This window comes from Temnothorax americanus, unplaced genomic scaffold (assembly GCF_048541705.1).
Source record: "Temnothorax americanus isolate GAGA-0224 unplaced genomic scaffold, ASM4854170v1 Scaffold158, whole genome shotgun sequence".
Lineage (NCBI taxonomy): Eukaryota > Metazoa > Arthropoda > Insecta > Hymenoptera > Formicidae > Temnothorax > Temnothorax americanus.
In genome coordinates this window covers 8033-68980 of record NW_027509295.1, presented here as the reverse complement: position 1 = coordinate 68980, position 60948 = coordinate 8033, and the positions used below count along the sequence as shown (strand labels likewise).

At 41.2% G+C, this 60948-nt stretch overlaps 4 protein-coding genes, 3 long non-coding RNA genes and 1 pseudogene across 7 annotated transcripts; 5 read left to right on the top strand and 3 right to left on the bottom strand.

Annotated features, from left to right (window-relative positions):
* Positions 1-13252: 13252 nt before the first annotated feature.
* Positions 13253-14545, bottom strand: LOC143895418 (uncharacterized). The gene is made up of 3 exons (XM_077402487.1): positions 14420-14545; positions 13837-14218; positions 13253-13740 (listed from the first exon to the last, which is right to left on the bottom strand). Exons 1-3 carry the CDS (start codon positions 14543-14545, stop codon positions 13253-13255), a joined length of 996 nt encoding a protein of 331 aa, XP_077258613.1.
* Positions 14546-16792: 2247 nt separating this feature from the next.
* LOC143895417 (uncharacterized) lies at positions 16793-18706 on the top strand. The gene is made up of 3 exons (XM_077402485.1): positions 16793-16804; positions 17918-18308; positions 18480-18706. Exons 1-3 carry the CDS (start codon positions 16793-16795, stop codon positions 18704-18706), a joined length of 630 nt encoding a protein of 209 aa, XP_077258611.1.
* Positions 18707-18838: 132 nt separating this feature from the next.
* On the top strand, positions 18839-19774 carry LOC143895416 (uncharacterized). The gene has a single exon (XM_077402484.1). The coding sequence runs from the start codon at positions 18839-18841 to the stop codon at positions 19772-19774; it is 936 nt and encodes a 311-aa protein (XP_077258610.1).
* Positions 19775-19891: 117 nt separating this feature from the next.
* LOC143895407 (protein preli-like) lies at positions 19892-24257 on the top strand. The gene is made up of 4 exons (XM_077402478.1): positions 19892-22031; positions 22280-23069; positions 23139-23325; positions 23621-24257. Exons 2-4 carry the CDS (start codon positions 23053-23055, stop codon positions 23753-23755), a joined length of 339 nt encoding a protein of 112 aa, XP_077258604.1. The 5' UTR covers positions 19892-22031; positions 22280-23052; the 3' UTR covers positions 23756-24257.
* A 3006-nt stretch (positions 24258-27263) lies between these two features.
* LOC143895414 (uncharacterized) lies at positions 27264-28606 on the bottom strand. The gene is made up of 3 exons (XR_013256325.1): positions 28291-28606; positions 28002-28188; positions 27264-27706 (listed from the first exon to the last, which is right to left on the bottom strand). It is a non-coding gene; the product is annotated as an uncharacterized LOC143895414 (long non-coding RNA).
* A 345-nt stretch (positions 28607-28951) lies between these two features.
* Positions 28952-29722, top strand: LOC143895415 (uncharacterized). Its single transcript, XR_013256326.1, has 3 exons — positions 28952-29187; positions 29263-29423; positions 29526-29722. It is a non-coding gene; the product is annotated as an uncharacterized LOC143895415 (long non-coding RNA).
* Positions 29723-37973: 8251 nt separating this feature from the next.
* LOC143895411 (uncharacterized) lies at positions 37974-38611 on the bottom strand. The gene is made up of 2 exons (XR_013256324.1): positions 38397-38611; positions 37974-38315 (listed from the first exon to the last, which is right to left on the bottom strand). It is a non-coding gene; the product is annotated as an uncharacterized LOC143895411 (long non-coding RNA).
* Positions 38612-49751: 11140 nt separating this feature from the next.
* On the top strand, positions 49752-50568 carry LOC143895413 (uncharacterized; annotated as a pseudogene).
* Positions 50569-60948: the final 10380 nt, after the last annotated feature.

Sequence of the window (60948 nt, the reverse complement as noted above, 5' to 3'; positions counted from 1 at the left end):
CATCTGGATAATTATCTTACGATTTGGAATGACGCCACAAATGATAAAGCTCGTGGCAGAGCTAGCGGTGGTTTGCTGTTGCTGGTTGGACGGAGTTTGGAGCCCAGGATTCTGGATGTGTCGCACTGGTGGTCGTTTTTCAGGATCAGAGTCGAGTGTGGCTACGCGGTTGTAGGATCGGTATATTTTAAGCCGGACTTAGACTTTATAGTCGCCATGGACTTACTTCAGTCGGTTTTGGACGAGTTACTTGTAACCTATGGCACCGATGCCTTTATTATTGGAGATGATTTTAACGCGAGGATGGCTCCAAATGATATCATAGACGATGAAATTTTCGGAAACACGTATCTTTATCTTATTAGAGCTTCGCTGGATGGCTCGAAAAATGCTAGAGGCACTTTGTTGCAGGACTTTATGCAATCAAACGGGTTCGTACTTATTAACGGTAGAGCGATACAGGACCATTTAGCGCAGTTCATCTATGCGAGTTCAAGAGGTTGTAGTGTGGTTGACCTAGTATGGTGCAATATACCTAGTTTTCCGTTGATTCGGGATATGCGCGTCCATGATAATAATTTCTTTTCTGATCACATTCCGGTTTTTTTGACTGTTTTTGGCGAGCAAAAGTATAAAGAGTCTTTTAGCCCTGTAAATAAAGGCGCTGTAGGTAAAAGATTAGTTTGGAAATACCGAAAATACCGAAAAAAATGCTTTTAGTTACAAATTGTTATGGTCTGAAAAGGTGTTATGTGATTTTAAAAATTGTAATGTTGATGACATAAATAGTAACCTGATAAATGCGTTTATGGAGGCTGCAAATGACAGTGGCATGTTAAGAAATATCTCTCATTTTAAGGGTGGAGCGCGTAAACCATGGAAGGATGAGGAGTGCCGCCGCGCCGAAAAGGAGCTGAGACTCCTTCTAAAGGAAGCAAAAAGAGCAAACTTTGCGCTAGATCAAAATATTGAATATCACGCTTGCAAAAAGCATTTTAACTTGTTAATTTGTAAAAAAAGCATGATTATGAGTAAACTATAATTGAAATTTTCTCTAGAGTTAGAAACTCGAGTCAATTCAGGAAAACAATTAAACAGTTTCGCCGTAAAGTTTCTCATTTGCAGTCGGCTGCCCTCTCTGTTGAGATTTGGGAGCTGTTTTACAAAGATATATACTTGCAAAAAGTTCAAGTTAACAGCTCCTTTTTTGGCACTTTTGATCCTTTTTTGGATCGGGATTTTGAAATGAGTGAGATGCTTAGTGTAACTGGGAGTTCTAAATCCGGTAAGGCCCCTGGCCTTGACATGCTTCCAAATGAATGTTTTAAAGAAAGCCCTGCAAATTGGAAATTGTATATGCTTACTCTTTTTAACAAAATACTTGCTACGGAAGAGATGCCGATTTCTTGGTCGGAGGTAAGATTGTACATGCTGCATAAAAAGGGTAGCAAGCAAGATGTGGCTCCTCTAGTCCGTTAAAGGTAGATATTTAATCATCTTTGTCTTTGTTTGTGATGTAAAGATATGGTATTTTATTGTAGAATCCTCACAATACAAGTGGTTAGGTTATTATGTGGGAGGATGGAACAAGTATAAGATATGTAAGTTTTTCTGGTTCGTTCCACACTCTCCGTCGAGAAGGTGAAAGATTGCGCTTTTATACAATTTGGGAAACGGTAGTAGGAGGTGACCGCACCTCTTTACAATGAGTCATAGGGCATTGTCTAGCGGATATGAGTCTACTTCTAATGATGCGGCTCGCTTGCCAGCAATGAGTCATAAGGTGGCGACTTGAAATTCTTTACCTTATATGGTCATGGGTTTCGCTTCGCCTCGGCATGTCCATATATGGTTCTATGCGTGGACTAGGTTCCACTCGAATGAGTCATACAGTTGACTCGTCTGAATTCTATACCTATTCTCTATTCTAACAGCGATTTGTAACGAGAGCGATACCTTCTTTTATCATAAAATGTCAATATGACTTTTATCATAAAAATATATAAGAAATCTTCAATAATTCGACTTCGAAGTAGATTAAATATTGTTTAATTTCCTTTAAGTTCTTTTAGACATACTTTACATGTGGTAGGATAATTCAATAATACAGTAAAATAATTACTAGCATGTCTAAAATATGAAAGATATTGCTCTCTTTGTCTAACAGTTACTACGGTATATCAGACTCTCACTTTCTCTCCTTCAGATTGTACAATATTCGCATCTCCCTCGGATTCGCGTGTCTATGCAATGCAATTACAATTCTATCCTTTCATGTACGTGAGTGACGCTCCGGCGTTTGGCGCTCGAGAGTAATATTAATTTTAGTAAGTATATATATATATATTTGTTAATAACAATATTGATAAAAGTGATGTTAGCAGTGGTAATAATGATTCTAATATTATGTTAATAATATATCGTGCAGGTAAAAATGGTTAGGATTTTCATTAATACAGTAGATCAATGAAATTAAATTGTTTATATAATAAGGTTTTTATTATTTTTATATCTCAGGAATGGTTGAAAATTTAATAGGAATGTATAGGAAAGATATTATAGGGTTTTCACTAGAGTATAACTTAGCATTGAGAAATTTTATCATTAATATATGTATTTGTTAATAACAAATTATTTGTTAAACATTTTGGGACCTTTTAATTCACATATTGGTATTGTTGAGTTGTTCTTGGTTACGCAGTTTTTATTCTAGAATAGAGTCATCCTTTTATACACCTTATTTTATTGTTATAAAAATTTGGTAAATAAACAATTGCAGAAATAAAAGTTATTATTATTCTTTGTAGGTGTGCTGTGCAGAGTCTATGTATACAGGAAAAATTCATATATAACAGAACGAGTTTTTTGTTACTATATATCTTAAGGTGTTGCGTAATCAGAGGTATGTATTTTTGCAATTAATTAGGTATACGAGTTTATTAAAAATTAAGCTTTATACATTGTTTCTAAGGGAAGATATTCAGGTTATTAATGTATATAAAGAGGGATTTTTAATCATCGTAGTTTAAGGAATATTAAGATTCGAATTTCAATGGTTTCAAAACTGCCTGAGGATAAACGTGTACAACTATGTCACGGGGCAGTTTTTTCGGGACTTTCGCCTTATACCGGGTGGTTTTCTCTTTGAAATTTTGTAGAGCTTTTATTAGAAAAATGACACGGTTTAGACTTATGTGAAAGTTGTTGTATTTCACCTGGAGTATAGATTAAAGATATTTGTTGACATGGTTAATAATATATTTTTATTTGTTTATAAAAGCAAGTTGCAAAAATAACCGATTATGTAGTAAATGTTTTTCTATCAAAAAATTCTAATGATCATTCCTTATACGTGTCTATATTGGTTTTGTATATATCCAACTGTTCGTTTCCTATTTTATTTTAATTTATTACAGGTTTATATAGCTATCCTCGTCTTACTCTCGGTGAATTTGAATTAAACTAGTTTCCTCGTGTCTCTACAGGTTCATGAAGTGAATATATTCAATCTTTAATTTCATTTATTAATTTAATTATTTCAGATAGAAAATAGGGGTTAACGCTATTAGTGTTTAAGAACATGGCGGATTCCATTTTTATTCTAATAATTGAGTGTCAAAATTTTCGTTCAAAAATAAAATTTGTTAATTTTAAAATGTATAAAAGACTACAATATTAATGTAAAAGTGATTTGGTCTTCCTAAGTTTAAATGGTAAAAAGTTTAAAATGGCGGACGGGAAACTTTACTAATTTATAACTCGAAAACGGTGAGAGATGAAGAAATGGGATTTCTTTTGTTGTATTCAGATAATTAAGGGCTTTATTATAGGTTGTTTAAAATTTTTGTATTTTATGGATTTCCGTAATTTTTAATTATATCTCGGAATTGAGAAGAGATATGGAATGAGGGTTTTCGTGAGATTACTTGACATACTCTGTTGAGTATCTGCAGTGATTTTATTGGTTATTTTTAATAATAATTTTATGATAAATTTTACTGTTAATTAGTTTACTTTGAAAGATACAATAAGGATTTATAACCAAAAGTTGTTTGACCTTTCGCAATGGTTCCAATAGTTATATTAGTCTGGTCTAATAATGACGTATTTTAATTGTTAATAATAATCATGTATGAAAAATGCTAATAAACAATTATTATTTTAGGATATTCATGTTCTTCAGACATAAAGAATTATGTTCTTGTAATTGCTTTGCTTCTAATTAATTAATTTATATTTTATTTTAATTTTTTCTTAGTTCATCTTTATGGAACGTGGATTTATTCGAGTGTTAAATTGAATTTATATTGCATAAAGGGTCTCATAAAGTCTGTATTAGCAATAAATAGCAATTTGCAAGTAATTTTATTGGTTCTGGGGAATTTTAATAAGTGTTTGTCCAAAACTTTATAATGTGATTCATGATGAATGGGGCTTAAGCTTGAAAGAAGGCCTTAAGTCGGTTATCTTCTCTAGACTCATGTTTGCTACTTTAACAACGCATGTTCGTGTCAGCTGAGTGATTGTTGTGTCAGTTAAGTTAAAGCATGATTCTTTATTCTTATATTGCTTTCAAGTGCTGTGCAACAAGGGTTATGGAGAAGATAAAGAAAAAAAAATTTTTAAACGGTTGGAGTATAGCGGTGAATATACCGTGAGAGGTGACAATTTTCAATTTACAGCTTTTACAACGTTGGACGTAATTCACAGTACGTACTTTACAGACATAACCTGACTTGGTTGATATCTGTTCACGGCGAAGATTTTGAAGCCACTTTTTTTGTCGCTCCACATTTGTTGGAATTGAAAAAGTCGAAACCCTTTTTCGCGTCTATTACTGCAATTAATTGCAACGCAGCCAGTCATTTTAGAAGCTGAGAATATTTATTATTCATTATAAATAGCAGACTCAATTAAGCAATAAATTTATTATTAGCAGACCATCAGTCACACGAGCAAATGCTTTTATATAATCATCCTGTTTAAAATATAAAAGATAAAATGCAATAATGATTTCTTTAAAAAATAATATTAATATTTAACGCATACGATAAGTGGATTACATAATTAAATTATTTACAACAGCATGAAAAATTATTAAAATACCTTTTTGTTATCATCATTGATCTGCCTGTATGTCATTATTTCATATATCTATACAGGATTGGGATAATTATTAGAACGTTAAGGTTATTGTCATTAAAGATTGTGCATAAATATTTCTTTGCGTAAAATAATAGGAGGAAATGCAACGTCCAAACTTTTTATTATTAAAGGCCGTTGGCGCTTATTTTTATTCCGCAGTGTGGCTTAAATCTGGAAAGTAAATAGTGATATCAATTTCAAAATAATTTTAATTCATAATAATGCAGAGTATGCATGCTAGATGTATTATGTAGTTAGAAGTTTGTAAGAGATTAAATTTTTTTGAAGATTGTAAGTGCTATCAAGTTTGTTATATAACATGCATTACTATACTTGTCCTTTTCAGGTGCTACAGATTGAGCGCAAATGGTTCCTTAAACTTTTTATAAAAAATTAATATTATAATAAAACTTTTGTTATTTAACTTAAGGTGGTTCATGCAGTACTTGCAAGTCAAATAGGCAACTATTTTTATTAGTGATAAATAAGTGTGATTTTTGTCCGTAAAAATCAGCATGTAATTAGATTTATTATTTATGACATCTTTAATGTTATACGACCTCTACGTAATTGAAATATTGAGACAAAAGTCACATCTTTTACTAGAGTTGTGAGCCGTGTGAATATTGTACAACAGCAGCGCGGCAACGAATAAATAATGCATGTTAAAATTATTTGTACATTTTATAATCTTATTGTATTGAAACTTGTATTTATTCAGTATTGCAGATCTTGATGCAACCTAATTTTAATTTTTTTCAGAAATGGACGAATATTTTTATTTCACCCTTTGCTTTATTCAGCAATGTCCAGAACATGGTAAACGAATGTTTTGAGATATGCGCTATAATTATTAGCTGACACATGCGACGTTACCAAGCTGCCGCTAATGCCGCTCGAGTCCAGCCGTCAGTTCCGTGTTGTCGATTTAGTCAATCGAAAATTACGTTTTATTAATATATAGTACGGTCAATGAACTCGGGCTTTCATCCAGTATCTTGCAAAATGTTTATTGCATCGTTTCGTCAGTTTTTGGTTTGTTTATCTAGTTTTGAAGTATTGCAATTTTTGCAGCATAAGCGCTTTAACCTCGTTTTTTGGATAAGGGGTCTCCTCACCGCGTTAAATTGGCAAAGTTTATGGACATATATCTCCGGAACCAATCGGTTAAAAAATCCGAAATTTTACAGACACACTCGAGGAACGTTAATCTTTCATTTCATATTAAATTTTCCGGGCTAAGTACATATGACCTAAATGCATGAACCACCTTAAACTAGAAATATAAAAAAAACCGTATTTGACTTACCAATGGTAATGTAGTGGCGCGTCTAGGTTGTTCGTTGCTATTCGATGGTTGATACAGAGAGGGATCGGCGAGTTGGCCATTGAATATATAGCGTCTGAGCATATAACAGTAATAGCGTGCATTTATTAGATTAAGAATATTGTATAAGCGATAATAAAGGTACAAGGTAACCAGAAATACTCCAGAGCCTACAATATACTCGACCATCCATTTACAACAATTGGCGACGAGGTGAAATTGAGAAAAGGATAAAATTCGATCGAACTCGCTACCAGCATGGACGCTAACCAATTTGCACAATTATTAGCGGTGTTTAATAGTCATCAACAAAACCTGGTTTCTCAGTTATCACAGAATTTTCAGCAACAAAATGAGCCAACTAATCTCAGTCCGATGCTCAGTAATATTCCACTGTTCAAAAATTTTGACCAGACGAAAGAGAAAGTTAAATGTTACCTAGAAAGATTCGAGAATTATCTTGCAATAAAAAACATCGTAGATGTTGTATGATGTTAACTGATTTGTGTTGCGCCGAGTAAGAATAGAAATCAGGAATGTCAACAGTTGACAAGGTAGATAGCAAGGATGACAAGAACGTAGAACGCAAGGATAAATGGCGCGCAGAGCAAGAATGTCTAGCACGCAGATCACAGGAATGTAGAACGCAAGGATGAATGGCGCGCAGATCACAGGAACGTAGAACGCAAAGATGAATGGCGCGCAGATCACAGGAACGTAGAACGCAAAGATGAATGGCGCGCAGATCAAGGATGTCTAATGCGCAGAACACAGGAACGTAGAACGCAAGGATGAATGGCGCGCAGATCAGGGATATCTAGCGCGCAGAACACAGGAACGTAGAACGCAAGGATAAATGGCGCGCAGATCACAGGAACGTAGAACGCAAGGATGAATGATGTGCAGAGCAAGGATGTTTACCGCGCAGTTGATCACGTTGAGCTGAGGCTCCTCTCGAGGTCGGAAACAACGATGCTAGAACTCTCGGGCGTCTCCATGTTACATTAGTTGGGAGTGATTAGGCAGGATGGAAAAGTCGGGGCATCAGAACGTCCCGTCCGGCTTCGTCGATTTTCCAAAAGCTTCTCCTCGCTCCGGGATGCGAACAGCACAATCAGCGACACACGAACTCAGTCAGTATTACCTCACTCTTTTTTCGATGTTGATTCCAAAGAAACTCGCGAGAACGAAATTAATCAGGCAACTCAAGAAGAAAATGACAAATAACAACCGTTGCTAGGGCCGGAGCTTGACCGTTGCCGCGCTCGCTGACCGTCGCGCTCACCCCGATCGCGCTCGCGACGTCTGAGCCGGCGTTACGGCACTTATTTCAAATCGTCGCACATTGACGATTTCGAAACAGTAGATGATCAGAAAAAGGCCCAATTGCTATGCGTCTCAATTGTCTCAACTTTCTATAATAACCTCTCAGCACTTTTAGGCCCGGACAAGCCGGTCAAAGACTTAACCTATAATCAGTTGAAGAAATATCTTCAGGAAATGCTTTCGCTGCACAGAAGTGTAGTTGTCTCGCAACACTATTTTCTCAGCACGTATCAGAAAGAAAGCCAAACTATTCCAGAATTTGTGGCTGCACTACAGAGCAACCTGGCCGAATGCAAATTTAATGTTACCTGCGAGTGCATTAAAGTTGTCTTTGTTGCTAATCTATTTCTCAAGGTACAATTTGTTAGAGGTCTTAAAGACAGCTGGATTAAGGAACAACTTCTACAGGCCAACGTTACTGAATTTCCAAAAATATTAAGCAAGGCAATTGCGTTAGAAGCCTCCAGATTTGAAACTCAAGCTCTCTCAAAACAACAGATTGCAACGGGACATGACACGGCGTCGGATATAAACAAAGTCTCTTCCCAGAATAGATCCAGACGTGAACAACATCAAAATCGTACTAGGGTACGATCAAAAACTCCAAATTATAGATATCGCTCTTATTCCAGACCCAAATTGAAATCCAGGATTGATTTTAATGCACTGGGAATTGCCGGATTATGTCTCAGGTGTGGTAAGAATAATCATAATATAGGTGAGTGTCAGACTAATCGAAATAAACTCAAATGTAATTCTTGTCAAAAAACGGGTTATATTGCCAAAGTATGCATTACGACTCTATTAAACGAAAAATCTTGTAAAAAAAAAACAATCTAATTTGAATTCTAATGCAAACAGCAGTAAAGACTCGACAAAGTACGTTCATGCAAGGACATACAGACTAACTCGCGGATCTCTACTCCTGAATCAATTCATTCGATTAATGATCTTTTTACGCGGTATTCTAAAGTTTTTGAACAAAAGATAAGTTGTATTCCAAATCACACAATCTCCCTGAAATTACGTGAAAAAGCCACACCAGTCTATACTAAAGAACGTAATGTACCATTTGCTCTGCGCAAAAAAGTTGAAAAAGAGCTTGATAGTTTAGAAAAAGCAGAAATTATTTCAAAAGTAGATGCTAGTGACTGGGGATCACCTCTCGTTGTAATTCCAAAAAAGATGGTAGCGTACAGCTTTGTGTCGATTATAAAGGAGGGGTCAATGAAAGCCTTATAACTTCGAAGCATCCAATCCGGAGTGTTCTTGACGTCCTCAACAATCTACGTAATTCCAAATATTTTTGTAGATTAGACATATACAAAGCATATTTACATATTCTGGTAGATTACGCTAGCAGTCTAATTCAAGCAATGACTACGCATCGTGGCACATATTGCATGAACCGATTAAGTTTTGGGAATAAAGCAGCACCAGCCGAATTTAATCGTATGTTAGAACAAATTCTTCAGGGCTTGGAAAAAACAGCGGAATTTTTTCATGACATGATCGTACATGGAGAGACAATGGATGAATGCCGGCAAAACCTCGAAGCATGTCCGTCTAGAAGCTCGTGACATACACTTGAATAAAGAAAAATGCATTTTCTTCGCAGAAAAAATCGAATATCTTGATCATGTAATTTAATACAACCAGATATCAAAATCTCCAGCAAAAGTTCAAGCAGTTCTTGATATGGTTTGCCCCAAAAAAGTGGATGATGTTCGACGTTTCTTCGAAATGGTTACATACTACGCACGGTTTATTCCAGATCTTTCCACCAAGACAGCACCGCTTCGAAGTCTACTTCAGAAAAATCACAGATTCAAATGGACATCAGCATGTGAAACTGCGTTCACACATCTTAAAAATGAAATAGCCAGTGATCGCGTATTAGTACCGTATGATTCAGATCTTCCTGTAATCTTTACCTGTGATGCAAGCCCAACTGGTATCGCTGCAGTAATGATCCACATTATCAATGAGCAAGAGAGACCGATTGCATACGCGTCAAGATCTCTCACGGCGGCTGAACGTAATTATAGTCAACTAGACAGAGAAGCACTTGCCATAATTTTTGGGGTCAACCATTTCTTTAATTATTTTTTTGGTCGACATTTTATACTCTTTACGGATAACGAACCGTTAACTCGAATTTTCCACCATAAAAAACATCTGCCAGCTATAACATCCAGTCGTTTACTCAGCATATGCAGCATTTTTATCCGGTTTTGACTATACAGTTAAATTCAAACGTGGCGAAGCAAATGTAAATGTTGACTGTCTATCCAGAGCACCAGTACAGCAAAATTCTAACTCAGTTGATATTCTACTAGGAGAAGAAGTTTATCAAGTTTGTGCGGAATCAAAAGGTCATACAATGCTTAAATAGTCACCAGTGCAATGCTCTACAGCAATAACACGATGATATTTCAAATCAGTCAGTCAAGTTAAAAATCGTTAAAATTTTGAAAACGGCAATTTTGGAAAATAAGAAGCTTTCTTCATCTTGCTAACATCACTTATATAATCAATTAAAATTTGTTCTGCTAGTACAACATTTCATCGGTGATTCAAGGGAGGTTTATTCAAGACGACTATTGTAAGACCTTATTCTAAACAAGGGTAAAATTTATATAAAAGACAAATGGTAAATTATAATGTGAACACCTGGGAAATGCACTCCTTTTTTTAATAATAAGAAATTATAATTTTTTATTAATAAAAAAGTAGTGCATTTCCCAGGTGTTCATATTATTCTGCCTATGTCCTGTATATGCTTTCTGTAATCGTAGGAGTTGTTGAACCGATTCTTTTCTTTGATTTTTTTCCAATTTTCCAGCCATCCATATATATGCTTAGCAGGTTTGTAAAATCATTTTTATTATTATTTTTTCATAGACGCTTTTGACAAATATAATCAAAGTTTATCACTATCTTGTCATGTAGGCTATTGAATGATGTATGTTTCTTATCCTTCAACAAACAGGATTTATTGCCAATATTTGACTCAACAAATATGGTTATTTGGATTTCAGATCTGATATGGAAATATAAAGTCTCTCCAAAAATTGAGGATCGATTCTTAAAAAAGACAACTGTGTAGCAAGATGAAAAATAGAAATCATGTATTGCAAATAGAAGATGTATGAGTCATGAGAAATCAAAGAATTGGAAGTCTGTGGAACATTCGGGAAAATTAAAAGATAAATATAAAGTAAATCATGTTTATAAATTTATTTGTTTTCCCACTAACTCGGACAGTTCGTATATAATTAATAACAAACTCATCTTTTCAGCATTTTCTAATGTGCTCCAGATTTGTTTAATATTTTTTTCTTTTTTCTTAAAAATATTGCACTGCGGTCTTGCCCAAAACGTGGGATGATTTATCATGCTGTGTATACTTTGTTGATGTTCCGTCAAGTTTACTGTAAATAATATTTAATTATAAGAACAGTACAAATATTCTGGAAATATGTGTTGGAACACAATGTTTTGTGTTAGCAATATACCTAAAAATGCGACGATTGTAGAATGCTTATTAAGGCTTTCTTTAAGCTTTTGATTATGTCGCTCTGATATGTTATTAGTTCTGTTATATTGTTTATACATACAGAACGAATCGGGTTTAAAAACCTTAATCCATGTATCACTGTAAAAGCAAAAAAATGGCTCTAAATATTCACAATTTGCAAAAATTACTGTTGAAATTGTATTGAAGCCTTCTTCTATTAAAGCTTTAGGCAACAAGGCTAAAGATATCAGCAATCGCACAGCACCATATCCCAATTCTTTTTTCTCGCCCTTTAATATTTTATGTTTTTTTGGCATTATGTACTAACGCCTGTAATAAGGAAGTGATATAAAGGAAAATGACTTGCATTTTATGTTTGTTATCTTGTATGTTATTTTGTTTACCTGGCTATAATGAAAAAAGCAGCCTTGACCTTAATGCCAGGAAAGACTATTTGTAGCGCATTTCGTTCCGCTCTTTCAAAATCTGCTACCGCTGTCGCTGGATGGATTTGCACAACATTGCAAATTTTATTTAAAACTTCTGTATAGTTTTCTGTAGTGCGACCTTGCATTAGTGTGTAAACGATTGGAAACGTCTAAAGTTTGAGAAACTTTTTACTTAGTCACATATTAGCATTGAGTGTCTCTTATAATTATATAAACTAATTATTTAATGAATACAAAAATACAGTTTAAATTGTTTTACTTACTCTGTCATTGTGTCCAATGACGATTGTCCATAGTTGACAGTTATTATTATTTAATTGAGGCACGGTCGCAAATGTGTCATCAATAAAAATGGTCAAATTTTCATTAATTTTTGTTATCTTTTCCATCAAGCATGTATCTATAAAAATAACAGCTCGGACGTCGTCGTTTTTTATAACAAATTCTATTTTAAATAAATTTCTTTCGTCAAGCTGCACTAGTTGACTCCAATTTTTTTGAAGGTTAATTCTTAATTCGTTTAAATTTGTCGGAGTCTGCCCAAAACATTTCTTCTTTCTATAGCGTTGTATTGATCTCTCAATGTTTTTAACATTTGTCAAATCCAGCGCGTTATCACATCTAAGTGTTTATGCAAAAGTTATTACGTGTAAATATATAAGTATATTAATACATAAATAGGTAATCATCTTTCTAACAGCATTTAGTATCTTCTACTTAATTAATTTTTACACACGTTAAAACAATTCTTTTTTTAATTACTCTTGTCGTTTCACCTAGATGTGACTCCTCGATTGCCTTCTTAATATCGGCCAATTGGAAAATAGGCTTGACGTGGTTGTGATGTCCGGTTAAAAAAATGTTGTTGCCGTTTTTTACTATCAAACGAGCTTAACATCTTATATTTTTGTCTCTTCTACAACTACATTCGTAATACCTGCGAGAAAAATATTTTTAATTAAATACATCAAACAATATATGAAAAAGGTCTTTAGACGTGTCAATGACGTCTTTAAACGTCATTCTGTGAAAGCGATCTTTTTTCAATTTGCCTATGATGTTATATGCCATGATTAATTAATTTTACTGTAAGATATTTTCTTACATCGTATCACCATAAGATTTATTTAAGTGAAAATGATATCCTGTGAAAATGAATCTGAAACAAAAAGCTGTTATTTTTAATAACTTGTTGAGAGTTGAGTACCGATATATCAGGTCCCAGTGATAGTGTGATTGAGATGCGGCCACACGTAACGCAATGCTAGGACGAGCCTCATGCGCGCTCAACTCGTCCGAAAGCGCGGGTTGAGATGGCCAAGCTTCAGGGGTGAGTATCCACGGTGGTCCCGTCCACTAAAATGATTGGCTTTGGAGTTGAGCAGTACTTAATCCTCGTGATGCGCAGTCGGCTGGGTTGGAAGTACCTGGTACGTATTTCCAATGTGCGTTCGCAGTCAGCTCTTGAATTTGAGAAACTCGGTTTCACACGAAATCCTTCCAGCGCGATGCATGAGATTTGATCCACGTGAGTGTCACAACAGAGTCCGTCCACAGGTGAGTTGTTGTGACGTTCAACTTCAAGGTGGCTTGAACGTATTGCATGAGCCTTGAGAGCAGCAGTGCTGCGGTGAGTTCAAGTCTCGGGATGGTGAGCCGTTTGAGCGGTGCTACCTTGGTTTTGGAGCACACCAATGAAATCGTGGCGCCATTAGAGCCGTGGACGGTGATAAATACGACTGCAGCCATTGCCAGTTGAGAAGCATCAAAAAAGCCGTGAAATTCCACTGACGATGTACTCCATGTGTTATACCCCCGAGGTATTGAGATCTTGCGCAAGCTGGTGAGTTCCTTTCTGATGATGAGCCACCGTGATGAGAACTGGGATGGCAGTGGTTCATCCCATTGAAGCTTATGAAGCCAAAGCTCCTGCAAGAGCATCTTTGCCTTGATCACGACTGGTGATGCAAAGCCTAGTGGATCGAATATCTAAGCCACTTCAGATAAAACGAGGCGTTTGGTGAGATGATCGGTATGCGACGAGATCCTTGTTGAGAATGCGAATGAACCTTCTTGAGGAAGCCATCGTAATCCGAGTATTTTGGTTACGCAATCGTCAAATGTAATTTGTGAGCCCTGGTCTTTCTCTGCTTGAACCGCAGTGAGCACGTCTGGATGAGTTGCGTGCCACTTGGCCAATGGAAAGCCGCCCGCCATGCACAAGTTCTTCAGTTGCAATGCAATTTGAATTAGCTGTTGGACCGTGTCAGCGCCTCCAAAACTGTCGTCGACGTATCGACCTTGAAGGATGGACGGCACTGCAAGGGGAAAATTGTGGCCTTCGTCCTCCACCAGTTGTAGCAGCGTTCGTACTGCCAAGAACGGGGCAGCCTTGGTACCATACGTGACCGTGGTTAGATAATATGCCACTTCATTGAGCCGTTCATCGCTCTATAAAATCCGTTGTAAGTTTCAGACATCTTCATGCACGTTGATCTGTCTATACATCTTGGTGATGTCCGTGGCAACTAGATGTCGAAATTGTCGAATCCAGAGCAAGACATCGGTGACGTCTAAATGCAACTTGGCTCCCGTGTGCATGATATCATTAAGGGAGCGGCCAGATGTAGATGTGTTCGAGCCATTGAATACCACACGTAATTTCGTGGTTGCGCTGGCTGGTTTGAGCACTCCGTGATGTGGCAAATAATATTGCGTGTGCTGACTGGAAACGGGTGAAGCCTTCTTTATGTGATTGAGATCTCGATATTCTGTCATGAATTGGTGATACAGACGTCGATAGTTGTCACTCGGGAGAATCTTCTTCGTAAGATTTTCAAACATCGATGCGCGGTGAGATACGAGTCGCCGAGAGTATCAGGTGATGATTTTAGGGGTAGTCGAACTGTGTATCGACCTGTTGAATCCCGTGAGACAGTACTCTTGAAATGTTCTTCACATCTTTGCTCGTCAGGAGTAAGCTCAGGATTGTTGCTTGCAGGCACTTCTTCCTGTGTCCAAAATCTCAACAGTAACTCGTTAAAAGCATCTTCCCTCTCCTGAATCGATGCACGATGCACTGCAGCGGATGCCGATGATAATGTGTCGACAGGTCCGAGAACGAGCCATCCGAAAATTGAGAGCTGCGCAATTGGCATCAATGTATCTTGTTTGATGATGTTGGGCTTGATGATCTGCCCATATGAGTCAGCTCCAATGATAATATCCACTGGCCGTGGTGTCAGAAAATCTGGATCAGCCAAGGTTAACTTGGTGAGATGCGGCCATTCCTGTGGTGCAGCGTTGAATGATGGCAAAATGTTTGTTAACGTTTGCAGAATGTGAGCTTGAATAATGACGTCTGATTTTGAGCGAAGTGAGCGGAGCTTGAGTAATGTAACTCCTCGACTTTCCGCCACCAATTCCGGTGATGAGAATGACAGAATGATGACGAGGTATGTTGAGCTGACGTATGAGCGATTCCGAGACAAAGGTAAGTTCGGAACCTGTATCGATGAGAAGCCGTACGTGCTGAGTATTAACCGATGAGCTGATCTGAGCCAGGGCCGTAGCGAGTAATGTTGAGTGTGATGAGCGAGCCAAAAATGAGTGAGTGACGATTGCACCGTTGTCCTATTGGGATGCTGAGGCTGAGCTGGTGGTTGGCTTCGAAGATGAGTCGCTCTGATGTGCCTCATGCAGCATCGTATGATGTCGGTCGGTGCATTTTTTGCACCCCCGTGAGTTCTTGCATGAGCGAACGTTGTGACGGCCGAGGCAGTTGAAGCACAGCCTCCGTGAGATGACTAGTTTCTGTCGATCGCCTGGTGAAAGTACCCTGAACTTAGGGCACATCACCACGAAGTGCGTGCCGTTACAGCAGTCGCACGGGTACTCCGTTGAGCCGTCTAATGTATTGGTGCGTGCCGGTTGAGCTGCCGCATGATGAGCCGTGTTGTTGACGCAGCCCCTGCCGAGCTTCCTGAGCTGGCCGTTGACTCGATCATCTCGAGTGCTCGTGCTCGCGAGGTGAGAAATTGCTCGAGTTTTTCGAATCGCGGATATTCGCGCGCGGCGCCCAACGATGTCTCCCACTGCTCCTTGATTTGGCGATCCAGCTGCCTAGACAACTGGTACACCAGGACGCAGTCGCCCAGATCCTGCGAGACGCCCAAGGATTGTAGGCCCTTGATGCCCTCCTTGAACGTATTGAGCAGCTTGTCCAGTGCCTTGGTGTTCTTTTGAGCTGGCAAAGAGCTGGTCCAGATAAGATTGAATGAGCAGGCGCTTGTTCTCGTAGCAATCGACGAGCATTTCCCAGGATGGTTTGAGCAAGTCGCCGGTGAGAGGCAAACCGGAAATGAGCTGAGCAGGTGGACCTTCCAGTGAGAGCCGCAGATAGTGGAGTTTCTCCACGTCTGTGAGCCGTTGGCTGTCATAAATAACCGCCTTGAAGAGATCGCGATACTTAAGCCATGCCTCGTACACGCACTTGAAGGACGGGATGCTGATGTCCGGCAATCTCTGCTGTGATTGTGAGGGCTGCGCCGCTACAGGAGCTATCGTTGGAGCGATCTTTTCCGCCAATGCGCCCTTAAGCTTTGCCAGAGCGCGACGAGCCGTCATACACTTTTCCGCCTCCACGGCGAAGGCGTTTTTTGAGAAATACTCGTGAGAGATGAGCGCCGCCGGCCATGAGACCTCGAAATAGGCGTGTTCCTTGAGGAATGCCTTGTGCACTTTCTCGAGCTGGATCGAGATCTGCAGGACCTCATCCACTGACGTGTCATCTGGAGTCGATGGCAACGTCTCGCCGATTTTCCGCACTGTCGCGATGCGGTTCATTTGTGTCTGCACCTTTAACGTGAGTTTCACAGACAAACGCACCGGTGAGGCCTGGCGATCTGAAGTGCGCTTGTCGTCCGGCAGCTCGAGCAATGGCGGGGTCTTGCCGCCCGTCCCGGTTTTGGCGAGATCCGGCATGATGAAACGTCAATGAGCTGCGCCCGACGAGAAACCTGAGAAATGTCGAGACACGTATGAGAACTACTGCACAAAGCGAGAACGTTCGAGAAACACGATAGAGCAACACTACGCGAATCGAGAGTCTACAATGTCATGTATTGAGCACGTGAAGAAGTCTACTTCCACTCGCGGGAGCGCGTGAGCATGTTTTCGTAACACTCGCGAGCGCGCGTGAGAATGTCTGTACTTCACTCGCGGAAGCGCGCGATAATGTCCACGTGGCATGTCGTAAAAGGCATGCCCTGTTCACATGATTTGTGTCCGAGCTACACTTTAAGTTCCACGCATCCGGCTCGAAGGACCAAATGTTCGCGAAATCGCTGATTAATCCCGACGATGGGAGCGGAATAAGAAGGACGCGCGTGGAAGGTGTTCACTAATTAATCACTTTATTTTTGTGTAACTTAGACCACAGTCTGAGCCGTCTTTAATGCGTCAAAATTGATACAGTTTGACCTAAGAATCGATGAGCGGTGTATAAAAGAGAAGTCTTTGTATGATCGTTGCAGGCAAGCGACAATTATATCCATTGCCCTCCTCGTGTGGTGAGTCGCCCGTGAGCCGGTGAGACACGTGGCGGTCGGCACTCGCGCTCGTGTGAGCTTGAGTCGTCGTGTTGAGGCACCAGAGTTGATGAGCGGTCTATTTTACAGTTTATGATACGATCTAAAACTGCGTGAGCACTGCAATGTGCACGATTAACCGAAGTCAATGATCAAACAGTACAAAGCACACGTTATGCGTCTAGTCACCGCGCGGCCATTTTCACCACAGCGAGGAAGACGTTGGCGATGAGCGCGCCCGTGCGGGCGCGAGCTGCCGCGGTGATCGAGCGTCGTTACCCGATCGATGCTGCCATCTGACCGGACAGCGCAACGTTAACGGAATCTCGAACACCAGGTAAAAAAAATAACATACAAGATAACAAACAAAAAATGCAAGTCATTTTTCTTTATATCACTTTTGTTCGAGATACGTCAGCTCAACATACCTCGTCATCATTCTGTCATTCTCATCACCGGAATTGGTGGCGGAAAGTCCACGCAAACTCGAGGAGTTGCATTACTCAAGCTCCGCTCACTTCGCTCAAGATCAGACGTCATTATTCAAGCTTACATTCTGCAGACGTTAACAAACATTCTGCCATCATTCAACGCTGCACCACAGGAATGGCCGCATCTCACCAAGTTAACCTTGGCTGATCCAAATTTTCTGACACCACGGCCAGTGGATATTATCATTGGAGCTGACTCATATGGGCAGATCATCAAGCCCAACATCATCAAACAAGATACATTGATGCCAATTGCGCAGTTCTCAATTTTCGGATGGCTCGTTCTCGGACCTGTCGACACATTATCATCGGCATCCGCTGCAGTGCATCGTGCATCGATTCAGGAGAGGGAAGATGCTTTCGACGAGTTATTGTTGAGATTTTGGACACAGGAAGAAGTGCCTGCAAGCAACAATCCTGAGCTTACTCCTGACGAGCAAAGATGTGAAGAACATTTCAAGAGTACTGTCTCACGGGATTCAACAGGTCGATACACAGTTTGACTACCCCTAAAATCATCACCTGATACTCTCGGCGACTCGTATCTCACCGCGCATCGATGTTTAAAAAGCTTACAAAAAAGATTCTCCCGAGATGACAAATATCGACGTCTGTATCACCAATTCATGACAGAATATCGAGATCTTAATCACATGAAGAAGGCTTCACCCGTTTCTAGTCAGCACACGCAATATTATTTGCCACATCACGGAATGCTCAAACCAGACAGCGCAACCACGAAATTACGTGTGGTATTCAATGGCTCGAGCGCATCTACATCTGGCCGCTCCCTTAATAATATCATGCACACGGGAGCCAAGTTGCATTTAGACGTCACCGATGTCTTGCTCTGGATTTGACAATTTCGACATCTAGTTGCCACGGACATCACCAAGATGTATAGACAGATCAACGTGCATGAAGATGACTGAAACTTACAACGGATTCTATGGAGCGATGAACGGCTCAATGAAGTGGCATATTATCTTACAATGGTCACGTATGGTACCAAGGCTGCCCCGTTCTTGGCAGTACGAACGCTGCTACAACTGGTGGAGGACGAAGGCCACAATTTTCCCCTTGCAGTACCGTCCATCCTTCAAGGTCGATACGTCGACGACAGTTTTGGAGGCGCTGACACGGTCCAACCGCTAATTCAAATTGCATTGCAACTGAAGAACTTGTGCATGGCGGGCGGGTTTCCATTGGCCAAGTGGCACGCGACTCATCCAGACGTGCTCACTGCGGTTCAAGCAGAGAAAGACCAGGGCTCACAAATTACATTAGACGATTGCGTAACCAAAATACTCGGATTACGATGGCTTCCTCAAGAAGATTCATTTGCATTCTCAACAAAGATCTCGTCGCGTACCGATCATCTCACCAAACGCCTCGTTTTATCTGAAGTGGCTCAGATATTCGATCCACTAGGCTTTGCATCACCAGTCGTGATCAAGGCGAAGATGTTCTTGCAGGAGTTTTGGCTTCATAAGCTCCAATGGGATGAACCACTGCCATCCCAGCTCTCATCACGGTGGCTCATCATCAGAAAGGAACTCACCAGCTTGCGCAAGATCTCAATACCTCGGTGGAATACATCGTCAGTGGAATTTCACGGCTTTTCTGATGCTTCTCAACTGGCAATGGCTGCAGTCGTATTTATCACCGTCCACGGCTCTAATGGCGCTACGATTTTATTGGTGTGCTCCAAAACCAAGGTAGCACCGCTCAAACGGCTCACCATCCCGAGACTTGAACTCACCGCAACACTGCTGCTTTCAAGGCTCATGCAATACGTTCAAGACACCTTGAAGTTGAACGTCACAGCAACTCACCTGTGGACGGACTCTGTTGTGACACTCATGTGGATCAAATCTCATGCATCGCGCTGGAAAGATTTTGTGAGAAACCGAGTTTCTCAAATTTAAGAGCTCACTGCGAACGCACATTGGAAATACGTACCAGGTACGTCCAACCCAGCCGACTGCGCATCACGAAGATTAAGTACTGCTCAACTCCAAAGCCACTCATTTTAGTGGACGGGACCACCGTGGATACTCACCCCTGAAGCTTGGCCATCTCAACCCGCGCTTTCGGACGAGTTGAGCGCGCATGAGGCTCGTCCTGGCATTGCGTTACATGCGGCCGCATCTCAACCGGACTATCCCTGGGACCTGATATGTCGGTACTCAACTCTCAACAAGTTATTGAAAATAACAGCTCTTTGTTTCATATCGCTTCTGGGAAGGCGCCGACGCACGCCACTGGACTTACACTCAGCTTTGGAGGAGGCCAGATTGTTCTAGATTAAGGCTACTCAAGCGGCATACTTCACGCACGAGATCAAGATGCTCACGGCCAACTTGAGACTACCAACTGCTCACGCATTCAGTCGATTGACTGTGTATATAGACGCTCAAGGGATCATCCGAGTTGGCGGCCGCCTCAACCAATCAGCATTAGCTCAAGACAACAAGCATCAGGCGATTTTGCCTCGCCAATCACGGCTCTCGACCCTGATCATTGCGCACGCCTATCTGCGTACCTTGCATGAAGGAACACAGGTGACATTGGCTCATGTCAGTCAAAATTACTGGATCATCGGCGGACGGGCTCTGGTGAAGTCTCATATTTTACGGTGTGTCGTGTGTGCTCGGCAGAGGGGAATCCGTGTTCATCAACTGATGGGCCAACTACCTCTCTCTCGGGTTACGCCGTCACGTCCGTTTACTCATACAGGAGTTGACTATGCCGGACCGCTCACCATCAAAACATAGAAAGGACGAGGTGCGAAAACATACAAGGGATGGATCTGTTTTTGTCTGCTTCTCCACCTCCGCAATTCACCTCGAAGTAGTCAGTGATTACTCATCAGAAGGATTCATCGCAGCCTTCCGAAGATTCTCAGCGAGAAGGGGAATTGCTCAGACCATATACTCGGACTGCGGGACAACATTCATTGGAGCAGACGCCGCGCACAAAAAAATGTTCATCCAGAGTTCACAAGAACATCAACGAATCGCTCAAATTCTACAACAGGATTGCACCAAATGGGAGTTCAACCCACCAGGCGCTCCACACATGGGGGGCAAGCGGGAGGCGGTGGTGAAATCCGTCAAGTTTCATCTGAGACGGATTATTGTAGAGACTCTACTCACGACGGAAGAACTCACAACGTTGCTTACGCAAATCGAGGCCATTCTCAACTCACGGCCCTTAGAACCGTTGAGTGACGACCCGGAAGACGTCTCAGCGCTCACACCAGGGCGTCGATTACGGTTTTTGAGTGAGCTCATTCACTTTTCACATTCTCATCTCACGCGACTTTGTTCACCCGATTATCGATGTGTCGAGTGAAATTGCGAGATCACTAGGCATTTTCGGTCTAGTCATCTTGCAGTTTCACGCTGTCCATTATCGTTGCCCGGAACGAGGAAGAGATACGTTGCCTCAAGAGTGAGGGATCTAACCTAAGAGTGAAAAGAAACTTCTTACTCTTATAAAAGCTGTTGATAAAGAACGAGGCGTAAGTACTTACATCTATCATAGTCGTGGACGAAATGTAAGGTAAAGAAAAACGTAAGTCGTGAAAGGCTGTTGTACATATGTATTATGTACAATAACCTTTTAAGTCTTACGTTTTTCTCTGCCTATACTTATCGTCCACGCTACGACAGACGTCTCGGTCTTTCCGCGAGTTCACCGAAATTTTAAATATGAACGTGACGGAAAAGCAAAAATCAGTGTTGTTAAATTATATGAAAGACAACCCCGATTTTGCGAGGGGTCGCTTGCGGTATAATGGTGCAAATAAGAAAATATTAGTAAGTATATAATATACATTGTTGTTATAATGAAGAGTTGCATTATTTATTGTCAGTAATTTTGCAAATATAGGGACCTATTTTGTAAACATTAACGATATTGTTATGTGCTATTTCTATGGTATATTATGATATATAACACATAATGATGTCGTTAATGCTTACAAGATCCCATAGCCTCATTGTAGGTACTGTAATTCCAATAATTAATTAAAATTTATAAATGTAAATAATAATTTGATATATCTTATATAATTTTTGAATCATTTCTTTTGCATAGGGTGACATGTGGTCGAATATAACAAATTCGTTGAATTCAATTGAAAGTGGCCCACAGAAACAACCAAAAGAATGGCAAAAGGTATATAAAAGACATAATTTGGTGTCAAATAAAAACCAAAGCATATAACATGACATAGCGGTATACGACAGTCGTATATCACTACGATATGGTATGTGCTTAGGCTCTAAGCAGTGTATAAAATTAATGTGGATCATGCAAGGAACATGTAAACAATATAAATAAATAATAATAATTATAATAAATAATTTTAATAATTTTTTATTTTATGAATACATTTTTATGAATGTATTTTTATATTTGTACAGACATGGAGAGACTGGAAAACCAATGTCTTAAAGAAGTGTACGCAGAACTAAAGTTATGCTATGGGTACAGGTGGAGGACCTCCTAAAACCATTGCGTTAACTCAACTTGAAGAAGAGTTAATGGAGATTTTAAGTCCCGAAGCTATTGGTTTGGACAGTATATCTCAAGGTGGCTCTTTTAATAGGATTAAAGAGAAAAAATCTTCCGATACATTTCTCCGCAAGAAGAATCTTTACTTAGAAATGTGCAAAGAGTGCAAGATAGTAGAATAAAAGAAGTACAGTCGCGGTCATTAATGCCTTCCACCTAAAGTCAGTCGCGTTCGGGTGCAGATAGTAGCTGAACGCGTCGCGTCTAGCGCTATTCGTGCTTCATGATTGTTGGGTCGGTAACGTCGTGGAGCACGGTCAACCGTGTCGTGGAGAGCTGTCAGTCACTGTCAGTTTGACAGCTGTGTGTTTGCGGAAGAGAGGTTAAGAACCACGAGGGATCGTCCAGAAGTATAAGGAGAGTATAAGAAATACAAGAACATGTTAATTATTTGAATGGTAAATAATTATTATACGACAAATTTATATTGATATATATAATTTCAGTTATCGCAGCTGAGGCATTAACAAAAAGATTATTGGCCGTATCGAGCCTTCCAGAGAATCGGAGTCACACGAATAGGAAAAGAAGAAGAAGAAGAAGAAGAAAATTAGCTAGGACCGCTGGGACAGAGAATGGAAGAAAACAACGATGACTATGAGAAAGGTAGAGATGATGGTCAATGGAGGAGGAGATGCAGTATAATGATTTAATTTATATTAATTAAGAAATTATTACATTATTAGTAATTTCCAAATATGATTGCAGAACACCAGTGGGAAATATCAGCGTCAGACGATCCGCGCTACGCTTGTCATGCGGCATACTCGCCACGGACTCTGATCAGTCTGATCCATCGTTACCATGTGTCCTCGCGGTAATCTCTATCGTTCTTTCGTTGATAAATTCATCGTTCACCATCTACACGAGGAATTTGGGATACACCAAAATCATGGTAGGCAAATAAATTGCACAGAAATAGGTAGTGAAAATATGTTTCGTTTTCGCAATAAAATCTCGCTCTCTAATGAATTAACATGCATAAACTGAAGTAGTATTGTGTGTGTAGAACATAACTAATAAGATTAACTTTTGTTTCGAAAATGTTTATAAGTTTTTTGATTGATTTGATATTATAATTGTTAAAAAAGTTCACAAACTAATAATCCTTAAATAGCAAGTGATTAGAATTGTTATCGTTCACGTTGGATAAACATGTGGGTTTTTAATGGAACTACAATTTCTTACAGAGCATCGTCAAGCAAATGGTTCATCACATCTCCGAGGAGAATCCTGAATGGACAGTTGCAGAGAGATCGGCGTGGATTGACAGTCTCCAGGTCTTCGGTTTCAGCAGGGCTATTCAAGTCTTCGGCTTAAATTAGTTTAAAAAGAGTTGCGCCAAGATATCGAAAGGCTGTAATTGCGTTCTCGCGAATTATATTTCCCCACACAGCACAATTTCTAAATCCGAAATTGCTTTCTCTCTGTTTGCATCGTGCATCGCGCATCGTGTCTCACGAGCAAATCTCTTTTCTCAAAATAATGTTAAATAAATTGCTAAAATACTGTGAAATACTACTGTTAAATAAATTCTAAAAAAAACAAAAAATCTAAAAAAGCGTGTTTATTTTCTTTGAAAAATTTACCTCTATTAAGCTGGACCCCCCACCAGCGCAAATCAAGTTCGCACTAGGTCAAAAATTTAGTGCTATTTAGGTACTAATTAAGTGCCCTAGTCCGAATGTTGGTGCTCGAACCGTTTAGCAGGAAATCGCGTAAAAAATGGGGGGGTCCAGCTTGCCATAAAGCTGGACCCCCCCATATCAGAAAATGGTCCTACAGAGAAGATAAGTACACTATAATTTAGTGCTAATTAAGTGCTAATTAAGTGCTCTAAAAAAACGATCAAATGTTGACAGATTATAACATTTATTTAAATATACCATTATATATTGAACACAGAACCGTCGCGGTCGACACTAACACTTAAAAAGATTGCTGCATGAATATACTCGTTACTATAATGATCGAAAACATATATTTCCCAAATCTGAGTTCATTGCTAACAGTAAAACAATTACAATAATTAACTTAGACCAGCCGTTGGCGCTGAGCACTAAGTTCCGTCATCTGATCGTCTACGAATTAGTTGCTTGCATGATTATAGTATTGAAATAATTCTCAGACATCGTACTTTAAAAGAATATCACGATTCGAATTTAGTGTTAGCAGCTTAGTGTTGAAATTAATTAATTAATCAATACAGCGCGCGCTCCATGGATAAATTAATTAATTTCAACGCTATACAGCTAGCACTAAATTCGAATTGTCATATTTTCTTAAAGTAAAATGTCTCAGGATTATTTTAAGACCATAATCACGCGAGCACCTAATTCTTTGACGATTCTGTAACGAATTATAGAGCGCGTCGCGCGCGCTCCATGGATAAATTAATTAATTTCAACGCTATACAGCTAGCACTAAATTCGAATCGTGATATTTTCTTAAAGTACAATGTTTCAGGATTATTTTAAGACCATAATCACGCAAGAACCTAATTCTTTGACGATTCTGTAACGAATTATAGAGCGCGGCGCGCGCGCACCATGGATAAATTAATTAATTTTAACGCTATACAGCTAGCACTAAATTCGAATTGTCATATTTTCTTAAAGTAAAATGTCTCAGGATTATTTTAAGACCATAATCACGCGAGCACCTAATTTTTTGACAATTCTGTAACAAATTATAGAGCGCGGCGCGCGCGCTCCATGGATAAATTAATTAATTTTAACGCTATACAGCTAGCACTAAATTCAAATCGTGATATTTTCTTAAAGTATAATGTCTCGGGATTATTTTAAGACCATAATCACGCGAGCACCTAATTTTTTGACGATTCTGTAAGGAACTGTTAAGCGCTGCGCGCGCGCTCCATAAGTTAATTAATTGATTTCAACCCTTTGCAGCTACCACTAAATTTGAATCATGATATTTTCTTAAAGTACAATGTTTCAGGATTATTTTAAGACCATAATCACGCGAGCACCTAATTCTTTGACGATTCGGTAACGAATTATAGAGCGCGGCGCGCGCGCACCATGGATAAATTAATTAATTTCAACGCTATACAGCTAGCACTAAATTCGAATTGTCATATTTTCTTAAAGTACAATGTCTCAGGATTATTTTGGGACCAAAAACACGCGAGCACCTAATTCTTTGACGATGCAGTAACGAATTGAAGAGTGCTGCGCGCGCGCTCCATGAGTTAATTAATTGATTTCAACCTTTTGCAGCTAGCACTAAATTCGAATCGTGATATTTTCTTAAAATACAATGTTTGAGGATTATTTTAAGACCATAATCACGCGAGCACCTAATTCTTTGACGATTCTGTAACGAATTATAAAGCGCGGCGCGCGCGCTCTCTGGATAAATTAATTTATTTCAACGCTATACAGCTAGCACTAAATTCAAATCGTGATATTTTCTTAAAGTACAATGTCTCGGGATTATTTTAAGACCATAATCACGCGAGCACCTAATTCTTTGACGATGCAGTAACGAATTGAAGAGTTCTGCGCGCGCGCTCCATGAGTTGATTAATTGATTTCAACCTTTTGCAGCTAGCACTGAATTCGAATCGTGATATTTTTTTAAAGTACAATGTCTCAAGTTTATTTTAAGAACATAATTCATTCATACACCATTCATGTGTGGTGTAATTTCTACAATATCCATTAATCCTAAGGATGTCATGCTCCTCCAAAATCCTAATGTAATTCTTCCACTATTTTGACAGGGGAGCACGTATTTTGGATTCAGGCGTTCTCTGTACGGTCGCCACACTCTGTATCTTCCATCTTCACTCGAAGAAAATACTTTTTTGTCCATTCATATTTCCATTTTTCTTGTGGAGTATTTAAGTACCGATTAGCAAATTGCACTCTTCGATTTCGATGATTTTCTGTGAGTGCAATTTTTTTCGCTGGTATATGCGAACGAACTTTAGCTGCTTTCAAGCGACGTCTCACCGTTCTTTCCGAGATTGGATATTTATCGTTTTATAAAACTGTTGCAGCAGGATTGAAGGAATTTGTGTCAACCAACTGGACGATTTCTTCATCTTGATGAGCTGTAGTTTTTTTTGGCCTTGCATTTATTTTTCCTATGATCTTTTAACACATTAGAGCCTGCTTCTTCATATTTCCAAATCCACAATGATACTGTCTTCTTACTGCATCCTACTGTTTCTGCGATAACTGTTCTATTTGTCCCTGATTGATAAAGTCCAATAATACGTCCCCTATCTGCTTCCGATAAATTAGCGTATTATTATATTACGTTGCATCCTGATCCGTATGGCCGACCATGATTAAACAAATTAATAACTTTTACACATGTTAACAAATGAATATAACCGCGCGTAAAACAAACATATATACCTACACCTAATAATATAAATGTATTTACGAAATATGATGCACTCTTAATTAATAGTCTAACATATTAATAATTTGTATAAGTAAAATATTATATTATATTAGAGAGAGAGAGAGAGAGAGAGAGAGAGAGAGAGAGAGAGCGAGAGAGAGAACTTATATTTTTATATTTAATAGATCTCTGTAATGCTAGTAACTTATTTTTAACGTAATGTATTTTTAGTAACGTATTTTTTTGTTTGACTAATGAAAAAGTTGACTAATTGTTAATTTAATTTATGAGAAATCTATTTGGTAAATTTATTATTCGCACTGTAGAATAATATTAAATATGTTATCCATTCTGGGCAGTAATTTATTTTATCAATTGTAGGACAAAATCTCCATTTTTATAAAGTTTATTCACGAACCATATAAACAAAAATAAGAACAATAATACATACAATTTTTGTTTGGTCTATACTGTTTTTTTACTAAATAGTTTGCGTAACATGGAAATTTTTCTAAGAAAATAAACACGCTTTTTTAGATTTTTTTTTAGAATTTATTTAACAGTAGTATTTCACAGTATTTTAGCAATTTATTTAACATTATTTTGAGAAAAAAGAGATTTGCTCGCGAGACACGATGCGCGATGCACGATGCAAACAGAGAGAAAGCAATTTCGGATTTAGAAATTGTGCTGTGTGGGGAAATATAATTCGCGAGAACGCAATTACAACCTTTCGATATCTTGGCGCAACTCTTTTTAAATTGATTTAAGCCAAAGACTTGAATAGCCCTGCTGAAACCGAAGACCTGGAGACTGTCAATCCACGCCGATCTCTCTGCAACTGTCCATTCAGGATTTTCCTCGGAGATGTGATGAACCATTTGTTCGACGATGCTCTGTAAGAAATTGTAATTCCATTAAAAGCCCACATGTTTATCCAACGTGAACGATAACAATTCTAAGCACTTGCTATTTAAGGATTATTAGTTTGTGAACTTTTTTAACAATTATAATATCAAATCAATCAAAAAACTTATAAACATTTTCTAAACAAAAGTTAATCTTATTAGTTATGTTCTACACACACAATACTACTTCAGTTTATGCATGTTAATTCATTAGAGAGCGAGATTTTATTGCGGAAACGAAACATATTTTCACTACCTATTTCTGTGCAATTTATTTGCCTACCATGACTTTGGTGTATCCCAAATTCCTCGTGTAGATGGTGAACGATAAATTTATCAACAAAAGAACGATAGAGATTACCGCGAGGACACATGGTGACGATGGATCAGACTGATCAGAGTCCGTGGCGAGTATGCCGCATGACAAGCGTAGCGCGGATCGTCTGACGCTGATATTTCCCACTGGTGTTCTGCAATCGTATTTGGAAATTACTAATAATGTAATAATTTCTTAATTAATATAAATTAAATCATCTTACTGCATCTCCTCCTCCATTGACCATCATCTTTACCTTTCTCATAGTCATCGTTGTTTTCTTTAATTCTCTGTCTCAGCGGTCCCAGCTAATTTCCTTCTTCTTTTTCTTCTTTTCCTATTCGTATGACTCCGATTCTCTGGAAGACTCGATACGGCCAATAATCTTTTTGTTAATGCCTCAGCTGCGATAACTGAAATTATATATATCAATATAAATTTGTTGTATAATAATTATTTACCATTCAAATAATTAACATGTTCTTGTATTTCCTATACTCTCCTTATACTTCTGGACGATTCCTCGTGGTTCTTAACCTCTCTTCCGCAAACACACAGCTGTCAAACTGACAGTGACTGACAGCAGTGACAGCTCTCCACGACACGGTTGACCGTGCTCCACGACGTTACCGACCCAACAATCATGAAGCACGAATAGCGCTAGACGCGACGCGTTCAGCTACTATCTGCCCCCGAACGCGACTGATTTTAGGTGGAAGGCATTAATGACCGCGACTGTACATACCATTCCTACATCTATACAGACAAAAAGAGTATGATGCACTTAAAAAATGTTTATTTTTCTATTATTATACAGTTTATATTATCTCAGCACACACCAAGTAACGAGTAACCTATATGCAAGATATAATTTTTTACTTAACAATGTAAATGCAATATAACACATATGTTGAGTAGAAAATTATGACTTGCATATTACTTGGTATTTGCTAGGATATAATTAATAAACTAAAGAATAACTGCTGCCATTAAAGAAATATATGATTTATAGAAATGTACTTCAATATTGATAAATGCTGCCAAAATACAAAAGGGGACAGAAGGAAAGAATCCGATCTCATCAACGTGTTCGAGTACAGTTGTATCCAATGACATTGTTGATCTTTCATTCGACTTAGATTTTGAACCAAAGGTAACTAAAATCATTTAATTGAACTTGATTGACGTGTACAATTTACATGTCACTATGATAAATATATGTTTTCAGGAAATAAAACCACCAGAAGAATATTCTAGTTTTTCCGATACTGACACGATCAATGAATACCAAAGAATAAATGCATTGACTGACGAAAATAGAAAAGCATTACCAAGTGTCACGATCGATTGCATACCTGAGCATCGTACGCAACAGAACAAAGATATTATGTACATACAATTAATTTTCTCATATATTGTAACGTTGATATTATAAGATGTAAAATAGAATATAATTTATATAATCTTGTTTCAATTTCTGTGATTATACAGCTAAAGACAGAAATTAAAATTGTGCAAGATCAGCTGTACAATTAATGCGAGAAAAAGTTGAGGTATTACAAGAACAAGGTGCGTTTAACAAAAAAAACTCAAGAACGTCGAAATGAAATTGAAAAGAAAAAGTTGAAGATTTTGAAAAAAAACATAGCTTTAAAAAAACAAAAATTTCAGTTTCTTCAGACTAGTCATTCAGAATATAAAGATATATTGACTAATATTGATGATAATTTATTACGTTTAATAGATGAAGTTGAAAAAGTTGTGCCTTCTTATTTAACATAAAAAATATATACGTAAAACGTGTGTATATACATAATATGTATTGAAAGTATATATATTTTGCAATAAAGTGCAATACAATGTTTCATTGAATATTTTATACAGAATTATTATTCTAACCATGATTCATACAAAATTATTATAGTATACAATTATTAACTAATAACTTATATCAAAGTAAATAATATCTTAAAATCACACCGGTCTTACATTATCAAAATACATATGAATAATCCGCTCGCGAATTCATTTCCATTTTCCATGTTTCTTTCTTCATTTCTTATTGGAAGTTCCAGGTTTATTTCATTGTAATATAGTTCTGGTTCAGGAAGCCTCCATTGGACAGCGATGTTATGTAGAACACATGCAGCATTAACTATTCGAGCTGAAAATAAATTGTGGTAATAAAAGTATATGTATAATATATAAATACACATACACACACTCTTGTATGTATGTATATATATTCAATTCATATTTTACCTGCAACTTCTGGTGCATAATGCAAAGCTCGTTTTTTCCTGAGCCATCGCCATCTCCCCTTCAGAACACCTATGCATCGCTCAACAGAGCATCGAGCCCGGATATGATGTTGAGTGTACCTTGCAGACGGCGTTCCCTCTGGTTCATGTAGCTTAGGTGTCATCAGATATGGTAGTATAGGTTATGCACTATCTCCTAGAAAAACCATATACCGTTTAAAATATGCTTTTTAAATGCATTGCTAAAACGGAAATAATTAAGAACAAATTATATAAAAATATAGTTACCTAAAAACCAGGCATCTTTTCGCCCTGTAGCATACATTTCTTCCAAATGATTGAATACGTGAAATGCCCTCCAAGCTCTTGCGTCGTGTGTTCTTCCGCCATGAGCAGCATTTACGGTTAAAATTTTACCTTCATAATCTGATACCTGTAGTTTAATCATTTTTATAAAAGAAAGTTAGAAACTTAATTTTCTACATTAAATATAGAATTATTACATTATTAATTAAGTTATACGTACAAGAAGTACATTTAAGGAGTGATACAATTTGCGGTTGATATATAAATGCTCCTTTTCTATATTTGGTGGAACGATTGCTACATGAGTTCTATCTATAGCTCCGATAATGCCCGGAAATTGTGTACGTGTCCAGTAACTGTAAATTAAAAAAAATATTATATTTTTTAAGGCTTCTGCCTACTCACACACATCGCTTCTATTTTTGTTTGACAACGACAGAAACGAGAAATTACATGTGTTTGAGATCGCAAACTTTAGCATCGCGACGAAGTCGCGTTCGGCTGCATGTCTGCCTGCATGCCTGCCTGCAGTAAATTCAGTAAAGTAATATTCGCGTGAAATGCCGTTCAAGAATTGTCACGGAAATATTCGGTATAGCATGGATCTTTCGGGATCAACTTTCCAGAAACTTTAACTTTGTTATCAATAATAAAGTCAAACAACAATGCTAGAACAAAGGAACGATCCATGCTATACACAAAGCACTCGAAAACAGGTGACGACCCCGTCGGGTCACCACGCAAACGGTGACGTCAGCTCCATGACGCGAGACTCCGACGGCCAATCACCCTCCCGAAATTCTGAGAAATCTGCAGGGAGGGAGTTTCGCCTCGGAGGAGTTAAAAGGACCGCCGCTGCGCCGCGGAATCGATTTCGCTCGCAGATCACCGCTAGTATCTTTATACAATCGCCTTGCTTTACCGCTCATCACCGCTTTTCGTTAGCTTAATTGCTATATCGCCGCTTTCGCCGAGCTAAACTCTGTGCGCGCTCACGGTATTTTGCCTGAAAGGGAAACTCGTGTAAATAACTGTACATATATTGAACATTAAACTTTGTATTTCTGTACTTGCTGTTCCTCTCCGTTTCTTTTGTGGTCGTCCTCTACCGCGCGCTATCTCGCGCTACCGAGCGCTCTCGAACATTTTGGTCCTTCGAGCCGGATCATACCGGCACCCGCGAATTCGGGAGTGCTTCCGCAAAGAACGACCGCAGCCATGAGCATGGACCAGAGCGCCTTGCTGAGCAGCCAGCACGACATCCACGGCCGCATCTCCCGTTCCATGGACAACCTCCGGAAGCTGGGTGCAGATAAGCTCACCCTCGACGCTGTGAGCACCCTCGACGCATTCGCATTCTCGACGACCTGTGGGCAAAATTCGAGTCAAACCATGACCTCATTCGGGCATGTTACGGGCAACTCTACAACGAGAGTGAGTACGCAAAAACAGATTTTGTCGACACTGTTGAGAACACTTACGTGCATCAGCATAGTCTGCTTACCGGTCTCGCGAACAAACTGAAACCCGCGACGCCCAGAGTGCCAGCTGGGCCGGTGCAGAACAACGAACACTCTCCTAAAACCTCGTTGCCCCGCATTACGCTGCGCGATTTCTCAGGCGTGTACGAAGACTGGCCGTCGTTTCGTAACCTCTTCCAGTCGGTCATCGGCAAAAACTCCGCCATCTCAAACGTCGAGCGCTTCCACTACCTTCGGTCGTGCGTGAAAGGCACAGCTGAAAAATTAATTCGATCGTTAAACGTAACCGGAGATAATTACGAACGCGCATGGGCGATCTTAGACAAGCATTACGAAAACATAAGGGAGTTGATACGCTCCAACTTTGCAACGTTCACCGCCGTCGCAAAGATGAAGGGAGATACCGCCGATGAACTTAGCCGAATTTCCAACGCCGCGACGGTTGCTGTTAACGCGCAGGAGAACATCGGCCGGCCTATCGAGTCCCACGGGAGGGACCTTTTCAACCACCTCGTAGTCGAGCTCTTTGATCCGCGTACGCGTCTCGAGTGGGAGTCCTCCATCTGCGACTCCATCAATCCACCGGATCACACGGCACTCACAGACTTTATGACCAAGCGCATTCTAACACTTAATGCCGCAAAACCGAAACCCGCGTCGAAAGCCACAGAGACACGATCCGCGAAAACTCACGCCGCGAAACGTAGCTTTGATCCACAGTGCGCGTTGTGCAAGGGAAAGCACACCCTAATGACGTGCAACGATTTCAAGGCCAAGCCGGCCAACGAGCGTAAATCTTTCGTCGAGACTAATCGGCTGTGCTACAACTGCCTCGGTAATCACATGATCGTGAAGTGCCAATCGTCAAAAACGTGCCTGACGTGCAAATCTAGGCACCACACAATGCTCCACGAGTCTCAAGTCCCCGCACCGAAACCCGTGGAGCCGACACCCGCAGAAGTCAGCGCACTATCCGCAGTGCGTCAAGACGAAGATAGCAACGCCGTTTTTCTGGCAACCGCGCGGGTGATGGTCGCCGACCGCCTTGGAGATCCTCACGCCGTGAGAGCTCTAATCGATCAGGGATCTGAAGTATCGATTATCTCCGAATCTCTGGCTCAGCAGCTCCGCCTTAAACGATCGTACTCCGCCGTGTCAATCTTCGGGATCGGCGGCTCAAAATCGGGATCGACCCGCGGGAAGGTGACGGTGAGCATCACCTCCATCACGACCGGGTCCACAATCTCCGCCATCGCGTTCGTTCTGCCGCGTCTTTCGCTGTATCAGGGCTCGACTACGAGGCGCGCTTCAGCGTGGCCACACATTCAGGGACTTCCTCTGGCCGACCCGCAGTTCCTGGATAACGATCCAGTCGAGATACTCCTCGGAGCGGAAGTCTGCTCCATCATCTTCGAGGACGGTATCCGCAAAGGCGGGCCTGAAGCGCCCATAGCGCAGAAGACGGTCCTCGGTTGGATCCTCTCGGGGGGCTGTGGTGCAACAGAAGGGCACCGCAGTTCACTTCAATGCACTGCCGACCACGAGTTAGTCGATCTAGTGCGCCGCTTCTGGGAGCAGGAAACCGACGTCTCCGCTCCCGCCGCTCTCACGCCCGAAGAGGAAGAATGCGAGGAGATCTTCGTGCGCACCCACGAACGTACGGCCACCGGACGGTACGTCGTGAGACTCCCGTTCCGGAAAATTCCAACAAGCCTGGCTGAGACTCGCAAGCCGGCGGAGCGCCTGCTGTCCACCATGGAGCGACGATGCGACCAGGACTCGCGGTTCGGTGAGCTCTACCGAGCCTTCATGCAGGAGTATGAAGACCTGCAACATATGACGGAGGTGAGCACCACCGAAGACAACACCACCGGGAAGTGCTACTTACCACCACACCACGGAGTATTCAAGGAGGCCAGCTCCACCACCAAGCTCAGAGTGGTGTTCAACGGGTCGCAACGCACGAGGTCCGGTGAATCGTTGAACGCTCACTTACACGTTGGAGCTAATCTCTTGCCCGCGCTCGCCGACGTGATCTCGCGTTGGCGCCGGTACCGCGTAGCACTCGTGTCGGACATCAAACAGATGTATCGCCAAATCCTCGTGCACCCTGAAGACCGCGGATTCCAGCGAATCTTATGGAGACGAAAGGTGACCGAGCTACTGCGCGAACTACTCCTGAACACGGTGACGTACGGCCTCGCGTGTTTACCGTTTCTCGCGATCCGGTCACTTATTCAGTTGGCTAACGACGAAAAAGCGCGATATCCGCAGGGCGCCGTCGCACTGCTCGAGGACCGTTACGTCGTCGACGTCCAGACAGGGACGGACACAATACCCGGCGCGATCGCGTTGCAAACTGAACTTCGCGAACTTTGCATGGCGGGCGGGTTTCCGCTTCGGAAGTGGTCGTCTAATTGCGAGGAAGCTTTAGAAGGCATTCCCCGGGAACACCGTCTGTTTCAAGAACCGCACTCTTGGCAGAACGAAAGTCAGACCACGTTAGGTCTCCTTTGGTACCCGAGCGAGGACAGCTTCGCGTTCGCGATACACCCGCGCACGATAACTCAGTACACGAAACGACACGTCCTCGCGGAAACCGCACGTCTCTTCGACCCACTGGGATGGCTCGCTCCGGTCATAATCCGCGCCAAGATATTAATTCAGTCTGCATGGCTACAGCAGCTGGATTAGGATACTCCGCTCCCTTCCGCCGACGCTCACCGCTGGGAGCTCCTCTTCAAGGAGCTCCCTTTGCTCGAAGGCTTCCGCGTGAATCGCTGGCTCGGCACTGGCACCGAGAACCAGCACTTGGAAATACACGGCTTCGCCGACGCATCCGAACGAGGATATGCCGCAGTCGTGTACCTCCGCGTCTCCTCAGACAACTTCCAGGCTGTACACATCCTGGCCGCCAAGAGCAAAGTGGCACCGGTGAAGCAAGTGACACTGGCGCACCTCGAACTGTGTGCCGCCGCGTCACTTTCGAATCTCGCAAAGCACTATCGCAACACTTTAAGTCTGTCCACAGCACCTGTCTTCCTCTGGTCAGACTCTAAGACCACACTGCAGTGGATCCGAGGGCACGCTTCCCGTTGGAAGACCTTTGTCGCAAACCGCGTGGCTCACATCCAGACGCAGATTCCCGACGCTCAATGGCGACACGTCCCAGGGCGGGACAATCCAGCCGACTGCGCCTCGAGGGGGATTGCACCAAGTGAGCTACTGCACCATCCCTTGTGGTGGACGGGTCTAGCCTGGCTCCAGGAGGACCCCTCTCACTGGCCGAACGAGGACTCCGAACTACCCGCAGACCAGATGCCCGAACAACGAGTCGTGGTGCAAGCCGCCACTGAGAAGGTTGAAGTCGAGCCTGACATGCTACTCAGGTTCTCATCCCTGCACCGGCTACTGAGAGTCACGGCCTGGTGCTCTCGATAGCGACACTCCGTCGCCCGCACGACGCTCACGCTTTAACCTGACGAGATAGATGAGGCACTGTTTTTGTGGCTCCGCGTGGTGCAAGGGTTGCACTACGCCGCCGAAGTCACCGCAGTCGCCTTCAACCGCACTGTACCACTGAGGAGCTCACTGGTGCACTTAAATCCATTCCTGGACGACCACGGCGTGTTACGAGCAGGAGGACGCCTGAAGCACGCTCCGCTACCTCACGATGAGAAGCACCCAATGATCGTCCCACCATCTTCATGGCTCACTCGATTACTGATCGACTCCTGCCACCGTCGAACGCTGCACGGGGGAGTGCAGCTCACTCTCGGGCTCCTCCGCCTTCGAGGTCGGACCGTGGTCAAACAGATGCTGCATCGGTGCGTCACGTGCACGCGATGGCGAGCGGCCACACCGCAGCCGCCCATGAGAAATCTTCCTCGAGGACGAGTCACACCAGCGCGCCCGTTCCTCCGGACCGGCTTGGACTACGCCGGCCCCATTCTCATCCGCACGAGCCGGGGACGAGGGCACAAGGCCCACAAGGCCTTCATCGCCGTGTTCGTCTGCCTCAGCTCCAAGGCAGTGCATCTCGACGTGGTCTCCGACTATACGACGGATGCATTTCTGGCTGCATTCCGTCGCTTCACAGCACGTCGAAGCCTCTGCGAGGAGATTTACTCGGACTGCGGCACCAATTTCGTCGGCGCTGACCGAGTTCTCCAAGACATGTTCCGCGCGTCATCCGCCGACGGCTGTCGCATCGCCCATTCTGTCACCTCCGAAGGTGTGAAATGGCACTTTAATCCGCCTGCCGCACCACACTTCGGCGGACTGTGGGAGGCAGCGGTGAAATCCACGAAACATCACCTGCGACGAGTGATCGGAGAGAGCACACTCACTTTCGAGGAAATGTCCACGTTCCTCGCACAAGTCGAAGCCTGCCTGAATTCACGACCGCTGCAGGCTTTATCTGACGACCCGGACGATATTTCCGCACTCACACCGGGGCATTTCCTGATCGGCTCCCCGCTGCTGGCCGTGCCCGAGCCTTCACTCGAAGAGACTGCCGACGGCACGCTATCCCGGTGGCAGCACATTCAGAAAATGCGCGATCACTTCTGGTCTCGATGGTCACGGGAATATATCCACGGGATGACAGCCCGGCCGAAGTGGCACAAAACCGAGGACGTCCCGGACGTGGGAGCCTTGTGCCTCGTACGCTCCGAGAACACTCCGCCGAGTCGATGGCCTCTCGCCCGGATCGTGAGACTGCACCCAGGGGACGACGGCGTGGTCCGCGTTGCAAAGATTCGGACAGCCACATCAGAGCTCGAGCGCCCGCTGTGCAAGCTCGTGCTACTTCCCTGGACCAGCCGCCGCCGACGGATGCGTGAGCCACTCGACATTCACGATTGTTTAATTGTCGGTCTCGGCCCTCAGCCTATGTTTAATCGTTGTTATCGGCCCTCAGCCTATGCTCAATTGTCTTTGTCGGCCCTCTGCCAATGTTTAATTATCTTCGTTGGCCTTCTGCCACTATTCACAGTTCACGTCGTAAAATTACTTTCGCGCATCACTTTCACATACCACGAACTCGCGTTACGCATGTATCGCGAATATTTATGTGTCTTGCTCGGGATCGTCGCACGTTATGACACTGCGCAGGCGCGCCACGCCGTTGGCGCTCGCCTGCACCACGCGCTGAAATCGCGTTCAGTGAAATCGATCGCATATCGATTCTGTCGACCGCGACGTCAGGCGCCTCATCTAGCGAGCCATCGAACACACCGTCCTGTTTCGTCAAGCATGACGAGGCGGGCGGGATGTTTGAGATCGCAAACTTTAGCATCGCGACGAAGTCGCGTTCGGCTGCATGTCTGCCCATGCATGCCTGCAGTAAATTCAGTAAAGTAATATTTGCGTGAAATGCCGTTCAAGAATTGTCACGGAAATATTCGGTATAGCATGGATCTTTCGGGATCAACTTTCCAGAACTTTAACTTTGTTATCAATAATAAAGTCAAACAACAATGCTAGAACAAAGGAACGATCCATGCTATAGACAAAGCACTCGAAAACAGGTGACGACCCCGTTGGGTCACCACACAAACGGTGACGTCAGCTCCATGACGCGAGACTTCGACGGCCAATCACCCTCCCGAAATTCTGAGAAATCTGCAGGGAGGGAGTTTCGCCTCGGAGGAGTTAAAAGGACCGCCGCTGCGCCGCGGAATCGATTTCGCTCGCAGATCACCGCTTGTATCTTTATACAACCGCCTTGCTTTACCGCTCATCACCGCTTTTCGTTAGCTTAATTGCTATATCGCCGCTTTCGCCGAGCTAAACTCTGTGCGCGCTCACGGTATTTTCCCTGAAAGGGAAACTCGTGTAAATAACTGTACATATATTGAACATTAAACTTTGTATTTCTGTACTTGCTGTTCCTCTCCGTTTCTTTTGTGGTCGTCCTCTACCGCGCGCTATCTCGCGCTACCGAGCGCTCTCGAACATTTTGGTCCTTCGAGCCGGATCATACCGGCACCCGCGAATTCAAGAGTGCTTCTGCAAAGAACGACCGCAGCCATGAGCATGGACCAGAGCGCCTTGCTGAGCAGCCAGCACGACATCCACGGCCGCATCTCCCGTTCCATGGACAACCTCCGGAAGCTGGGTGCAGATAAGCTCACCCTCGACGCTGTGAGCACCCGCATTCGCATTCTCGACGACTTGTGGGCAAAATTCGAGTCAAACCATAACCTCATTCGGGCATGTTACGGGCAACTCTACAACGAGAGTGAGTACGCAAAAACAGATTTTGTCGACACTGTTGAGAACACTTACGTGCATCAGCATAGTCTGCTTACCGGTCTCGCGAACAAACTGAAACCCGCGACGCCCAGAGTGCCAGCTGGGCCGGTGCAGAACAACGAACACTCTCCTAAGACCTCGTTGCCTCGCATTACGCTGCGCGATTTCTCAGGCGCGTACGAAGACTGGCCGTCGTTTCGTGACATCTTCCAGTCGGTCATCGGCAAAAACTCCGCCATCTCAAACGTCGAGCGCTTCCACTACCTTCGGTCGTGCGTGAAAGGCACAGCTGAAAAATTAATTCAATCGTTAAACGTAACCGGAGATAATTACGAACGCGCATGGGCGATCTTAGTCAAGCATTACGAAAACAAAAGGGAGTTGATACGCTCCAACTTTGCAACGTTCACCGCCGTCGCAAAGATGAAGGGAGATACCGCCGATGAACTTAATTTTTTTTCATCAAAATTACTTTTAAGATAAATATGTTGTCAAAACTTTAACAACAGATATTATATAAATGTTTTAAATTGTTAATAAAGTGCGTTAAAAATTTTAAATCTAAATATACTGGAAAATGGCGGATTATTTGCCTTCCTCTTTGAGGAATGAAAATGGCGAAGTCAGCGTTCCACACTATATCAAACTTTACGTAGTAAGAGGTGCGATAAATTCTACTAAAATTTGTCTTTTCGTATAAAATAATGAACTTTTTCCGACTTTTCCAAACTAAGTAGTATACCACTGTAGGCAAAATTGTACCTATATTGACTAAAAGTCTTAACAAGGTCGCCAAACTGACTTAACATGTCGATAAAGTATTAATTAGTTGAAAATTCTATACTAGATTTGCGAATGAGTCGTATATCTTAACCAAATCCGACCTATGCAATACCATCTATATGGTGATCTAGAGCATGGTTATGGCAGCCGTGCAGCCGAGCGAACGCGCTCTCGAGCTGTGAACCGCGCGGCACGCGCGCGTTGTTTCCCGACGACGCGACGATAACCGCGTGAGATGAGATGGACCGGTTCGGCCGTGGATCGTCAACATTCGTCGCATAGTCCTCGTAGCTCACGCACGACGCCGCGAATTGCCGTCGACGATGCCCGCTTGACGCAGCAGTAATCTGCTCTACATTTTTTTAGGCAGAATTTGTTACCATTTTTCGCGATTTCTTAACGTCAGTCAGAAATGACCACAGGCGACGTTTCACAACGTTAGCGTTTTACAACGTTTGATAACAAAACGTTGGTTTACGTTGGGAATTACGTATTGAAGTCGCTCGAAAAGTGTAGTGCAGAGTATAACGTCAGGCGAAAATATCTTAACGTCGGGTAATAGGACTTAAACTGTTTTGAATTTGACGTTGGGAAAGTGATAAAAAAAGCACGTCGTAATTTTAACGTTTAGACAACGTCCAAAAAACGTTAGTAATTATAAGTTACATTTTATAACTTTTTTGAACCGCTTACAACGTTGTGATTAGTAGAAAAGTAGTCCTTAGTCGGAAAGTTAACCGAAAAATGCTGCTTGGGTACTTGCTGTTCCTCTCCGTTTCTTTTGTGGTCGTCCTCTACCGCGCGCTATCTCGCGCTACCGAGCGCTCTCGAACAACATGCCAAAAAAAAGACCCCGCACGATTTATATGGAAAAACATTTTTGGTCAATTTTTTTGAATTTGTGATATGTTATAGTACTTGTGCGGGATTCTTTATAATCCTTACGTTTCTTTAACCCGTTGAATTTCATTTTCTTTAATAGGAAACTTGATCCACTGTTCCATCAATATATTTAATGCATTGACGACTTTGCGAAGAATTTTGGAAATAGTAGGTTGACTCATGCAAGACAAATAGTCTTGGCCTATTCGCTTTTGGTAAGATCCAGATGCTATAAAATTCAATGCGCTTAAAACCTGGTAACATAAAAACAGCATTAAAAATTAGTAAAACTGATCAAGTTGATTAATTATTGTAACTCACAACATATGTTTTGTACTTGTAATTGAACAGGAATTGCATGACGTCTTCTCGGGGCAGGCAGTAAGGGACGAAGGTCATCGATGAGAATTCGTACAGCTTCCCTGGATAATCTATAGAAATGTAAAAATTACTTATAACAGATTCCTCTCATTCGACTCTGTATATATTACAGACTTGTATCTTCTGTATTGTATATATTTACAGTTGCTTCAAAACATACAAAATATAGAAATATATATACACTACATTTATATTTTATATATATATATATATATATATATATATATATATATATATATACATATAATATATGTATGTAAACTATGTCCATACCTTGAGTATGGTATCTGAATACCTGAAATAATATAATTACATTTTGACGTTTTTCATATGATTTATTGCCTGTAAATAATTAAGAATTGTACTTTACTCTTTCTCGATTAAGATCTCATGTATATTGAAAAATTTTGTTACCATATTCTAAAATATATATTATGTGAGACGGTACATAAGTATATGTAAATGCAGAAGTACAATCATTACAAATATAATTATCATAGTGACACAGATTCAATTCTCTATAAAGTTATATGTTTAAAACACCAAATATGCTATTAAAACAGGGATGCATGCAAAGTTAGGAAATCTGTCATATTTGGAGTAGAAGAACGCTCTGTTAGATTATTTATTTCTGTTTAAATAAAAATAAGAAAATTATAAATTATTATTTAAATAAAAGTTTTTTAAATGCATTCTTTTCCAATGCCTCCAAATATGACAACATATGATTTCCTAACCTCGCGTACATTCCTGTTTCAATATTATATTTAGCGTTTTTAGTATCAAACATCTGGAAATTTACCGGATATTGACCCTTCTTATATTACATTAGATTAGCAATGTTTGCTGTCATAATGCAGCTTGAGTATTTTAGCAACGTGAGACTAGAGTCCTATAATAATATTATTATAGGACTCTACGTGAGACAAGTTAACACACACACACACACACACACATTTAATTAAAAGTGAGTATTGTTGTTATATTTTCATAGTTTGTAGATAATAATTAAGGGTATGTAAGATAAGTTTAATAATGTATTAGTTAATCAATTTTTTACTATTTACAGTGAAATTTTCACCAGAAATAATGTACATTGAACAACCTATACAAGTGCTGGGATAAATAAGGATAAATATGCACAATTACATTAAGAAAAATTTTTATTTTGTTTTCTTACCGTTTGTTGATCCTAAAGGAGCTTGGATTATTACGATGACAATTATACAGTAAGGTAAAATTACAGCACACAAGATATTTTTGTCACACTGCTTATTAAATATTATATCATATTCATTTTTATTTTAGCAGAAGACAGTAATAGATAAATGGTAATCTGCAAACCAGAAATCCAAGTTGCATCAAATGTAAAGAAGAAATCCATTACAAAGCATGAGAATCTGTTAAGCGAGAGCTTAATATTCTAGTCTCCGCAAATAGAAGCTTGTTATTTGTAATGGAAAGATCAACGCTCATAAGGCTTTAATATTGATAATATATATAAAAAATTAAAGGAAGTAACGAAATATTTACACATTAAAATTGAATTCGCAAAATTTATTTATGAAAATTACAAAGAATTTTATAATTATAATATATAAATGTTTAATATTTTGTTGTATTAAAACAATCAAAACTGTTTTATATCAAATGCACTTACAATTAGGCATTTTCAACGCTTTGCAAACATTAACATTTTTCAGTACTCTAAAATTAAACTATTCAAATTATAACTCAGCTTATATAAATATTTGCTACAAACGGAAATTATTTATGATTACATTATAGATCTGTTCATTTTAACTGAACTGGCTGCACCAGTTTAAAGTTTATCTTTTCTCTTCCAATATGGAGTAAAGAAGATACATTCTGAATTAGTGCAACCAGTTCAGCTAAAACGAACAGATCTTATATCATGACAACTCTGACTCGACTAGAATTTTTTCTTATAAATTTTTGAAAAAAAAAACAAATTAATAAATCATTTGTGGAATTATTTCTTACTAAAATCATTGCACGCGTAAAAAGTTTTAGTCGTAACCGTAAGATTCGACCAATCGCGTTGCTCGATTCGGCCAACCGTAAAATATGCATCGTCTATAATAGTGAGCAGTAAGCAGTACGAAATGGGATTTGTTTATTTCGTTACTCCCGACAAAATGGACAAATCCCATTTGGTATTGTTTGCTGCTTACTACTTATGGCTCTGGCAGACCAGTACGATTTGCGACACGCGACGCGCGATTATCCAATGGGCGTACAGTTCTTTTCAAAAAATTGTACGCCCATTGGATAACAAATAATTCCACAAATAATTTATTAATTTGTTTTTTTTTTTCAAAAACTTATAAGAAAAAATTCTAGTCGAGTCAGAGTTGTCATGATATAAGATCTGTTCGTTTTAGCTTAACTGGTTGCACTAATTCAGAATGTATCTTCTTTACTCCATATTGGAAGAGAAAAGATAAACTTTAAACTGGTGCAGCCAGTTCAGTTAAAATGAACAGATCTATAATGTAATCATAAATAATTTCCGTTTGTAGCAAATATTTATATAAGCTGAGTTATAATTTGAATAGTTTAATTTTAGAGTACTGAAAAATGTTAATGTTTGCAAAGCGTTGAAAATGCCTAATTGTAAGTGCATTTGATATAAAACAGTTCTGATTGTTTTAATACAACAAAATATTAAACATTTATATATTATAATTATAAGATTCTTTGTAATTTTCATAAATAAATTTTGCGAATTCAATTTTAATGTGTAAATATTTCGTTACTTCCTTTAATTTTTTATATATATTATCAATATTAAAGCCTTATGAGCGTTGATCTTTCCATTACAAATAACAAGCTTCTATTTGCGGAGACTAGAATATTAAGCTCTCGCTTAACAGATTCTCATGCTTTGTAACGGATTTCTTCTTTACATTTGATGCAACTTGGATTTCTGGTTTGCAGATTACCATTTATCTATTACTGTCTTCTGCTGAAATAAAAATGAATATGATATAATATTTAATAAGCAGTGTGACAAAAATATCTTGTGTGCTGTAATTTTACCTTACTGTATAATTGTCATCGTAATATTCCAAGCTCCTTTAGGATCAACAAACGATAAGAAAACAAAATAAAAATTTTTCTTAATGTAATTGTGCATATTTATCCTTATTTATCCCAGCACTTGTATAGGTTGTTCAATGTACATTATTTCTGGTGAAAATTTCACTGTAAATAGTAAAAAATTGATTAACTAATACATTATTAAACTTATCTTACATACCCTTAATTATTATCTACAAACTATGAAAATATAACAACAATACTCACTTTTAATTAAATGTGTGTGTGTGTGTGCGTGCGTGCGTGCGTGCGTGCGTGCGTGCGTGCGTGCGTGCGTGCGTGCGTGCGTGCGTGCGTGCGTGCGTGCGTGCGTGCGTGCGTGCGTGCGTGCGTGCGTGCGTGCGTGCGTGCGTGCGTGCGTGCGTGCGTGCGTGCGTGCGTGCGTGCGTGCGTGCGTGCGTGCGTGCGTGCGTGCGTGCGTGCGTGCGTGCGTGCGTGCGTGCGTGCGTGCGTGCGTGCGTGCGTGCGTGCGTGCGTGCGTGCGTGCGTGCGTGCGTGCGTGCGTGCGTGCGTGCGTGCGTGCGTGCGTGCGTGCGTGCGTGCGTGCGTGCGTGCGTGCGTGCGTGCGTGCGTGCGTGCGTGCGTGCGTGCGTGCGTGCGTGCGTGCGTGCGTGCGTGCGTGCGTGCGTGCGTGCGTGCGTGCGTGCGTGCGTGCGTGCGTGCGTGCGTGCGTGCGTGCGTGCGTGCGTGCGTGCGTGCGTGCGTGCGTGCGTGCGTGCGTGCGTGCGTGCGTGCGTGCGTGCGTGCGTGCGTGCGTGCGTGCGTGCGTGCGTGCGTGCGTGCGTGCGTGCGTGCGTGCGTGCGTGCGTGCGTGCGTGCGTGCGTGCGTGCGTGCGTGCGTGCGTGCGTGCGTGCGTGCGTGCGTGCGTGCGTGCGTGCGTGCGTGCGTGCGTGCGTGCGTGCGTGCGTGCGTGCGTGCGTGCGTGCGTGCGTGCGTGCGTGCGTGCGTGCGTGCGTGCGTGCGTGCGTGCGTGCGTGCGTGCGTGCGTGCGTGCGTGCGTGCGTGCGTGCGTGCGTGCGTGCGTGCGTGCGTGCGTGCGTGCGTGCGTGCGTGCGTGCGTGCGTGAGTGCGTGCGTGCGTGCGTGCGTGCGTGCGTGCGTGCGTGCGTGCGTGCGTGCGTGCGTGCGTGCGTGCGTGCGTGCGTGCGTGCGTGTGTGTGTGTGTGTTAACTTGTCTTACGTAGAGTCCTATAATAATATTATTATAGGACTCTAGTCTCACGTTGCTAAAATACTCAAGCTGCATTATGACAGCAAACATTGCTAATCTAATGTAATATAAGAAGGGTCAATATCCGGTAAATTTCCAGATGTTTGATACTAAAAACGCTAAATATAATATTGAAACAGGAATGTACGAGAGGTTAGGAAATCATATGTTGTCATATTTGGAGGCATTGGAGAAGAATGCATTTAAAAATTTTTTATTTAAATAATAATTTATAATTTTCTTATTTTTATTTAAACAGAAATAAATAATCTAACAGAGCGTTCTTCTGCTCCAAATATGACAGATTTTCTAACTTTGCATGCATCCCTGTTTTAATAGCATATTTGGTGTTTTTAGTATCAAACATGAAAGTTTACCGGATTTTGACACTTCTTATATTAAGTAGGATAAGCAATGTTTGCTATCATAATGTAATTCGAGTATTTTATTAGTAACGTTGAACAAAAAAGTGGATGTATATATATACATGTAAGACACATTTAATTAAAAGTGAGTATTGTTATATTCTCATAGTTTGTAGATAATAATAAAAAATACTCAAGATAAGTTTAATAAATTTTTCGCTAATCAATGTTTTTATTTTCAGTGGAACCTTTGCTAGTAATAATGCATGGTATGCAACAGATATAAATGACGAGATAAATGTGGCACAATTATCATATGAAATATTATCATATATTGTTTTATTACTGTTCGTAGAGCCTAAAGGAGGCTGAATTATTATGATTATGATGACAGTTATATGAGTAAGATTGCAGTACACACAAGGAACATTTTCATGTCACACTGCTTATTAATATTGTATTTTATTTATTTTTTATTTTAACAGAATAAAACAATTGGTGAATGATAATGGGCAAACCACAGATTCAAGTTTCATCGAATATCAAAAAGGGAAGAATCTATTACAAAGTACGACAATCTTTTATGCGAGAGATTAATATCACAGTCTCCGCTAATAGAATCTTATGTTCTGTGATAAAATTATCAACGCTCATCAATTTCTTTCCAGAGATTGTAGAAATATTTTAAGATATTATTAGTTGACTTATTAGAAAATTGAAAACCCACGTGTACCGCTTTTTAATAAGTCAAACGTCAAGAAATGTGCTTAACATGTAATACCTAAAGTTAGTATATTGTATTACTTATATATATATATATATATGTATATATATATATATATATATATATATATAATTTCCCTTTTTCTTTTCCTATAAATTTTTTTAGTCCACACATAATTGTAATTTTTTTTTATTACTTCTTCTGTATCATTGTTCGGTTAAATATATGGTACTTATACACGAATCCACCACGCTTCTTCTGAATTATAAGCGCACAATTACCCTTCTTTAAAAAACATATATAATATAAAATAAGCCTCGGACCGATACCTAATGAACGGCGACGCGTTATACAACATAAACGAACAACATTAGTTGCCTTATATACGTTTTCTTATACATTATTATTGCATTGTCATACACAAATTCAAATTTCTACTACCGTCTACCGTAAAATAAGACAATAGAAATAAGCGCGAAATATTAATGCGAGCGAAATTAATCCAAAGCGTAGCATAAGTACATTATACTATTTTATATTCATACGTGGCAACATAACGTACCACGTATGACTTAAGGGGGAAGGTGTTACATACGGAAATTTTATATTTCCGACGACGCACGTTAAAAGTCTTGAAGGCTTAGACGACGCACGCTAGGCTCGGAATTCCGAGGAAACGGGCAGAGTTAGTGTAAATGTTTAGATTATCTTATCGGAGTCCGTTGAAAGGCTGGGGGCCAGATGGGCCCAAAACTACGCTTTTGGAATGTTCTAGAAGCTTCTAGAATACCTCCCCCCTTAAGATGCGTAGGAAAAAAGCGGGAATCTCGCGCGGGAGATTCCGGTCTTTTTTCGGGTATAAATAGGGCGGAAAAACGCCGCGGAAAGCAGATAAGTTTTAACTTCGGTCTTGACTAGACGTAATTCTCAGACTCTCTCCTAACCTTATTCGATTTCCTACGTTCCGCTATACGCTAAGTTCGAGCATTCGCGCTCAATTCTGGGACTCAGTCCCTACACTATTATACCTCATAAGACCGCGGTTCACGCACAAGTTGTATTGAGATTTATAGAATAAAGGTAAGATAAGTTAAAAAGAAACAAGTGTAAAAATCTGGAATCTCATTTCGTATTTTTAATCAACAAATCGATCACTTCTAAGATTCGACTCGCAGTTGTCGCTGACAAAGCGTGGCGATCTGTGCTGGGGCGCTGACGAAGAGTGTGGCGATCCAGTGCTTTCGCTGCCGAAAGCGTGGCGATTACGGGGTTGATTCTTGGAGGTCGTAATAATCACTGTCACTTCTGGGATTCCGACTCGCAGTTTCCGCTGACAAAGCGTGGCGATCTGTGCTGGGGCGCTGACGAAGAGTGTGGCGATCCAGTACTTTCGCTGCCGAAAGCGTGGCGATTACGGAGTTGGTTTCCAGAAACAGACAATAATCTCGACAAATTCCCGAAAGTGAATTTGACCTCTACGCTGACGATCTGAGCGCTGACGAAGAGTGTGGCGAGCAGAGGGTGTGGCGGATTGGTTTTGAGCGCTGCCGAAGAGTGTGGCGAGCTTAAAATTCATTTTTGTGAACGCGGCTGAATGACGAAGAAAGGAGGTAGGCGCGTTCGTATTAAACAAATCAGATTCCAGATCAAGCAAGCAGTCATTTCTAATCAAGATCCTCTCCCCTTCCTCCAACAATTGCAACAATTAGAAAACGCACCCCCCTTTAAACCTATTCCTGTCAATTTTGACGTTGATTATCCTAATTATAACCAAATAAATAAAGCTGATCCTCGTTACCATACGTATAAACTCAGATATCTTTTCGGTCCCAAATAATAAAAATAATAATAATATCCTTCACACGACTTGTCCAAATCCCTGGTAAATTGCTTAAATGCATTGACTAAAAAACGGACGAACTATAACAGTCAGAACGTGGCACTAAATACTCGGTTTTCAAGCGGTATTAATTTTTTAAAAAATCGTACAACATTGCCAGGGTCGGGAACTTTTTAGAAAATGCTTCAATATGCTCAGAACTATTTGAAAAATATTTTAGATAAACCGGAACTGCGACATTTTGTACAGCATATCACCCTATTCTCTCTAAATACTTGGTTTTCAAACGGTATTAATTTTTTAAACAATCATACGACATTGCCAGGGTCGGGAACTCTTTAGAAAATGCTTCAATATGTTAAGAACTATTCGAAAAATATTTTAAATAAACCGGAACTCCGAGATTTCGGAAAATTAGCAGATAATTTATTTAATGGATTTTTTTGGCAAAATCAACAGAACTATTATTAAAAAGTATCAAGAACTATAGAACTCGACTGCATGTGACAAAAACTTTTTTTTATTTTTGATTTGCTAGAAAATGATCTGTTACGGAAAGTTAGCTGATTATTTTTTTGATCGACTGTTTTTTGGGTAAAATCACCAGAACTATTACTAAAAAGTATCAGGAACTATAGAACTCGACTGCATGCGACGAGAACTGTTTTTTATTTTTGATCTGCTGGAAAATGGTATGCCAACTTCACAGACACTAATAATAGTATATAGGAAAAAGTGGTCCAATCGGTCACTCGCTCCATTTCATAAAAACCACTACACTTGTCATAGTGTCAACAAATTTTATTTTTATGAAATGGGGTGGGGTGACCAATTTGGAATAGGTGGCCGATTTAGACCAATTTTTCCTAATTAATAATAAAATATTGTAGCGGTCAACGGACCACGCACACGAAATACCGCGCCTGCAGAACGGCAACCCGTCGTATGCGCGCCGACGTGTTGCTGTTTTCCCGGCTCAGCCGGTTTGGTGCGTGTACATGGTTGCCGTTCTGCAGGCGCGGTATTTTGTGTGCGTGGTCCGTTGATCGCCACAACTATTTTTTATTTATTTATTGACCAGCAAATATTATTTACAATACATTATATACGCAAATAACACCTAAAGAAGCAAATAAATTGCCTGTACATAGGACTGGTGCTTATAAACTAATAATTACAATTAAATAAACATAACGAAAGAAAAGAAAACAAAACAAAATTAAAGAATGTGAAATATAACATTAAATTCACACTATTGTGTTCTTCGCTCGCGTCATTGCAACTGCATTGACGTTACTATTGATCCAATTGGATAAGTTATGTTTTACATTACATTTCACAGTTTTAAGGCTTTTTAGTTCAATCGGCAATAGGTTAAATAATTTCAACAAAGTTATGAAACTGCTTTTAAAGTTGGTAGTTTTATAGATCAGATAAGCAGCATCAATTATTTTTTCCTACTTTTGCTAGTAGAGGATTCAAAGTTTTGCCGATGATAACTATAATAATAATGGCATAGGGCCTCGACAGCAATCGAACATTTAACGTTTCGCGGCATTTTATTCGTATTGGATTTCATTACAATTTTTATAATTCGGTTCTGCAAGGACATTAATTTGTTAATTACGTTATTATACGCCCTTTCCCACGCTGTTATGCCATACGTTTCAATACTGTTAAAAAGTGCATGATAAATAAAATTAACAGCGATTCCTGGGACAACAGCCTGAATAACTTTGCAAAGACAAACAGTAAACATTTGGTCTTCTTTGTGATATAATTTAAGTGCAATTCCTACTTCATAGCCTGATCTATTATAATTCCAAGATATCTGGCAGAAACAGCTCTCTTAACTCTTTGGTTATTAATTTTAATGGAAATCTCATTCGGTACACTATCTGCATATATTTCAAGAGCGATAAACACTGTCTCGCTGATGTTCAGAGAGATATATATATATATATATATATACATATATATATATATATATATATATATATATATATATATATATATATATTTAGTTTAGAATATTAAATATATATATTATCATTTATATTAATATAATTATTAAAATTTTAGTAAGTATTTTTATACCAAGATGGTACGTAAGTGCTGTGTGCCCAAATGCATGTCGAAAGACAGCTGTACACCTGTACATAGGCTTCCACGAGATACGCAAAAACCAGAACAATGGCTAAGAACAGTTGGACGGACTGATTTGATAGATAACATAGAAATAATAATATTTATATTAATATGGAAATAATACTTATATTTGCATATGTTGGAAATATAAGCATACGCACATATACGCATTCATGTGTGTTTGTGTGTGTGGGAGGGGGGATGTGGGTGCGTGCGTGTGTGCGTTCGTATGTGTGTGTAATATATAATATGTTTACAAAAATTTTGTTTATATTACAGGTGCATCGAATACAATACTGAAAAAATTACGGATTTGTACTTTACATTTTCCAGATCATATGATTTGTGTTGACACAAAAAGACGTGTACTAAAAAAGGATGCTATTCCATCTATGCATCTATCAGATGAAATAGAAACTGTTAATATTAATATCAATATTCACAGTAATAATAATGACATTATGTCATGTAATGCCAGTACGAGTAAAATCAATGAAGCGGTTGAAAATGTGCAGTGCAATCCTAATTCTATATCATTGAATTCTAAAGACAAAGTGTTAGAATTACAAAAAAATGTGAGAAGAATAAAGAAATCTATTTATAAAAAGAAAAAATTATCGAAAAACAGAGAAGAGAAAAAAAGAATTTACAACAAAACAAATAAAAGAATATTACTACAGACTTGACAAAATATCAGAAAATCTTTTTCGATATAATTGAAAAAAATCTGAAGCGTGCATCAGGGGTATGTTTGTTTAAAATGTTACTGTAATGTTTTAGTATCTCTGTAGGGGAAACCGGGCCTAAACAGTCTGGATTTTTTCGGTGCCGATTTTTAATAACAAAATAAGTAATTTAAGTTAAATATTGTTGCGCTCGACCGCGCGTTCGCCGCACAATCACTCACTTTCACACTCGCGGCGCGTGTCACGACACTCTCGCACAAATAAGATGACTCGTTTAGAAAATCAGTAGCTCTTTATTACGACTCTCAGTATAATAGAGGAGCTTGGGACGACACGTCCGAACGAGACGCGTCCCAGAGTAAATCTGAACATCAGGTATAACAGGAAAATCAATAGTTAATTGAGCATCACGCAATCAATATTAGTAAACAAGCATCCGTCACTAAGGACGGTTTGCGACGCGACATCAAATGACGGGCGACTCGCATATACGCGCGACACGAGGACAGCACGGGCGTAACACTACCCCCCCTCTTCCAAGATTGTCGCCCCAGATTATCCGGGAGGGTAGTCAACCTGCGGTAGCTTCTTTTGTGCGCCCCAGGGCGCCGAAACAGTCCTTGCCCTCCTCGAGTTGCTGCTCCAAGTTACCGGGCTCTGCTTCTCTTGGCCCCCGGTAGCCGCACGCCAGTCTCCTCCCGAACCTCTTTTGGAGCGAGATGGCCAGGCTCCCTCTCGACGGTCCGAAGATGACTTCTGCTCCGCTCCCCCGGCGTATCCCTCGCTGTCGGCTTCCCACGACGCCGTCCCAAATCTTCAGACAAGGGGGGGGAACTTCCCGTGGACCCTGCGCCCCGCAGGGCTCCCCAGGTCCCCGCCCGGCATTCGCCCTATGGCCCACGGGAAAACCACGGGTCAAAAACCGTGGGCAAGCGGCTTCTTCTAAGAAGAAAGTCCCGGTTGAATGACGAACCGCTTCAGATTCCATAGGATACTTTTCTTATTTCTCAGGAACAAAAACTTCCCTTTAACAAAAACAATAACATAACACGCAGCAACATTGATGAAACATTAAACTTCTATAAAAAAAAAATAAAGTCTAATTTTTCTCAAAATTGGGGCACTCGGAACGAAAATGCCCCGTCTCTCCGCAGGTCCAACATTCACCCCGGGCACCGCCAGGATTTTTATTAAAATTTTTTTCATTTCTTTTAGAATCATCCCCCTGAAAAGTTTTCAGCGCCTTGGCCCTTTCAACGGCCACATTCAGATAAGTTATTCCCTCCATCTGAAGCGCTCGCCGAATGAAATTATCGGAAACGGCCGTAACGAATTGCGCGCACGCGATTTTATCACGAAGCTCATATAGGCACTCGGGGTACGCCAGGCGTGAAAGTTTGTCAATTTTTGATCCGAGTGTCGCCAAATCTTCCCCGAATTTTTGTTTACGGCTCGTAAACGCGACGTAACAATTCTGTGATTGTCGTCCCTCTCCGAAGCGCAACTCAAGTTTCGTTTTAAGTTTCGCGAAATCTAACCGCTCGACATCCTGAACCGTTTCCAAGACCGAGCGTGCCTTTCCCCTCAGGCTCGAAACCAACGCGATCGTTCTTGTGGCGTCATCCCAATGGTTCGCACGCGCGATCAAACTCAATTGCGAGAAATATTCCTGTAACGGGGTCGTTCCGTCGTACGTGTCGGGTTTCAGTTTATAACCCAGGTCGGCACTCGCGACCGCGACACTATCACTCGCGTGTATTCGCGTTCCCTCGCCGCTCGAGTTCACGTCTCTTTCCCCCGCATGCGCGACTCGCGCTACCACGACACTCGGGATCGCGCCCCTTTCGCTCGCGTACGCGTCTCGCGTCCCCGCGCCGCTCGGGATCGCGTCCCCCTCACTCGCGTGCGCGTCTCGCGCTTCCGCGCCGTTCGAGATCGCGATACTTCCGCGTATGACCTGCGCCCCCGCGCCGCTCGCGACTCGCGTCCCCGAGTCCCCAGATACTCTATTATAAGAGTGACTTAGCTGTGCGCCGGAGTTCATCCCTCGGAGAAGACGGAGCTCCTCTTCCTGCCGGCGGAACATCTCGGCATACTTCCTTTCTCTCCGCGCCTGTTCCTCGCGCAGGAGCCGGACCTCTCGTATCACCGCCTGGAGGGTCACCACCTCCGACGTCATCTCCGCAGCATCCGACTGTGGAGTCGCTACTCGGAGTCGTTTCCTTGCAGCCATGAGGAAATCGTAGCTCGTCGCTCGTCGCTCGACTAGTCCTCGCTCGTCCGAACGATCCGTTCGATCCCGGACGAGCCCCCAAAATGTTGCGCTCGACCGCGCGTTCGCCGCACAATCACTCACTTTCACACTCGCGGCGCGTGTCACGACACTCTCGCACAAATAAGATGACTCGTTTAGAAAATCAGTAGCTTTTTATTACGACTCTCGGTATAATAGAGGAGCTCGGGACGACACGTCCGAACGAGACGCGTCCCAGAGTAAATCTGAACATCAGGTATAACAGGAAAATCAATAGTTAATTGAGCATCACGCAATCAATATTAGTAAACAAGCATCCGTCACTAAAGACGGTTCGCGACGCGACATCAAATGACGGGCGACTCGCATATACGTGCGACACGAGGACAGCACGGGCGTAACAATATTGTATACCATTGTAAAAAGTGAACCTTTAGCTACAAAATTTATTTAAAAATTTTTTATCTACGTCGTTTTGTTTAACTGGTATGGAACAAAAATGACAACGGTGCAAAAATTGAAATCTCAAAAATGCCGGGGTTAAAGCGCCCCCCCCCCCGGGGCTAATCAGTCACACTGCATTTTCTATACATATACGTACATCTAATCCTGAAAAATGATAGGATACATTTTAATAATTGTTTTTTAAGAAAAAAATATAAAAATTTATTCAAAATTTTTATGTAAAACATTATTAAAAAATAATTGTTTTACCTATTCCATAAAATAATTTAAGCACGTGAATACAGATCCTGACGAGCGCACGACGACGACGAGGACGACCACCACCACCGACACCACCACCGCTACAACGGCGGCGACAATGACGCCGAGACGATGCGGCAAACGCTGGACGATGCGGACGCACGCGCGACTGTCACCGACACAACGACCAACAACGACGATCTACCGCGGCCGGGACAATTTACCACGCGCGCGGCATGTCAACTCTCGCGCGGAAATCGCTGGACCTCAGAGCTGTGCCGTGCCTCGCCGCGCCGTACCTCGCCGACGTGCCGTGAGCGCGAGCAATTTCGAAAACAACGGTCCGCCATCTTTTCAGTCGGCCAAAACTCCAAAACACCCGTTTTGTGACGATACGTGCGTACCATTTCCCTCCTATACAAACTGACGCACGTGCAAGGGAAGACAGAATCACGCTCGAGGAAAACCTAACCTGAAATCGCCGTGAGCTGAAGTCGTGCGCCCGGCGCGCCACAGTTGGCCACAGTGACGAGATTAGCCCGATTAGCTCTGGGTGCTTGTAGACTGATTAGCCCCAAACACAAGTTTCAGGTTTGATTGCCCATGAAATATTAGACATCAACGATAATAAAAAAAACTACACTGGATTCGTGTTCAGCATGAATTACTCTTTATAATCACGTACCTCAGATTTGGAGAGCAAATATTATGACAGATATTACAAAATTTCCATGTGCAGAAAATTTCACTTTCACCTTCCGAAAACACGTTTGCCCTCGTAAAAATCATAACACGGCAGGTAACCTGCCGAAACTCCGTTGGTCACATGGGTACCATAAGCAGAGTTTACAATGTTAATAGCGAGTTTGCACAATATACCGGTTCCGAGATATTTGATTAGACGTATTCACTCCGTAGACTTTTAGCCCCGGTCTCCCCTACTTTCTTATTTCTTTATTTTTTTATTTTATTTTTCTATGGCTGCGTTCTGATATTCACTGCCAGTACTGCAAATCTATAATTTATGTCACGCACATTATAGATTTTCAGTACTAGTAATGAATTTCGGAACGCAGTCTCAATTTCTATTTTATTTTTTAAATATTTTTTTATTCTTTTTTTTGTTGTATCTCAATGTTATTAATATGTTTGCTAATATAAATGCATCACATATATAAAACCGAGATTCTCACGAGAAATTATACATATTGATTGTTCGCGAAATCGCTGATTAATCCCGACGATGGGAGCGAGATGAAAAGGACGCGCGTGGAAGGTGTTCACTAATTATTCACTTTATTTTTTGTGTAACTCAGACCACAGTCTGAGCCGTCTTTAATGTATCGAAGTTGTTACAGTCTGACCTGAGAATCGATGAGCGGTGTATAAAAGAGAAGTCTTTGTATGATTGTTGCAGGCGAGCGACAATTATATCAATTGCCCTCCTTGTGTGGTGAGTCGCCCGTGAGCCGATGAGACACGTGGAGGTCGGCACTTGCGCACGTGTGAGCTTGAGCTGTCGTGTTGAGGCACCAGAGTTGATGAGCGGTCTATTTCACATGGTGTATGATACGATCTAAAGCAGCTTGAGCACTGCGATGTGCGCGATTAACCGAAGTCAATGGTCGAACCGTACAGAGCACACGGTATGCGTCTAGTCACCGCGCGGCCATTTGTACAAAGTGAAGAAGACGTTGGCGATGAGCGCGCCCGTGCGGGCGCAAGCTGCCGCGGTGATCGAGCGTCGTTCCCCGATCGATGCTGCCATCTGATCGGACGGCGCAACGTTAACGGAATCTCGAACATTGATCATTATACATGTGTGAATTTTATATTTGCTTATTTTTATTACTGTATGTGTATAACTACGGAAAAATGCATTATATTAAATTTTGAACTTTTCCATACATTAAAAATATTAACAGTATGGCGTGTTTTATGGTAAAGGGGTTTTTAACTGATTGATGATAGTGCTAATTGGTTTTTTACTTTCTTCTTCTTTTTTTCTTATTTATTTTATTTCTTTTCTTTATTATATATATATCTTATAGTTTCCAATTATTATATGTTAATTAAATGTTATATGTTTTTTATTACTTTACAATATCTATTTTCAAAATTTTTTATAATCTAATGTTGATTTATTAATTTGTATCTTTATTCCACGTATTTATGCCCATTATTTTATATATTTTTTTCTATAATTATTTTATAAAAATTATTGATTATAATTATATTTTCTATAATTAATTTTCTATAATCTACAATTATATATTAGTCACGACATTCTATTAATATAGGTTTTTATCGTTTATTATAAATTTAATATAAATTGTTGGCCTCTCTATTCCTATTTATTTTAACATACGAGCGTTTCTTTATTTATCTATTATAAATTTAACGTTTTAATTATAAACATGAAAGCCTTGCGCCAGTTTATATTTCATTTTTTAAATTTATATTACATTTTTTTTCGATCTGCTCATTAACTGATTATATTTATGTATGTGCTAATTTTTTCCTGCGTGTGGATTATGGTGTGTATCTGTTTTTGAGACACTAATGTGTCGTCTGGACTATTGATCTATTTCCTGATTTTCAACCTATCGATTTTGCATTATGAACTTTAAGATCATTAAATGCATTTGTGATATGCATGTTATGTACAGTTATTTTATAAGGCAATATTTTATTTTGGGTAACTAAAGAAAATATTTTTAGCAAAATAAAGTTCAATAAAGTTTTGGAAAATTTTTTTTACTTGCAAAAGTTCTTAAACATTTTAATCTAATGTAACTTTAAAATTTTTTAATTAAGATTAATTATGTATTTAGGTGACAGATTTTAAAATAAAGGATACATGGAAAAATGTGGAAAGGAACAGAATAGTTAAATTTCAAACATAGAAGAGGAAAAAAGGCTAATCCTAACAACGCATAATATTTAGGAATATAAGACATAAAATATGTAAGTAAATAATAATATTTTTAGCACGAATTATGTATTTTATTCCTATACGCAATTTTTACATACATTTTATTTTGTATTTTAGATTGTTGTCAGCGAAGGTGGTGCAGTTGTCTACAGTAACGTTGAGTTTACAATGAAATAGAACTTAATTTCCATTGTCTGTATATTGTATTATCTGTATATTGATTATATATTTCTATCATATATTGCATATTATATTTCTAATACTATATTTTAAATGTTGAAACTGTTTTGTGTGAGTGTGTACACACGCGCGCGCGCGCGCGCACACACACACGCACGCACGCACGTACGCACGCGCGCGCGCACGCACGCACCCACGCACGCACGCACGCACGCCCGCCCGCCCGCCCGCCCGCACGCACGCACGCACGCACGCACGCACATTATATATATATATATATATATATATATATATATTAATTTTTAATAAAAGAGGGTAATCTTTATGGTAGGATTTTAAATTCGTTGAGGAAAAGTATATAGAACTAAAATAGAAGTTAAAAGAGCTAGAACTCCTCCGAGTTTATTGGGGATTGATCGTAAAATAGCATAAGCAAATAAAAAATATCATTCGGGTTGGATATGAATAGGTGTAACTATAGGATTAAGAATAATTCAAAAATTAAAATTATAATAAATATTAGGGAAGTTAAAATTATGTGAGTGTGTGTGTGTGTGTGTGTGTGCGTGTGTGTGCGCGCGCGCGCGCGCGCGCGTGTGTGTGTGCGTGTGTGTGTGGGTGTGGGTGTGGGTGTGGGTGTGGGTGTGGGTGTGGGTGTGGATATGTGTGGGTGTAGATATGTGTGTGTGTGTGTGTGTGGGTGTGGGTGTGTGGGTGTGTGGGTGTGGGTGTAGATATGTATGTGTGTGTGTGTGTGTGTGTGTGTGTGTGTGTGTGTGTGTGTGTGTGTGTGTGTGTGTGTGTGTGTGTGTGTGTGTGTGTGTGTTTGTGTGTGTGGGTGTGTGTGTGTGACTTCCGTTGCCGGAACGACAGTGGCTGGCAGGTGCGATAGCGTGTGCGAGGAAAGTGACGAGAAAAGACAGTTAAAGGAGGCAGAGGAGAGGAAGAGAAACGGTGCAAGGAGGTATGGAGATGAGTGAGCAAGGAGGAGAAAAGGTTGAGTGAGGGGGTGGCGGGTAAAGGAGAACGAAGGGTAGAAAAGTGGCAAGGCACAGGGACGGGTTAGGCGCGAACAATAGATAGTGTAGAGGGGCGACGCGGGCGGCGAACAGAGTTAAGGCGGCAGGCCGTGGTGGGGCGCGAACGCTAGGGCGAGTAGAGGATCGACTCGACGGGAGAATAGGGAGGCGGACGAGGCAGGGGATAGAATAGAGAACAGGTAGAGGACGAAGCGAAGCGCAGAGTAGAAGGAGATGAACGAAGAGAAGGAAAACGAGATGGAGATAAAGAAGGTGATAGATAGAGTAAATGAGAAGGGGCAGCACGGGGAGCACGGGGAGCATGGGAAGCAAATAACAATAGAAGAGCTTTGGAAAAGGAAGAGAGAGGAGTTAGATAAGAGCGTGGAGGACAAGAATATTTTCATGAGGAGCACTTTAACGGCGAGATCGCCGAAAACAGAAGCGGAGAAAGGTGTGAGATAATTGAGGGAGATAATTGGTGCGATGAGAGAGGAATTTAGGAAGGGCCATGAGGGAGGAATTTAGGAAGGGCTTCAAGGAGCAGGGAAGTAAGTTAATAGAAGAAATAGAGGAACTGAGAAAAGAGTTCAGGGCGCAGGAAAAGAGATGGAGAGAGGAGAGGGAAGAATTGAAAAAACAGAAAGAGAAAGTAGAGGAAAGGTTAAAAAGATTGAAAAAAAAACAAGAGAAAGAAAGGAGGAGGAAAAGGGGGAGATAGGAAATGGAAACGAGAAAATGAGGGAGAGAATGAGAGAGTTGGAAAAAAGGCTGAAGAAGAAATATATTGATAAAGGGTTTAGAAGTGAAGGAAGAAGAAAGAAGACAAGAAGCGGAGAAGTTATTGGAGGGAATAGGAGCCAAAGTGAAGGCAATAAAAGTGAAGAGAATATAAGGGGAGAGGTGGAAAAAGGAAGAGAAATGGTGTTGGTGAAATTAGAGAACGAAGAACAAAAATGGGAGGTGATGGAAAAAAAGAGGAGCCTGGTGGTTAGAAAAGAGAAAATCATGAAGGATCTGACGTGGGAGGAAAGAAGGATGAACTGGAAATTGAGAGAGATAGCGAGAAGAGAAGAGAGAGAGGGAAGGAGAGCGTGAATTAAAGCAGACAAAATAAGGTTGGAAAATGTATGGTGGAATTGGGATATGGAAGAAGAGGTGCTAAAAGATGAAAGGGGAAAGATAAGAAAAGAGAGTGGAGGAGAGAAGGAGAAGGAGAGAGGCAAAGTAGGAGGGGGAAGACGGAAAATGGTGACGGGGGAATAAGAGGGGAAGAGGAGAGAGGGAAGGAATTAAAGAGTGGCAATATGGGAGGTAGAGGAGAAGAGGAGGGAGGAAATAAGTTTTGGAGAGTGATATTCTGGAATGAAGCTGGTTTGGAAAACAAAGATAAAGACTTTTGGGAAAAGTTGAAAAAAGAGGATGTATTAGTCATGGTAGAGACCTGGATAAGTGAAAAGGGGTGAGCGAGAATAAGGGGAAGGTTGCCAAGGGGGTAAGAGTGGAAAGTGCAAACGGCGAAGAGGAAGAATAAAAAAGGGAGAGCAATAGGAGAGATGATAATGGGAATAAGAAAAGGGTTAAAAGAGGAAGGGACGGAGATTGAAATTGATAGGTAGGGCTGGATAGAGGGAAAGGTTAGGATGGGTTGTAACCGAACACGGCCACTGGGAGTCACGTAAGTCGATTTATGTCTGCTTAACGCACGGTCGCCACTCGGTTTCACCGATATATACCGAGAAGGTCTATTAATTATTATCCCCTTTTTTTCAGGTTGCTGCACATGCCGTCTCGTCCTTGCTGCTCACTCCCCGGATCCTTGCTTTACCGCATACCAGGTCTACGTGGGACAACGATGGACATACCCCGATTTTCAGGTAAGTATCGATTTTTAATTTCCCGTTTGTTAACTATTGCCCCTTTTCAGGTTCCCGTGTTCTGCTGCTCGACGTTGCCGCTCGCCCCGTGTCTCCGCTACGCCGCAAACCAGGACTTTGTGGGACAACCACCTTAGCTTCGCCGAGGGACAAGGTAAGTATCAGGTAAGTACGACAATTAATGTCCCCTTTTTAATCTACTCCCTTGTATTAGATCCCCAATTCCGTTGGCTCGTCACTGCTCCACTGCCCGGACCTCTGCTTCGCCGCGCACCAGGACTCTGAGGGACAATCTATAAAACTTCGCCGAGGGACAACGTAAGTATGAAGTAAGTATGAAAATAAATGTCCCTTTTTTAAACTACTTTCTTGTGCTAAATTCCCGACTCCGTTGATTCGTCGCCGCTGCACTGCCCGGATCCTCGCTTCACCGCATACCAGGACTACGTGGGACAACCGACTGGACTTCGCCGTGGGACAAGGTAAATATGGGTATATGGTAAATATGACACTTTATGTCGTTGCAAATTTTACAAAAATGATTTATTCCTTTCTTTTTGCAGATTGTTAATTACAATGTGTTGTACAATTATTAATTTTCCACACACGATCGGTCTCTGCCTGTCGGCTCACAATCTATGAAGGACACCGAATGTCCCGCGGATCGCACGCACAATGTCCCGATTGTTATTTGTTATATGTTATATACGGAAATCGTATTCGAGATCGAAATATGCGCGTAATCGCGTACAAGCGGTTAATTGCCGGTAATCGATTACCTCTCGCCGTTACTGTGAGTTAATTTTACGCGTTTTGTGACGCGGGAGTTTCCGTTTGTAAGAGAGTACTAGTAGCACGTCCATACGCTACCAGTATCTACGAAAGACTGCCTCGAGTGCTGGGCTCCGCTTGAGCTCTCCGCCGTGTCCGAGGTTCCCTCACTCCGGCGGTCTATCCCTACTCGCGGGTTGTTATTCAGCTTTCTCTCGTGACGTCGACCGTTTTTGCGTGTTTCCGAGGTTCGCGCGAAAATTTTCATGTCGGATGCCTTGTATGGGATGTTCGCCGGTGCCGCTGCACCTGGTGTCCCGCATTGAAAACGGCTTCGGCCGTTGACGCCGACCTGTGCGCACGCTTGCTGGGACGTTCCCCGTCACGATTCTACTCGACTTCCCCGGAGACGATGTCCGGGTGCGAAGTTGGTCGTCCGCGCACACGCCTATTTAGGTCTCTCCCGACCTATTTCCGACCGACTTCCCCGGAGAAGACGTCTGTGTTAAAAGCTAGGTGACCGCCGACGACGCCGACGTACGCGCACGCCTAATTGAACACTTCTCACTCGATTTCTGCTTGATTTCCCCGGAGAATATGTTCGGTTTGGAAGTTAGTCGTCCGCCGACGACGCCGACCCTATGGGCTTTTATCTACTCTATTTTTAAACCGTTAATCAACGTTTTTCCCCGCGGAAGATCGTTCCATCGCGCACTTTTACACCT

Excerpts from the sequence above, each read along its gene's own strand:
- LOC143895418 (XM_077402487.1), bottom strand. The coding sequence starts at position 14,545 with ATGACAGAATATCGAGATCTCAATCACATAAAGAAGGCTTCACCCGTT. Across the intron at positions 14,219-14,419 it reads CAACCACGAAATTACGTGTG|AGCGATGAACGGCTCAATGA; the intron begins GTATTCAATGGC and ends CGGATTTTATAG. Across the intron at positions 13,741-13,836 it reads ACGATGGCTTCCTCAAGAAG|GCTTTGCATCACCAGTCGTG; the intron begins GTTCATTCGCAT and ends TCGATCCACTAG.
- LOC143895417 (XM_077402485.1), top strand. Across the intron at positions 18,309-18,479 it reads ATGTGAAGAACATTTCAAGA|AATATCGAGATCTTAATCAC; the intron begins GTACTGTCTCAC and ends AATTCATGACAG.
- LOC143895416 (XM_077402484.1), top strand. The coding sequence starts at position 18,839 with ATGGTCACGTATGGTACCAAGGCTGCCCCGTTCTTGGCAGTACGAACG.
- LOC143895407 (XM_077402478.1), top strand. Across the intron at positions 23,326-23,620 it reads TGGGATACACCAAAATCATG|AGCATCGTCAAGCAAATGGT; the intron begins GTAGGCAAATAA and ends AATTTCTTACAG.